The following is a 72,089-nucleotide window of genomic DNA, read 5'->3' as shown; positions in this document are numbered from 1 at the left end:
ATTTTGTCAATTTTGTCATTTTTGTCAATTTTGTCAATTTTGTCAATTTTGTCAATTTTGTCAATTTTGTCAATTTTGTCAATTTTGTCAATTTTGTCAATTTTGTCAATTTTGTCAATTTGTCAATTTTGTCAATTTTGTCAATTTTGTCAATTTTGTCAATTTTGTCAATTTTGTCAATTTTGTCAATTTTGTCAATTTTGTCAATTTTGTCAATTTTGTCAATTTTGTCAATTTTGTCAATTTTGTCAATTTTGTCAATTTTGTCAATTTTGTCAATTTTGTCAATTTTGTCAATTTTGTCAATTTTGTCAATTTTGTCAATTTTGTCAATTTTGTCAATTTTGTCAATTTTGTCAATTTTGTCAATTTTGTCAATTTGTCAATTTTGTCAATTTTGTCAATTTTGTCAATTTTGTCAATTTTGTCAATTTTGTCAATTTTGTCAATTTTGTCAATTTTGTCAATTTTGTCAATTTTGTCAATTTTGTCAATTTTGTCAATTTTGTCAATTTTGTCAATTTTGTCAATTTTGTCAATTTTGTCAATTTGTCAATTTTTGTCAATTTTGTCAATTTTGTCAATTTTGTCAATTTTGTCAATTTTGTCAATTTTGTCAATTTTGTCAATTTTGTCAATTTTGTCAATTTTGTCAATTTTGTCAATTTTGTCAATTTTGTCAATTTTGTCAATTTTGTCAATTTTGTCAATTTTGTCAATTTTGTCAATTTTGTCAATTTTGTCAATTTTGTCAATTTTGTCAATTTTGTCAATTTTGTCAATTTTGTCAATTTTGTCAATTTTGTCAATTTTGTCAATTTTGTCAATTTTGTCAATTTTGTCAATTTTGTCAATTTTGTCAATTTTGTCAATTTTGTCAATTTGTCAATTTTGTCAATTTTGTCAATTTTGTCAATTTTGTCAATTTTGTCAATTTTGTCAATTTTGTCAATTTGTCAATTTTGTCAATTTTGTCAATTTTGTCAATTTTGTCAATTTTGTCAATTTTGTCAATTTTGTCAATTTTGTCAATTTTGTCAATTTTGTCAATTTTGTCAATTTTGTCAATTTTGTCAATTTTGTCAATTTTGTCAATTTTGTCAATTTTGTCAATTTTGTCAATTTTGTCAATTTTGTCAATTTTGTCAATTTTGTCAATTTTGTCAATTTTGTCAATTTTGTCAATTTGTCAATTTTGTCAATTTTGTCAATTTTGTCAATTTTGTCAATTTTGTCAATTTTGTCAATTTTGTCAATTTTGTCAATTTTGTCAATTTTGTCAATTTTGTCAATTTTGTCAATTTTGTCAATTTTGTCAATTTTGTCAATTTTGTCAATTTTGTCAATTTTGTCAATTTTGTCAATTTTGTCAATTTTGTCAATTTTGTCAATTTTGTCAATTTTGTCAATTTTGTCAATTTTGTCAATTTTGTCAATTTTGTCAATTTTGTCAATTTTGTCAATTTTGTCAATTTTGTCAATTTTGTCAATTTTGTCAATTTTGTCAATTTTGTCAATTTTGTCAATTTTGTCAATTTTGTCAATTTTGTCAATTTTGTCAATTTTGTCAATTTTGTCAATTTTGTCAATTTTGTCAATTTTGTCAATTTTGTCAATTTTGTCAATTTTGTCAATTTTGTCAATTTTGTCAATTTTGTCAATTTTGTCAATTTTGTCAATTTTGTCAATTTTGTCAATTTTGTCAATTTTGTCAATTTTGTCAATTTTGTCAATTTTGTCAATTTTGTCAATTTTGTCAATTTTGTCAATTTTGTCAATTTTGTCAATTTTGTCAATTTTGTCAATTTTGTCAATTTTGTCAATTTTGTCAATTTTGTCAATTGTCAATTTTGTCAATTTTGTCAATTTTGTCAATTTTGTCAATTTTGTCAATTTTGTCAATTTTGTCAATTTTTTCAATTTTGTCAATTTTGTCAATTTTGTCAATTTTGTCAATTTTGTCAATTTTGTCAATTTTGTCAATTTTGTCAATTTTGTCAATTTTGTCAATTTTGTCAATTTTGTCAATTTTGTCAATTTTGTCAATTTTGTCAATTTGTCAATTTTGTCAATTTTGTCAATTTTGTCAATTTTGTCAATTTTGTCAATTTTGTCAATTTTGTCAATTTTGTCAATTTTGTCAATTTGTCAATTTTGTCAATTTTGTCAATTTTGTCAATTTTGTCAATTTTGTCAATTTTGTCAATTTTGTCAATTTTGTCAATTTTGTCAATTTTGTCAATTTTGTCAATTTTGTCAATTTTGTCAATTTTGTCAATTTTGTCAATTTTGTCAATTTTGTCAATTTTGTCAATTTTGTCAATTTTGTCAATTTTGTCAATTTTGTCAATTTTGTCAATTTTGTCAATTTTGTCAATTTTGTCAATTTTGTCAATTTTGTCAATTTTGTCAATTTTGTCAATTTGTCAATTTTGTCAATTTTGTCAATTTTTGTCAATTTTGTCAATTTTGTCAATTTTGTCAATTTTGTCAATTTTGTCAATTTTGTCAATTTTGTCAATTTTGTCAATTTTGTCAATTTTGTCAATTTTGTCAATTTTGTCAATTTTGTCAATTTTGTCAATTTTGTCAATTTTGTCAATTTTGTCAATTTTGTCAATTTTGTCAATTTTGTCAATTTTGTCAATTTTGTCAATTTTGTCAATTTTGTCAATTTTGTCAATTTTGTCAATTTTGTCAATTTTGTCAATTTTGTCAATTTGTCAATTTTGTCAATTTTGTCAATTTGTCAATTTTGTCAATTTTGTCAATTTTGTCAATTTTGTCAATTTTGTCAATTTTGTCAATTTTGTCAATTTTGTCAATTTTGTCAATTTTGTCAATTTTGTCAATTTTGTCAATTTTGTCAATTTTGTCAATTTTGTCAATTTTGTCAATTTTGTCAATTTTGTCAATTTTGTCAATTTTGTCAATTTTGTCAATTTTGTCAATTTTGTCAATTTTGTCAATTTTGTCAATTTTGTCAATTTTGTCAATTTTGTCAATTTTGTCAATTTTGTCAATTTTGTCAATTTTGTCAATTTTGTCAATTTTGTCAATTTTGTCAATTTTGTCAATTTTGTCAATTTTGTCAATTTTGTCAATTTTGTCAATTTTGTCAATTTTGTCAATTTTGTCAATTTTGTCAATTTTGTCAATTTTGTCAATTTTGTCAATTTTGTCAATTTTGTCAATTTTGTCAATTTTGTCAATTTTGTCAATTTTGTCAATTTTGTCAATTTTGTCAATTTTGTCAATTTTGTCAATTTTGTCAATTTTGTCAATTTTGTCAATTTTGTCAATTTTGTCAATTTTGTCAATTTTGTCAATTTTGTCAATTTTGTCAATTTTGTCAATTTTGTCAATTTTGTCAATTTTGTCAATTTTGTCAATTTTTGTCAATTTTGTCAATTTTGTCAATTTTGTCAATTTTGTCAATTTTGTCAATTTTGTCAATTTTGTCAATTTTGTCAATTTTGTCAATTTTGTCAATTTTGTCAATTTTGTCAATTTTGTCAATTTTGTCAATTTTGTCAATTTTGTCAATTTTGTCAATTTTTGTCAACTTTTGTCAACTTTGTCAATTTTGTCAATTTTTGTCAATTTTTGTCAATTTTTGTCAACTTTGTCAATTTTGTCAATTTTGTCAATTTTGTCAATTTTGTCAATTTTGTCAATTTTGTCAATTTTGTCAATTTTGTCAATTTTGTCAATTTTGTCAATTTTGTCAATTTTGTCAATTTTGTCAATTTTGTCATTTTTTCAATTTTGTCAATTTTTTCAATTTTGTCAATTTTGTCAATTTTGTCAATTTTGTCAATTTTGTCAATTTTGTCAATTTTGTCAATTTTGTCAATTTTGTCAATTTTGTCAATTTTGTCAATTTTGTCAATTTTGCCAATTTTTTCAATTTTGTCAATTTTGTCAATTTTGTCAATTTTGTCAATTTTGTCAATTTTGTCAATTTTGTCAATTTTGTCAATTTTGTCAATTTTGTCAATTTTGTCAATTTTGTCAATTTTGTCAATTTTGTCAATTTTGTCAATTTTTGTCAATTTTGTCAATTTTGTCAATTTTGTCAATTTTGTCAATTTTGTCAATTTTGTCAATTTTGTCAATTTTGTCAATTTTGTCAATTTTGTCAATTTTGTCAATTTGTCAATTTTGTCAATTTTGTCAATTTTGTCAATTTTGTCAATTTTGTCAATTTTGTCAATTTTGTCAATTTTGTCAATTTTGTCAATTTTGTCAATTTTGTCAATTTTGTCAATTTTGTCAATTTTGTCAATTTTGTCAATTTTGTCAATTTTGTCAATTTTGTCAATTTTGTCAATTTTGTCAATTTTGTCAATTTTGTCAATTTTGTCAATTTTGTCAATTTTGTCAATTTTGTCAATTTTGTCAATTTTGTCAATTTTGTCAATTTTGTCAATTTTGTCAATTTTGTCAATTTTGTCAATTTTGTCAATTTTGTCAATTTTGTCAATTTTGTCAATTTTGTCAATTTTGTCAATTTTGTCAATTTTGTCAATTTTGTCAATTTTGTCAATTTTGTCAATTTTGTCAATTTTGTCAATTTTGTCAATTTTGTCAATTTTGTCAATTTTGTCAATTTTGTCAATTTTGTCAATTTTGTCAATTTTGTCAATTTTGTCAATTTTGTCAATTTTGTCAATTTTGTCAATTTTGTCAATTTTGTCAATTTTGTCAATTTTGTCAATTTTGTCAATTTTGTCAATTTTGTCAATTTTGTCAATTTTGTCAATTTTGTCAATTTTGTCAATTTTGTCAATTTTGTCAATTTTGTCAATTTTGTCAATTTTGTCAATTTTGTCAATTTTGTCAATTTTGTCAATTTTGTCAATTTTGTCAATTTGTCATTTGTCAATTTTGTCAATTTTGTCAATTTTGTCAATTTTGTCAATTTTGTAAATTTTGTCAATTTTGTCAATTTTGTCAATTTTGTCAATTTTGTCAATTTTGTCAATTTTGTCAATTTTGTCAATTTTGTCAATTTTGTCAATTTTGTCAATTTTGTCAATTTTGTCAATTTTGTCAATTTTGTCAATTTTGTCAATTTTGTCAATTTTGTCAATTTTGTCAATTTTGTCAATTTTGTCAATTTTGTCAATTTTGTCAATTTTGTCAATTTTGTCAATTTTGTCAATTTTGTCAATTTTGTCAATTTTGTCAATTTTGTCAATTTTGTCAATTTTGTCAATTTTGTCAATTTGTCAATTTTGTCAATTTTGTCAATTTTGTCAATTTTGTCAATTTTGACAATTTTGTCAATTTTGTCAATTTTGTCAATTTTGACAATTTTGACAATTTTGACAATTTTGTCAATTTTGTCAATTTTGTCAATTTTGTCAATTTTGTCATTTTGTCATTTTGTCATTTTGTCAATTTTGTCAATTTTGTCAATTTTGTCAATTTTGTCAATTTTGTCAATTTTGTCAATTTTGTCAATTTTGTCAATTTTGTCAATTTTGTCAATTTTGTCAATTTTGTCAATTTTGTCAATTTTGTCAATTTTGTCAATTTTGTCAATTTTGTCAATTTTGTCAATTTTGTCAATTTTGTCAATTTTGTCAATTTTGTCAATTTTGTCAATTTTGTCAATTTTGTCAATTTTGTCATTTTTACAATTTTGTCAATTTTGTCAATTTTGTCAATTTTGTCAATTTTGTCAATTTTGTCAATTTTGTCAATTTTGTCAATTTTGTCAATTTTGTCAATTTTGTCAATTTTGTCAATTTTGTCAATTTTGTCAATTTTGTCATTTTGTCAATTTTGTCAATTTTGTCAATTTTGTCAATTTTGTCAATTTTGTCAATTTTGTCAATTTTGTCAATTTTGTCAATTTTGTCAATTTTGTCAATTTTGTCAATTTTGTCAATTTTGTCAATTTTGTCAATTTTGTCAATTTTGTCAATTTTGTCAATTTTGTCAATTTTGTCAATTTTGTCAATTTTGTCAATTTTGTCAATTTTGTCAATTTTGTCAATTTTGTCAATTTTGTCAATTTTGTCAATTTTGTCAATTTTGTCAATTTTGTCAATTTTTGTCAATTTTGTCAATTTTGTCAATTTTGTCAATTTTGTCAATTTTGTCAATTTTGTCAATTTTGTCAATTTTGTCAATTTTGTCAATTTTGTCAATTTTGTCAATTTGTCAATTTTGTCAATTTTGTCAATTTTGTCAATTTTGTCAATTTTGTCAATTTTGTCAATTTTGTCAATTTTGTCAATTTTTGTCAATTTTGTCAATTTTGTCAATTTTGTCAATTTTGTCAATTTTGTCAATTTTGTCAATTTTGTCAATTTTGTCAATTTTGTCAATTTTGTCAATTTTGTCAATTTTGTCAATTTTGTCAATTTTGTCAATTTTGTCAATTTTGTCAATTTTGTCAATTTTGTCAATTTTGTCAATTTTGTCAATTTTTGTCAATTTTTGTCAATTTTGTCAATTTTGTCAATTTTGTCAATTTGTCAATTTTGTCAATTTTGTCAATTTTGTCAATTTTGTCAATTTTGTCAATTTTGTCAATTTTGTCAATTTTGTCAATTTTGTCAATTTTGTCAATTTTGTCAATTTTGTCATTTTTTTGTCAATTTTGTCAATTTTGTCAATTTTGTCAATTTTGTCAATTTTGTCAATTTTGTCAATTTTGTCAATTTTGTCAATTTTGTCAATTTTGTCAATTTTGTCAATTTTGTCAATTTTGTCAATTTTGTCAATTTTGTCAATTTTGTCAATTTTGTCAATTTTGTCAATTTTGTCAATTTTGTCAATTTTGTCAATTTTGTCAATTTTGTCAATTTTGTCAATTTTGTCAATTTTGTCAATTTTGTCAATTTTGTCAATTTTGTCAATTTTGTCAATTTTGTCAATTTTGTCAATTTTGTCAATTTTGTCAATTTTGTCAATTTTGTCAATTTTGTCAATTTTGTCAATTTTGTCAATTTTGTCAATTTTGTCAATTTGTCAATTTTGTCAATTTTGTCAATTTTGTCAATTTTGTCAATTTTGTCAATTTTGTCAATTTTTGTCAATTTTGTCAATTTTGTCAATTTTGTCAATTTTGTCAATTTTGTCAATTTTGTCAATTTTGTCAATTTTGTCAATTTTGTCAATTTTGTCAATTTTGTCAATTTTGTCAATTTTGTCAATTTTGTCAATTTTGTCAATTTTGTCAATTTTGTCAATTTTGTCAATTTTGTCAATTTTGTCAATTTTGTCAATTTTGTCAATTTTGTCAATTTTGTCAATTTTGTCAATTTTGTCAATTTTGTCAATTTTGTCAATTTTGTCAATTTTGTCAATTTTGTCAATTTTGTCAATTTTGTCAATTTTGTCAATTTTGTCAATTTTGTCAATTTTGTCAATTTTGTCAATTTTGTCAATTTTGTCAATTTTGTCAATTTTGTCAATTTTGTCAATTTTGTCAATTTTGTCAATTTTGTCAATTTTGTCAATTTTGTCAATTTTGTCAATTTTGTCAATTTTGTCAATTTTGTCAATTTTTGTCAATTTTGTCAATTTTGTCAATTTTGTCAATTTTGTCAATTTTGTCAATTTTGTCAATTTTGTCAATTTTGTCAATTTTGTCAATTTTGTCAATTTTGTCAATTTTGTAAATTTTGTCAATTTTGTCAATTTTGTCAATTTTGTCAATTTTGTCAATTTTGTCAATTTTGTCAATTTTGTCAATTTTGTCAATTTTGTCAATTTTGTCAATTTTGTCAATTTTGTCAATTTTGTCAATTTGTCAATTTTGTCAATTTTGTCAATTTTGTCAATTTTGTCAATTTTGTCAATTTTGTCAATTTTGTCAATTTTGTCAATTTTGTCAATTTTGTCAATTTTGTCAATTTTGTCAATTTTGTCAATTTTGTCAATTTGTCAATTTTGTCAATTTTGTCAATTTTGTCAATTTTGTCAATTTTGTCAATTTTGTCAATTTTGTCAATTTTGTCAATTTTGTCAATTTTGTCAATTTTGTCAATTTTGTCAATTTTGTCAATTTTGTCAATTTTGTCAATTTTGTCAATTTTGTCAATTTTGTCAATTTTGTCAATTTTGTCAATTTTGTCAATTTTGTCAATTTTGTCAATTTTGTCAATTTTGTCAATTTTGTCAATTTTGTCAATTTTGTCAATTTTGTCAATTTTGTCAATTTTGTCAATTTTGTCAATTTTGACAAATTTGTCAATTTTGTCAATTTTGTCAATTTTGTCAATTTTTGTCAATTTTGTCAATTTTGTCAATTTGTCAATTTTGTCAATTTTGTCAATTTTGTCAATTTTGTCAATTTTGTCAATTTTGTCAATTTTGTCAATTTTGTCAATTTTGTCAATTTTGTCAATTTTGTCAATTTTGTCAATTTTGTCAATTTTGTCAATTTTGTCAATTTTGTCAATTTTGTCAATTTTGTCAATTTTGTCAATTTTGTCAATTTTGTCAATTTTGTCAATTTTGTCAATTTTGTCAATTTTGTCAATTTTGTCAATTTTGTCAATTTTGTCAATTTTGTCAATTTTGTCAATTTTGTCAATTTTGTCAATTTTGTCAATTTTGTCAATTTTGTCAATTTTGTCAATTTTGTCAATTTTGTCAATTTTGTCAATTTTGTCAATTTTGTCAATTTGTCAATTTTGTCAATTTTGTCAATTTTGTCAATTTTGTCAATTTTGTCAATTTTGTCAATTTTGTCAATTTTGTCAATTTTGTCAATTTTGTCAATTTTGTCAATTTTGTCAATTTTGTCAATTTTGTCAATTTTGTCAATTTTGTCAATTTTGTCAATTTTGTCAATTTTGTCAATTTTGTCAATTTTGTCAATTTTGTCAATTTTGTCAATTTTGTCAATTTTGTCAATTTTGTCAATTTTGTCAATTTTGTCAATTTTGTCAATTTTGTCAATTTTGTCAATTTTGTCAATTTTGTCAATTTTGTCAATTTTGTCAATTTTGTCAATTTTGTCAATTTTGTCAATTTTGTCAATTTTGTCAATTTTGTCAATTTTGTCAATTTTGTCAATTTTGTCAATTTTTGTCAATTTTGTCAATTTTGTCAATTTTGTCAATTTTGTCAATTTTGTCAATTTTGTCAATTTTGTCAATTTTGTCAATTTTGTCAATTTTGTCAATTTTGTCAATTTTGTCAATTTTGACAATTTTGTCAATTTTGTCAATTTTGTCAATTTTGTCAATTTTGTCAATTTTGTCAATTTTGTCAATTTTGTCAATTTTGTCAATTTTGTCAATTTTGTCAATTTGTCAATTTGTCAATTTTGTCAATTTTGTCAATTTTGTCAATTTTGTCAATTTTGTCAATTTTGTCAATTTTGTCAATTTTGTCAATTTTGTCAATTTTGTCAATTTTGTCAATTTTGTCAATTTTGTCAATTTTGTCAATTTTGTCAATTTTGTCAATTTTGTCAATTTGTCAATTTTGTCAATTTTGTCAATTTTGTCAATTTTGTCAATTTTGTCAATTTTGTCAATTTTGTCAATTTTGTCAATTTTGTCAATTTTGTCAATTTTGTCAATTTTGTCAATTTTGTCAATTTTGTCAATTTTGTCAATTTTGTCAATTTGTAAAATTTGTCAATTTTGTCAATTTTGTCAATTTTGTCAATTTTGTCAATTTTGTCAATTTTGTCAATTTTGTCAATTTTGTCAATTTTGTCAATTTTGTCAATTTTGTCAATTTTGTCAATTTTGTCAATTTTGTCAATTTTTGTCAATTTTGTCAATTTTGTCAATTTTGTCAATTTTGTCAATTTTGTCAATTTTGTCAATTTTGTCAATTTTGTCAATTTTGTCAATTTTGTCAATTTTGTCATTTTTTTCAATTTTATCATTTTTATCAATTTTGCCAATTTTGTCAATTTAGCAAATTTTGCCAATTTTGTCAATTTTGTCAATTTTGTCAATTTTGTCAATTTTGTCAATTTTGTCATTTTGTCAATTTTGTCAATTTTGTCAATTTTGTCAATTTTGTCAATTTTGTCAATTTTGTCAATTTAGTCAATTTTGTCAATTTGGTCAATTTTGTCAATTTTGTCATTTTTGACAATTTTGTCAATTTTGTCAATTTTGTCAATTTTGTCAATTTTGTCAATTTTGTCAATTTTGTCAATTTTGTCAATTTTGTCAATTTTGTCAATTTTGTCAATTTTGTCAATTTTGTCAATTTTGTCAATTTTGTCAATTTTGTCAATTTTGTCAATTTTGTCAATTTTGTCAATTTTGTCAATTTTGTCAATTTTGTCAATTTTGTCAATTTTGTCAATTTTGTCAATTTTGTCAATTTTGTCAATTTTGTCAATTTGTAAATTTTTTAAATTTTGTCAATTTTGTCAATTTTGTCAATTTTGTCAATTTTGTCAATTTTGTCAATTTTGTCAATTTTGTCAATTTTGTCAATTTTGTCAATTTTGTCAATTTTGTCAATTTTGTCAATTTTGTCAATTTTGTCAATTTTGTCAATTTTGTCAATTTTGTCAATTTTGTCAATTTTGTCAATTTTGTCAATTTTGTCAATTTTGTCAATTTTGTCAATTTTGTCAATTTTGTCAATTTTGTCAATTTTGTCAATTTTGTCAATTTTGTCAATTTTGTCAATTTTGTCAATTTTGTCAATTTTGTCAATTTTGTCAATTTTGTCAATTTTGTCAATTTTGTCAATTTTGTCAATTTTGTCAATTTTGTCAATTTTGTCAATTTTGTCAATTTTGTCAATTTTGTCAATTTTGTCAATTTTGTCAATTTTGTCAATTTTGTCAATTTTGTCAATTTTGTCAATTTTGTCAATTTTGTCAATTTTGTCAATTTTGTCAATTTTGTCAATTTTGTCAATTTGTCAATTTTGTCAATTTTGTCAATTTTGTCAATTTTGTCAATTTTGTCAATTTTGTCAATTTTGTCAATTTTGTCAATTTTGTCAATTTTGTCAATTTTGTCAATTTTGTCAATTTTGTCAATTTTTTCAATTTTGTCAATTTTGTCAATTTTGTCAATTTTGTCAATTTTGTCAATTTTGTCAATTTTGTCAATTTTGTCAATTTTGTCAATTTTGTCAATTTTGTCAATTTTGTCAATTTTGTCAATTTTGTCAATTTTGACAATTTTGTCAATTTTGTCAATTTTGTCAATTTTGTCAATTTTGTCAATTTTGTCAATTTTGTCAATTTTGTCAATTTTGTCAATTTGTCAATTTTGTCAATTTTGTCAATTTTGTCAATTTTGTCAATTTTGTCAATTTTGTCAATTTTGTCAATTTTGTCAATTTTGTCAATTTTGTCAATTTTGTCAATTTTGTCAATTTTGTCAATTTTGTCAATTTTGTCAATTTTGTCAATTTTGTCAATTTTGTCAATTTTGTCAATTTTGTCAATTTTGTCAATTTTGTCAATTTTGTCAATTTTGTCATTTTTGTCAATTTTGTCAATTTTGTCAATTTTGTCAATTTTGTCAATTTTGTCAATTTTGTCAATTTTGTCAATTTTGTCAATTTTGTCAATTTTGTCAATTTTGTCAATTTTGTCAATTTTGTCAATTTTGTCAATTTTGTCAATTTTGTCAATTTTGTCAATTTTGTCAATTTTGTCAATTTTGTCAATTTTGTCAATTTGTCAATTTGTCAATTTTGTTAATTTTGTCAATTTTGTCAATTTTGTCAATTTTGTCAATTTTGTCAATTTTGTCAATTTTGTCAATTTTGTCAATTTTGTCAATTTTGTCAATTTGTCAATTTGTCAATTTTGTTAATTTTGTCAATTTTGTCAATTTTGTCAATTTTGTCAATTTTGTCAATTTTGTCAATTTTGTCAATTTTGTCAATTTTGTCAATTTTGTCAATTTTGTCAATTTTGTCAATTTTGTCAATTTTGTCAATTTTGTCAATTTTGTCAATTTTGTCAATTTTGTCAATTTTGTCAATTTTGTCAATTTTGTCAATTTTGTCAATTTTGTCAATTTTGTCAATTTTGTCAATTTTGTCAATTTTGTAATTTTGTCAATTTTGTCAATTTTGTCAATTTTGTCAATTTTGTCAATTTTGTCAATTTTGTCAATTTTGTCAATTTTGTCAATTTTGTCAATTTTGTCAATTTTGTCAATTTTGTCAATTTTGTCAATTTTGTCAATTTGTCAATTTTGTCAATTTTGTCAATTTTGTCAATTTTGTCAATTTTGTCAATTTTGTCAATTTTGTCAATTTTGTCAATTTTGTCAATTTTGTCAATTTTGTCAATTTGTCAATTTTGTCAATTTTGTCAATTTTGTCAATTTTGTCAATTTTGTCAATTTTGTCAATTTGTCAATTTTGTCAATTTTGTCAATTTTGTCAATTTGTCAATTTTGTCAATTTTGTCAATTTTGTCAATTTTGTCAATTTTGTCAATTTTGTCAATTTTGTCAATTTTGTCAATTTTGTCAATTTTGTCAATTTTGTCAATTTTGTCAATTTTGTCAATTTTGTCAATTTTGTCAATTTTGTCAATTTTGTCAATTTTGTCAATTTTGTCAATTTTGTCAATTTTTGTCAATTTTGTCAATTTTGTCAATTTTGTCAATTTTGTCAATTTTGTCAATTTTGTCAATTTTGTCAATTTTGTCAATTTTGTCAATTTTGTCAATTTTGTCAATTTTGTCAATTTTGTCAATTTTGTCAATTTTGTCAATTTTGTCAATTTTGTCAATTTTGTCAATTTTGTCAATTTTGTCAATTTTGTCAATTTTGTAAATTTTGTCAATTTTGTCAATTTTGTCAATTTTGTCAATTTTGTCAATTTTGTCAATTTTGTCAATTTTGTCAATTTTGTCAATTTTGTCAATTTTGTCAATTTTGTCAATTTTGTCAATTTTGTCAATTTTGTCAATTTTGTCAATTTTGTCAATTTTGTCAATTTTGTCAATTTTGTCAATTTTGTCAATTTTGTCAATTTTGTCAATTTTGTCAATTTTGTCAATTTTGTCAATTTTGTCAATTTGTCAATTTGTCAATTTTGTCAATTTTGTCAATTTTGTCAATTTTGTCAATTTTGTCAATTTTGTCAATTTTGTCAATTTTGTAAATTTTGTAAATTTTGTAAATTTTGTAAATTTTGTAAATTTTGTAAATTTTGTAAATTTGTAAATTTTGTCAATTTTGTCAATTTTGTAAATTTTGTAAATTTTGTAAATTTTGTAAATTTTGTCAATTTTGTAAATTTTGTAAATTTTGTAAATTTTGTAAATTTTGTCAATTTTGTAAATTTTGTAAATTTTGTAAATTTTGTCAATTTTGTCAATTTTGTAAATTTTGTAAATTTTGTAAATTTTGTAAATTTTGTAAATTTTGTAAATTTTGTAAATTTTGTAAATTTTGTAAATTTTGTAATTTTGTAATTTTGTCAATTTTGTCAATTTTGTCAATTTTGTCAATTTTGTCAATTTTGTCAATTTTGTCAATTTTGTCAATTTTGTCAATTTTGTCAATTTTGTCAATTTTGTCAATTTTGTCAATTTGTCAATTTTGTCAATTTTGTCAATTTTGTCAATTTTGTCAATTTTGTCAATTTTGTCAATTTTGTCAATTTTGTCAATTTTGTCAATTTTGTCAATTTTGTCAATTTTGTCAATTTTGTCAATTTTGTCAATTTTGTCAATTTTGTCAATTTTGTCAATTTTGTCAATTTTGTCAATTTTGTCAATTTTGTCAATTTTGTCAATTTTGTCAATTTTGTCAATTTTGTCAATTTTGTCAATTTTGTCAATTTTGTCAATTTTGTCAATTTTGTCAATTTTGTCAATTTTGTCAATTTTGTCAATTTTGTCAATTTTGTCAATTTTGTCAATTTGTCAATTTTGTCAATTTTGTCAATTTTGTCAATTTTGTCAATTTTGTCAATTTTGTCAATTTTGTCAATTTTGTCAATTTTGTCAATTTTGTCAATTTTGTCAATTTTGTCAATTTTGTCAATTTTGTCAATTTTGTCAATTTTGTCAATTTTGTCAATTTTGTCAATTTTGTCAATTTTGTCAATTTTGTCAATTTTGTCAATTTGTCAATTTGTCAATTTTGTCAATTTTGTCAATTTTGTCAATTTTGTCAATTTTGTCAATTTTGTCAATTTTGTCAATTTTGTCAATTTTGTCAATTTTGTCAATTTTGTCAATTTTGTCAATTTTGTCAATTTTGTCAATTTTGTCAATTTTGTCAATTTTGTCAATTTTGTCAATTTTGTCAATTTTGTCAATTTTGTCAATTTTGTCAATTTTGTCAATTTTGTCAATTTTGTCAATTTTGTCAATTTTGTCAATTTTGTCAATTTTGTCAATTTTGTCAATTTTGTAAATTTTGTAAATTTTGTAAATTTTGTAAATTTTGTAAATTTTGTAAATTTTGTAAATTTTGTAAATTTTGTAAATTTTGTAAATTTTGTAAATTTTGTAAATTTTGTAAATTTTGTAAATTATGTAAATTTTGTAAATTTTGTAAATTTTGTAAATTTTGTAAATTTTGTAAATTTTGTAAATTTTGTAAATTTGTAAATTTGTCAATTTGGTCAATTTTGTCAATTTTGTCAATTTTGTCAATTTTGTCAATTTTGTCAATTTTGTCAATTTTGTCAATTTTGTCAATTTTGTCAATTTTGTCAATTTTGTCAATTTTGTCAATTTTGTCAATTTTGTCAATTTTGTCAATTTTGTCAATTTTGTCAATTTTGTCAATTTTGTCAATTTTGTCAATTTTGTCAATTTTGTCAATTTTGTCAATTTTGTCAATTTTGTCAATTTTGTCAATTTTGTCAATTTTGTCAATTTTGTCAATTTTGTCAATTTGGTCAATTTTGTCAATTTTGTCAATTTTGTCAATTTTGTCAATTTTGTCAATTTTGTCAATTTGTCAATTTTGTCAATTTTGTCAATTTTGTCAATTTTGTCAATTTTGTCAATTTTGTCAATTTTGTCAATTTTGTCAATTTTGTCAATTTTGTCAATTTTGTCAATTTTGTCAATTTTGTCAATTTTGTCAATTTTGTCAATTTTGTCAATTTTGTCAATTTTGTCAATTTTGTCAATTTTGTCAATTTTGTCAATTTTGTCAATTTTGTCAATTTTGTCAATTTGACAATTTTGTCAATTTTGTCAATTTTGTAAATTTTGTAAATTTTGTATATTTTGTAAATTTTGTAAATTTTGTAAATTTTGTCAATTTTGTAAATTTTGTAAATTTTGTAAATTTTGTAAATTTTGTAAATTTTGTAAATTTTGTAAATTTGATCAATTTTGTCAATTTTGTCAATTTTGTCAATTTTGTCAATTTTGTCAATTTTGTCAATTTTGTCAATTTTGTCAATTTTGTCAATTTTGTCAATTTTGTCAATTTGTCAATTTTGTCAATTTTGTCAATTTTGTCAATTTTGTCAATTTTGTCAATTTTGTCAATTTTGTCAATTTTGTCAATTTTGTCAATTTTGTCAATTTTGTCAATTTTGTCAATTTTGTCAATTTTGTCAATTTTGTCAATTTGTCAATTTTGTCAATTTTGTCAATTTTGTCAATTTTGTCAATTTTGTCAATTTTGTCAATTTTGTCAATTTTGTCAATTTGTCAATTTTGTCAATTTTGTCAATTGTGTCAATTTTGTCAATTTTGTCAATTTTGTCAATTTTGTCAATTTTGTCAATTTTGTCAATTTTGTCAATTTTGTCAATTTTGTCAATTTTGTCAATTTTGTCAATTTTGTCAATTTTGTCAATTTTGTCAATTTTGTCAATTTTGTCAATTTTGTCAATTTTGTCAATTTTGTCAATTTTGTCAATTTTGTCAATTTTGTCAATTTTGTCAATTTTGTCAATTTTGTCAATTTTGTAAATTTTGTAAATTTTGTAAATTTTGTAAATTTTGTAAATTTTGTAAATTTTGTAAATTTTGTAAATTTTGTAAATTTTGTAAATTTTGTAAATTTTGTAAATTTTGTAAATTTTGTAAATTTTGTAAATTATGTAAATTTTGTAAATTTTGTAAATTTTGTAAATTTTGTAAATTTTGTAAATTTTGTAAATTTTGTAAATTTGTAAATTTGTCAATTTGGTCAATTTTGTCAATTTTGTCAATTTTGTCAATTTTGTCAATTTTGTCAATTTTGTCAATTTTGTCAATTTTGTCAATTTTGTCAATTTTGTCAATTTTGTCAATTTTGTCAATTTTGTCAATTTTGTCAATTTTGTCAATTTTGTCAATTTTGTCAATTTTGTCAATTTTGTCAATTTTGTCAATTTTGTCAATTTTGTCAATTTTGTCAATTTTGTCAATTTTGTCAATTTTGTCAATTTTGTCAATTTGGTCAATTTTGTCAATTTTGTCAATTTTGTCAATTTTGTCAATTTTGTCAATTTTGTCAATTTGTCAATTTTGTCAATTTTGTCAATTTTGTCAATTTTGTCAATTTTGTCAATTTTGTCAATTTTGTCAATTTTGTCAATTTTGTCAATTTTGTCAATTTTGTCAATTTTGTCAATTTGGTCAATTTTGTCAATTTTGTCAATTTTGTCAATTTTGTCAATTTTGTCAATTTGTCAATTTTGTCAATTTTGTCAATTGTGTCAATTTTGTCAATTTTGTCAATTTTGTCAATTTTGTCAATTTTGTCAATTTTGTCAATTTTGTCAATTTTGTCAATTTTGTCAATTTTGTCAATTTTGTCAATTTTGTCAATTTTGTCAATTTTGTCAATTTTGTCAATTTTGTCAATTTTGTCAATTTTGTCAATTTTGTCAATTTTGTCAATTTTGTCAATTTTGTCAATTTTGTCAATTTTGTCAATTTTGTCAATTTTGTAAATTTTGTAAATTTTGTAAATTTTGTAAATTTTGTAAATTTTGTAAATTTTGTAAATTTTGTAAATTTTGTAAATTTTGTAAATTTTGTAAATTTTGTAAATTTTGTAAATTTTGTATATTTTGTAAATTATGTAAATTTTGTAAATTTTGTAAATTTTGTAAATTTTGTAAATTTTGTAAATTTTGTAAATTTTGTAAATTTGTAAATTTGTCAATTTGGTCAATTTTGTCAATTTTGTCAATTTTGTCAATTTTGTCAATTTTGTCAATTTTGTCAATTTTGTCAATTTTGTCAATTTTGTCAATTTTGTCAATTTTGTCAATTTTGTCAATTTTGTCAATTTTGTCAATTTTGTCAATTTTGTCAATTTTGTCAATTTTGTCAATTTTGTCAATTTTGTCAATTTTGTCAATTTTGTCAATTTTGTCAATTTTGTCAATTTTGTCAATTTTGTCAATTTTGTCAATTTTGTCAATTTTGTCAATTTTGTCAATTTTGTCAATTTGGTCAATTTTGTCAATTTTGTCAATTTTGTCAATTTTGTCAATTTTGTCAATTTTGTCAATTTGTCAATTTTGTCAATTTTGTCAATTTTGTCAATTTTGTCAATTTTGTCAATTTTGTCAATTTTGTCAATTTTGTCAATTTTGTCAATTTTGTCAATTTTGTCAATTTGGTCAATTTTGTCAATTTTGTCAATTTTGTCAATTTTGTCAATTTTGTCAATTTTGTCAATTTTGTCAATTTTGTCAATTTTGTCAATTTGACAATTTTGTCAATTTTGTCAATTTTGTAAATTTTGTAAATTTTGTATATTTTGTAAATTTTGTAAATTTTGTAAATTTTGTCAATTTTGTAAATTTTGTAAATTTTGTAAATTTTGTAAATTTTGTAAATTTTGTAAATTTTGTAAATTTGATCAATTTTGTCAATTTTGTCAATTTTGTCAATTTTGTCAATTTTGTCAATTTTGTCAATTTTGTCAATTTTGTCAATTTTGTCAATTTTGTCAATTTTGTCAATTTTGTCAATTTTGTCAATTTTGTCAATTTTGCTTTTTTGCTTTTTTGCTTTTTTGCTTTTTTGCTTTTTTGCTTTTTTGCTTTTTTGCTTTTTTGCTTTTTTGCTTTTTTGCTTTTTTGCTTTTTTGCTTCTTTGCATATTTGTTTTTAGTTTTTAGTTTTTAGCTTTTTCTAAAAAAAAAATGATTTATTTCAACACAATCATAACCAGTTTCGCAGCCCACTTTAACTGTCAGCGATAACGACCCCAAACCAATCCAGCAAAGTGAAACTTTTCCGCAACTGAGCAGCTGAACTTGCAACTTTTTGGGGGTCGCTCACCAATATTGAGTGATAAGCTGTGTGTATCTATCTACAGCAATAACCAGCCAAAAGCTATTGCTCTCCCTTTTCCTTTGAAAGCTTCATAGTTTTACGACTCCTCGCACAACCAAACTTATGTTGTTCTGGCTTTGTATGCTTGTTTTTGTGGCTTTGTATGTGTGTGCACGCGCGATAAGTACTTGTCATACGACCATGATAACAGAAAACTTAAGGACTCTTTGTCTGTCATCTGTGCACTGAGATAAAAATGATCGTGAAATTTCTTAATAATTTTGACATATCTAAATTTAGTTAAAAAATTACATGAATTTCATTGTAAAGTTACACATTTTTTTTACCGTGCACCTTTCTTTTCCACTGTGGTGAACATTGTGGGTCACCCAAAACTAGAGAGAAAAAAATACGAAAACGAAACGAAACACAGAAATCCGATATCGTTCATGCAACATTAGCAGAAAAATTAATTCCATCCACAATTCTGGGCTGGCGCTGTACGGTTGACCAGGCACTTTTCGTCCGGTCCGGAAATTCGTTTTTTTCTCTCTCTCTAACTCTGTCTCTGTCAAGCAGTGACAGCAAAATTGTTCAACTTTCTCTGTCTCTCTTTTTTGACCCATTGTTTCTCCCTCGGAACGCCATCGATTGGGGGTTATTATCTGCAATTTTGTGGGGTTGAAATGGTTCAATACTTTTACGTAATGAAGATTTCGAGTGACCACTGCTATCATTGCTAAAAAAACACAGTCAATTTTTGACAATTTGTGAGCATCAAATTCTGATTTTGGACATAAAACTTCTTTATTTTTTGAAAGAATTCGTGACACTTTTTAACAAATGAGTTTAATGTACTCAGTAAAAAATCATGGTAATATTACATGTGGGAAGGGGTACATCTTTTATGTCAGAAAAAAATGTGTAATTTTACCTCTGAAAATGTGTAATTACCACTTTACTGGTGTAAATCGCTTTTCTAGTCTAAATTGAGTTAAAATTATATCATAAAGAGGATTTATTCAACCTTCCTAAATTACACCTTCCAAATTTACACAAGTCTTTACTGTGTGACTCTTATTCTACTCAATATTCTCGACTCGTTTTTCTGCGTGAGAATTATTCAAACTCATTGGCGCGAATGGGCTTGTTTTGGACGTTCTCGCATTCCTGCAGCAGACTGGAGCAAACTGGAACAATAAGAAAAGAGTCAGTCTGTCGAAAAAGCACAGTATGTGTTCGTATTGTATTGTTTGTTTGAATAGAAACAAAAAAAAATGCAGCGAGGAACATCATTAATGCTGTGAAGATATTTCTTCAGAATTGATTTTTATTTCTGGAAAACTCAATCATTGATTTGATTTTAAACGGGGTTGATAAAAATTTGGCAACCACTTTGTTTGAGTCTTTTGTCATGAAACATGTACGGTTTTGCTTTTGAACATTTACTTCTTCTTGTATTCATAATGCTGATTTTTTTAGGTTGCTTCTTCTTTTCCCAACCAAAATATTTTAGAAATATTTTACTCATTTGAAAAAAAAATGATGTTTTTGCAAAATTATTGAACGAATCAATTATAGAGAAATAATTCGAGACTTTTAGATTTTTTAGCAGTAAATAAAAGAAGCCATAGTTGACAAAAACTTTGAAAATATTTGTACAAGCCTAATATTGACATTTGAAATTTGAGCTAGAGCTGAGAAAAAAAAAAACCTTGTTCATAAAATTGGAACTAGCCTTATAGAACTGTTCATTTTAAAAATAATGGAAAAGTAAAAAAACGAATTATTTTTTTTTTAAAGAATAAAAAAAATATGAGATGGGAAATTCTCCGCCAACTCACACAGCAGTTGCCCCGAGCCCTCTTCGATTTGCGTGAAACTTTGTCTTAAGGGGTAACTTTTGTCCCTGATCACTAATCCGAGGTCCGTTTTTTGATATCTCGTGACGGAGGGGCGGTACGACCCCTTCCATTTTTGAACATGCGAAAAAAGAGGTGTTTTTCAATAATTTGCAGCCTGAAACGGTGATGAGATAGAAATTTGGTGTCCAAGGGAATTCCGAAAAAACGTATTTTTCATCGAAAAATACACTAAAAGAGTTTTAAAAATTCTCTTATTTTCCGTTACTTGACTGTAAAATTTTTTGGAACATGTCATTTTATGGGAAACTTAATGTGCTTTTCGAATCTACATTGACCCAGAAGGGTCATTTTTTCATTTAGAACAAAATTTTTCATTTTAAGATTTCGTGTTTTTTCTAACTTTGCAGGGTTATTTTTTAGAGTGTAACAATTCTACAAAGTTGTAGAAGAGACAATTACAAAAAATTTAATATATAGACATAAGGGGTTTGCTTATAAACATCACGAGTTATCGCGATTTTACGAAAAAAAGTTTTGAAAAAGTTGGTCGTCATCGATCATGGCCGTTCATGGTCACCCGCGACAGACACGGACGACGAAACAAAAAGAAACGCAAAAAGTAACTTTTTCAAAACTTTTTTTCGTAAAATCGCGATAACTCGTGATGTTTATAAGCAAACCCCTTATGTTTATATATCAAAATTTTTGTAATTGTCTGTTCTACAACTTTGTAGAACTTTGTTACACTCTAAAACATAACCCTGATTTGTTAGAAAAAACACGAAATTTTAGAATGAAAAATTTTGTTCTAAATGAAAAAATGACCCTTCTGGGTCAATGTAGATTCGAAAAGTACATTAAGTTTCCCATAAAATGACATGTTCCAAATTTTTTTACAGTCAAGTAACGGAAAATGGGAGAATTTTTAAAACTTTTTTATTGTTTTTTTTTGCGATGAAAAATACGTTTTTTTTCGGAATTCTGTGTACGCTATCAAATCGGGCGTCTAATTTTACATAAAAGTCCCTTTGACACCTCTTTTTTAGCATGTTCAAAAATGGAAGGGGTCGTACCGCCCCTCCGTCACGAGATATCAAAAATCGGACCTCGGATTCGTGATCAGGGACAAAAGTTACCCCTTAGGACAAAGTTCCACGCAAATCGAAGAGGGGTCGGGGCAACTTTTCCCGATTTCATATGAGTTGGTATAGAGAATTACCCATTGAATAAATCTTCTTTACATTCTAACGTTTGAGAATGAAGAGGTTTTGAGGAAAGCCGAGAAAACAACAGCCATTCTTGCAAATAATGAAAGAATAGAGAGATGATTGATAAGTTTTGTAAAAGACAATGACCAGAAAAATAGTATAGAAAAATTTAAACTTTTGTCACCATAAATGAGCCCAAAAATGTGCTGTAGTCCACCCTTTCCATTACGGATAATCGAATCGAGATTTTTTTAAATTCTTTGTCCACCAAAAAATTTAAAAAAGCTCTTTATTGATTTGGAAATTGTGATCCAGCAGTGGAATATTTGAGCATTTGGTAATATAACAGACGACACGAAAGTTTTACTGGAGTCGTAGAACACAAATCTGTTGTTAAATGTGGAAAAATATTGAACACAATAAAAAGCATGATCCATAATTCGATTATCCAAGTTCATAAAAAACCTTCGGATAATCAAACTTTGGATAATTAAGTCTTAACTGTATGTTGTCTATAATTAAAAATAAACTGATCTTTATTTCAAGAAGAAAACAACAATTTTTCAATTTCATTCAAGATGCTGCTAATTTTTCACCTCTGTTACTCAACACCACATTTTCCTTTCAAAATAATGCAAAATAAAATTCTCTATCTCTCTCTTTTCCAAACAAAACAATCCTTTCTTAGGTGCACGCGGAAAACAAAACAGAGAAAGGAATAAAAGCTTTCCCTCCCTTCTTCCTCGCGGCCTTAAGTAACAAAACAGATGTTCTCCCCACACCTGAGCAAGGTTCTCCTCTTTAAAACACACACACATTCTCTCACCTCACCTCACCCCACCTGAGCTAACGAGCGGCGACGTTTGCATAAAAAGGCATAAAAGACTCGCGTGAGAGTGAGTAAGTGTGTGTGTGTTTCTTCATTTTCCCCGCGATACAAAAGAGGCGAACGCAAAGAAAAGCTCCCCGGGAAATACTTGTTGAAAGCTTTTGTGTAATGGAGACCTGCTGCAACGCCGGTTGATGAGTTGTGACGTCGTCTCAACTCACACCGCACAAGGACTTGGTTGATTATGACTTAATAACGAATCTTTTTTTTTTGTAATTACACGTTTATTTTAGACTCCTCAAGAAGTCGTCGTCTGCAGCTGACACCCAACCAGCGGTGACCTTGAACTGCCCTCGCCAAACATCGCCCGGTTCTGAACCTCAAACTCCCGCACCTCTTCGTAGATCAGCTGGCGCCACTGCTCGACGCTGAGTTCCCGCTCGTCAATGGTGTGATCGTATGGTCCCGGGGCCGGGGCGTTGACTTCCCGGTCGTCGTACCACACGTTGATGTAGCTGTGCTGCAGGGCCTGCTCGACGGAGATGCGCTGGTCGGGATCGATGACCAGCATCCGGCTGAGGAGATCTCTGGCTTGGTCCGCTTTGGTGCGGTTCTCCTCGTCGGAACAATCCGGGAAGAGGAGGTTCGGGAAGAGTCGATCGAAGGGGAACCCATTGTACCGGGGTCGGTTCTCGATGTAGTTCCGAACGGTTGGCTGCAGTCGGGCCATGAAGGTGGGGTCGGGCGTTCCCAGCTGTTCGATGATCTTGTTCCACTGGTCGATGTGATCGTTGCCCGGGAAGATCACGCCCCCGCGAATCATCTCACCGAAGATACACCCGATGGACCAGATGTCAACGTTCTCCTTGTAACCCATCCCGAGGATGATCTCCGGAGCGCGGTAGTACCGCGTAACCACGTAAGATGTCATTGTAAAGTGACTTCCAACTGTCCGCGCCAGTCCAAAGTCCAAGATCTTCAGCTTGCACTCCGAATTCACCACAATGTTCGACGGCTTCAAGTCCCTGTGAATGATCCCCGCCGAATGCAAGTGCTTAATCCCGCACAACATCTGGTACAGCAAGTAAGACATCCGATCATGGTCCAACTCCATCTGAATCACCTGACACAAATTCGCCTCCATCAGTTCCATCACCAGATAAACGTCCTGAAACAGTCCAAACATCCTCTGCGGCGTAAAGGCGTCCAAAAGCCCAATAATATTCACATGATCAACCAACTTCATCAGCCGCAACTCCCGGTAAGCCCGTTTCGCATGAACAGCACTCTGGAACGGCCTCGACAACTTCTTGATGGCCACCGGTCGCCCAAACAGGGTGTCGTACGCGGCACAGACCATGCCCTGGGCGCCGAAGCCCTTGGCCTCGAGGTGGATGTACCGTGCCGGGACTTCGAACTCGGTGTCGCCAAACTGGTACCGCTCGTACTGGGTCGTCATTCTTAATTTATCACTTCAATAACTTGCACTTTAGATGGTATTTTCAGACATTTTTTCTCCGCACTGAAATTTGAACTATTTCTATTTATCATCTTCCCCCGTGGCCAAATAACAACTAAACATTGGCAAAATATTATCATCTACCTCTACAAAGGCAATTACAAGTACCTACTGGACAATAAGTGGAGATCTGGGTTTGTTTTGATTCTGGTACCTATTTTAATTGGAATGGTCATAAACGCAAAAGTGTCCCACGTGAACATTTTTTCCATATTGCATTTGTTCACCCAAAATTCAGAGTCGAGATAATCGTTCTCTCAAAATTTATTGAGGGCTCAGTGCTAAAATCGATAGAATAATGGTACCAACTCACACCATCATAACAAATGAGTTCATTCGTTAGTTGAATCAATAAATCTCCAACAAGTGTCATACATCGACTTCTGACTTCTCCTTGGTCACCAAGCTGTGGTGGCCGAGGCAGCTAAGTCATTGGATTGGTTTGTCAAAGGTCTCTGGTTCGATTCCCGTTGTCGACACTTTTGGTTTTTTGTTTGACGGATGAACTTTTTTTGCAAATGAACCTCGAGAGAATAGTTCTATCGCCCATCTCGAGCTGTGTTCTCTGCGTCCGTGAATGGTACCACTATTCTCTCGACTCGAGACTATCATTCTCTCGGACTAGCGCTGCCAGTTTTGGGTGTTTAAAAAAAGAAAGCAAACCATTTTTTTAAACAGGTCTATCTTGTCAAATTAAATAAATTTGTTTTAAGAGCGAGTCCACGAGCAAAGCATACCCATCTCGCATCGACATCAGCAATCTGCCTGAAATTTCCAGGGGTTGTTTGTACATATAAAACTAGCATCTGGCGAAAATATGAGCACTCTAGGTCAACGGGAAGTGGGGCAAATCGGGACACAAAGTTTGAAGGCTCAAAAACGTCAAAAATCTTAAAAAGGCTGTAACTTAGACAAAATTCAATTTAATTTCAAAACTCAAAATGCATCTGAAAGGGCTTAAAAAATACAACAAAATGCAGGGTGGAGCATCCCAATTGGACAATTCTAAAGGGAGTTATTGGCATTTTAGTGAAAAAAATAGCATAATTTTCAAACTCAAATAAAAAAGTGTTCCTTCCAGATATCAACTCGGTTCGACCTGCAGCTTGTAGGGGACATCTGGAACTACCATCTGAGACTGAGAACGCTTTAGGTAAGGCAGTTTAGCATATTAAATAGACACTTTTACTTTTAGTGAATTTTTTGGTTGTAAATTTTTGCTCGGGGGACCCCTTAGATCCTATTTTCTGGAAATAATTTTATCATATTCGTGTTACTGAGACAATTTCACTATAAAAACATGCATAACAATGTTTATTTTCATCCATTTTTACCCTTTAAAAAATGAAAGATGAAAATAATTAAGAAGCTGTTTTTTTGCTGGTGTCATCTAACGATTATTCGAATTCTCGGACGCTTCGAAACCCGGACACTTCAACTTGTTTTATCATTTATTTGGATATAAGTTCGCATTATGAATGTCAAAACTGTGTTATTTGATGAATTCTAACATCAACTTTCATTTAAAGATTGTTTGAGCGCTGTAGTTAATGTCAAAACAATTAAATAAAATAAAATTATAACTTTACCAAAAATGCGAAACATTTCACTTGAAATATTTCATAGGCGTCCGAAACACCGGGAATACAAAGCAGAAATTTATGCTTTTGGTTTCCTTAAATTCTAGCAAATTGTTATATAAACCATCGATTGTTTTGATGTTAACAGCTTATTTGAGACCTAAAGAATGCAATTCACTAACATTTCAGTCCAAATTTGTGCGATACATAAGCAAAATCGAGTGTCCGGAATTCGGAGCAAAAGTGTCCGGATTTCGAATCAGCTTTTAACAGTGTCCGGGATTTGAAGCACAACAAGTCATTTCAATTCTCAAATTCTGATGAAAAAATGTGAGAAAAGACATATTTTGCATGCATTCTCTAAAAACTGACTGTTTATACTAAATCCTGATGATATTTCTACATTTCTAACTTATTACATGTTTTTTTGCCAGCTATAACAAAAATAATATGGTACTTAGTGTCCGAATTTCGAATCATGACGTTAGTATCCGTGGAAACGAACTTGATTTTCAATAAATGTGAATCGAAGATTTTTTTTACCTTCAAACTTTGTGTCCCGATTTGCCCCACTTCCCGTTGACCTAGAGTGCTCATATTTTCGCCAGATGCTAATTTTATATTTACAAACAACCCCTGGAAATTTCAGGCAGATTGGTGAGGTCCAAACGACGTCCCATACAAAGGGGTATGCCCTGGTCGTGGACTCGCTCTTAAAGAATATATTTATTTTTGAACAAAATTTCTGAAGAAGTTTTCCGATTTTTTCCATGTTCAGGGGTTTTTGAGCAAATTTTGTTTTACGGAAAACTTGACTTCTATTGTTCTATTCAATTTGTTGCTTGTTGTAATCATAATTGTAATCATTTAAATTGTAAACGAAAATGCGTACAGGCAAAGTTTGAAACACTTGAAAAAGTGAAATTTAAAGTTCTTTAAAAAGAGATGTCCCTATTCAGACTGTAGTACTGATTTGCATATTCTTCCATATTACATATTTTAAAGCAAAGGGTATCACCAAATGCTTTCTAAATTATAACAGATTTGCTACTATCGAAAATTTGCAAAATATCAATCAATTTATTAATATAATTTTTTTCTGGAATTTTATGTCTTTTTTCGGTCTCAAACTTCAAAATTTTCAAAAAGTCTCAAAGAACCCTACTAGGTGTCCTATTCGAGGAAATTACAAAAATAAACGTTGTACAATGATTTTATAGTTCACAATCGATTGTACAAGTTTTTTCAACTCAAATTTTTTTTTTAGGAATATTAGATACCCCAGATTTTTTATGGAATTTTCGAAGAGGGGAGGGGGACTTAACTTTAAAAATTGTTAAATTTTAGGATAGAAATATAAAATTTTCGATTTTAATTTTCAAATTTTAGTTATTTTTAATTTAGTTTTCTTCAATTCAAATTTTGCAATTTTTATATTTCTATTTAAGTTTTTCAATTTTAGTTTTTCAAGTTAAGGGTGCACAGCAGAAAGTTGTTGTTTTCTTATTCCCAAATTGTCAAACTTACGGACTCAGTCCTGCAGCAATGTGATTGTGGGAATAATCATAGTTTGGTATAAAGTACTTTAGGGAATGATTTCAAAAATATATCGATAGTTCCCGTAGTTTTCCAAATACTAAAATGTTTGTAACTCAAATCTCGGTGCAAATGCTCCGATTGATGTATACCGTTAAGTATCTCAATTTTAGATTTTCAATTTAAGATATACGGGTTTTAATTTAATCATTCAAATATAAGTTTTACAACTTAAGATATTAAATTCTAGTTTGTCAATTTATGTTTTCAATTTATATTCTTCAATTTTAGTTTTTCAATTACAGATTTTCAATTTATGTTTTTTTGCTTAATAATTTTCAATTTACGTTTTTCAATTAAAGTTTAAATTTTTATTGTTCAATTTAAAGGTTGTTAATTATTTTTAAAATTTAAGTTTTTCTTTTCAACATTTAAGTTTATAATGTAAGCTTCTAATTTAAAAACAATTATGTTAACTTTATTTTTTTTTTTCATCGGAGTTTCTGAATTTAAGTTTTTCAATTTATGTTTGTTAATATTAGTTTTTAATTCAAAATTTTTAAATTTAAGTTTTTCATTTTGAGGTTGAAATATAAGTATTTTTATTGAAAATTTTCAATTTGAGTTTTTAAATTATTATTTTAAATTTATGGATTTCAATCTTATGTATATAAATTAAGTATTTCAATTCTCGCTTACTTCTTCTAAATATCGTATCAGAAATCTATGGCGCATTAATTGTTTTGAAAAAGTTATCTAGAATTTATGTATTCAATTTAAGACTTTTAATTTTAGCTTTTTTTTTTATTTAACATTTTTCAATTTTTCGAATACAGATTTTTAATTCAGGTTTTTCAATATAAGTTTTCCAATTAAAGTTTTTTAATTTATGTTTTTCATTCTAAGTTTTCCAATTTTATACTTTTAAGAATAGCATTTAATTATAAATTTTAGTATTTTAGTTTTCAATTCTAGTTTATTAATTTCAGTTTTCTTATCAAGCCTGATTCGAGTTAAGCTAATAATTATTTTTTTTTAAATTGAATGTAATTAAAGTTTATCATTTTATAATTTTCAATTAAAATTTTTCATGTTAAGTTTTTCTATTTCAGATGAAGATTTTGAAACGAAATCGCAAAAAAAAAATAAATTTCGAGAAAAAAAAGTTTTTCGGTGCTGTACAACGGAATTTCAAAAAAATTCGAAACATTTTTACAAGAGTCCAAACATGTTAAATATGATTATCAATGAATAAAAAAATGCATTTTAGATTGTTTTCAGCTCATTAATCTTCTATTTTCATGGAAATTTTGAAGCTTTTTGAAAAAAAAATTTGTTTCGTGATTTTTTGGACCAATTTTGAAGAAGGCGCCATAAATATGAAAAATATTTGCAACGGCCTTATTATTTTTTACTCGTTTAAGTTTTTCTACATAAGATTTAGACTTTCTTAATTTATTCATGTTTTCAAATATTGATTATTTTATTTAAAAAAATATTTGTTTTTAATTTTTAAGTTTTTTAATTTCAGTTTTTCATCTTTTGTTCATGAATTTTGGTTTTTGTTTTTAAATTATTGTTTTTAAATTTATGTTTTTCAATTTTGGTTTTTCAATTTTTGTTTTTAAACTATTTATATCCTTTATTTTTTATAAGGTTAGAAAAGTTACACAGAAAGTTGATGGATTTTACAAGGTATTCAACCTTTCAAAATGCAACTATCCCTTACCAAAATTTGCACAATGTTTCTTTGATAATCGGAATCATCATAAGAAAAATAAACATTTAATTTAAATAAACTCCTCCCACCCTTTCAAACCCAACTCACTCAAATTATGCTACATTGTAATTTATGAACTCCACTCAATCGTCAGACTCCTCGCTGTCATCACCAAACTGTGACAGATCTCACGATGAGCCGGGGCGTAGACTCGGAGGATTCTGAGCTGCCCAGTCTGGCCATTGCCCGCCTCGCCAGGGGGGGGGGGTGCCCCCAGCGGGAGAATTGTGACCGAGGCTAATAATATATTTCATGCTTGGGAAAACATATTTCTTCGCTTCAGAATGGGCGACTGTCACAGATTAACGGACGTAGAAATGTTCGATTTTTTTGGTCTCTTTTGCGATTTTACTGCCATCTATGATTTGAAGTGGGAGTTGGGCGCATTTTGTATGATTTTGAGAATTTGGTTTATTTCTCTATTTTCGATTCCGACAGAAATGAGGTCGCGGATTGAAGCTTCCATGCTCGGGCGCCAAATTAGATCATTCGTTCCGGAAGCTGCGCGGATCGTCATCTTCTCAAGAGAGCTGTCAGGCCACTCATATATCGTGGGAATCCGACCCCACTTCCGGTGGAGCGGCAGCACAGTTTTTACGACCCCCGCGACTTTATTGCTAATTTCATCGGGTGACATCGTTTCGCGCAAGAATCAGCCAGTTGGAAACTACTACACAGCGTACATTTGTACCAGTTTTTCACGACCCGTAGTTTATTAACCCGATAAAAGAAAACTAAATGCAATTTCTGGGAGTGTGTTCTTCCCCATAATCAGACTGTTCACGCATCGCGTGCAAATTGAATTTTATTTCCCCGCTAGATGGCGCGCGAGCGTCGTTAGCATACATTCAGGGGTATTCTGCGTACTGAAACGGTATAGTTTCAGGCGAAATATCTCAGGAAACGGGAAGTGCTGTCTAAATCAACACATCATCCTGAATCATTTAAACTTTTCTAATTGTGTTTGCACTCCGCACAATCTCAAAACTTTGATTTCATGCAAACAAAGGTTAATTTTCGACAACAGAATTCCAAAATGCTCTCATAAACTTTTCATACGTGTGTGCAACAGGAAGTACTTGTCCGTGCTCGTTCTCCGACAACTCTTGTTTGCGGAGTAGCAGTCATGACTTGACAACAAGAAACTGTTTGTGGGAATTCTGCCCCAGTCAAGTTTTGCCCACATTCGCATAGTTTCGCCATAGTCGCTCATGCCGTAAAATTTTAAATATTTAATTCCTCGCTCTTGCTTCTTCCTCCATCATCATCATCATACCCGAAGGATCCAGGGTCCGGCGCTCAGCGGCAAACTCGTCGGTGCTCGACCTGATGCAACTGACTGGTTCGTTATCAGCGAAGAAATTTACCACCCCAAGCTTCACTGCCAGCTCCTCTCGCGATGCACCTCGCCACGTGCAATGCAGTGAGGGTTAAAGGTTTTGGGACATAACAATAAAAAATAAACAAAAATGTCAAAACTCCAAACCTAAATCTGATCTTTTTTGAAAACAACATTTCTATCACAGACAAATAGCAAAAAAATCTTTTCTGAATCCTTAAAAAAACATCATCGAACAATATTACTAGGTATTTATACTCACCACGACATTTTAACATTCACCACTACCCATTTACACGTGTTTGACAGTTGCTTGAAACTGTATTTCGTGTGTTCACAACTAGGGGGCTCTGATGTATTTTGTTGATAAAAATAAGAAATCAGTCAAGGTTATTTTGTGCATTTAAATAAATGGCTACAAATAATAATACTCAATATAAAAATAAGGCCAATGCAAATTTGATTCGAGGTTTTTTTCTCCGTCTCTCTTCAAAATTTTCAAGAAAAAAGAACAATAAAAAATTCCAACATTTTAAATTTTCTAGGAAAAAAAACTGCATTTATGATAAAATAAGGCACTTTAATGCATTTCACTAATATTTATTTTCATACTATAAATCTGAAAAGTAGTGAAATTGTATGAAATATTTACATAAACTTATAAAAATTATACACATTGCTAACATAAATGTTCTAATGTGTTATGCATTTGATGAGGAAATAATTCAAAACCATTTAAACCCTTTACTGCTCAACTTTCAAAGTTTTATTTTCTATGTTTTAAAAAAGATTTTTAAAGAAGAATGAAAAACTGTGTTTTATTAAACAGGTAATGTTTTTTCTGATCAATTTTAACTTTGTTAAACTATAGCATTATCGTCGGTAAATTTTTCGTCCTGCGATAATTTATTTTACAAAATTATACCCGCTAAGAACTATTGTTGATGATTGTGTTCTAACATTTTTTCCATAATACCGTTTAAAAACTCAAATTTCTAAGTTTGGGAAGTTCTACAGATTTCAATATTTCGTGAAAATTTGAATATTTTACGCTATATGTTGTGAAAAAAAAAAACAGTTCAAAGTTCCTCTTTGTTTTAAGAAATACCGCATTCTTCCAAACAAAAATCATTCTCTCAAATCTCAAATATTTAAAGAAATATTTCACTAAAAACTCTACTGTTACGAAAATCGATACACAATGTCCTGTCGTTGAACAGCTGTATTTTGTGAAAATTTTAATATTGTAGTTAAAGACATTTATTGGATGTTTTTTTTTATTTTATTTTTTCTCAAATTTTAATAACTTTTGAAAGTTTTCATTTTTAATGGAAGTATTTTTTAATTAATTTTGTATAGAATTTTTCAACACAAAAAAATCAAGCGAAGATTTTTTTCAAATTTCATATCTAACCTTTCCAAAGAATTTCTTTAAACATCTTGAAATTATAAATGTATTTAGAAAAATGACCTTTGGTGTAAAATATTCAAAATTGCACAAAATTTCAATAAAAAATGGAACTACTTAATTTTTTGCAAAAATTAAACATATTGAAAAAATAGGTTTCAAACAACGCGAAATTTGGTATGGATTTTTCGTGTATTGAGATATTTGGTTTAAAATACAAAAATTTAACAATAGACCAAAAATTTAAAAAAAAACACTAAAATTTTCATAATTTGCTATATGAATGCCAAAACAAAATTTGTATGAATTTTCTCTTCAATAGGGTTTTGGTGTAAAATATTCAACTCTCACAACTAACCGTAAATTCCCAAATTTACAAAGTTTAGTTTATGCAAGTCAAACGACGCAAAATTTTGTATGGATCTCGCAACATTAGAGTTTTTTTTTATAAAAAAATGTATGAAAAATAAAAAAAATACATTTCCTATCAACTAACTTTGAAACGAATTTCACACTCAAAGCTTTTGAGTAGGACATCCAAACAAATGTTTACGTTTTTAAAATTTGTTTTAAAAAATCACAAAAATATTCTTTTACAATAGCGTTTTTTTGTGCCAGTACCTATTTTTTAAATTTTACTTTTTCAGGGTCTTAGTGTAAACTATTAAAATTTTCACAAAATTCTTTATCAAGCGATCAAATTTTGTAAGGATTTTTGCAGTATTACAGTTTTAAGTGAAGTATTTCATGAATATGATAATTTAAATATTTTGAAAGAACACGTACGTGACGTACTTTATGGATGGAGCTTTATAAGATAGCGTATTTGCATAATTTGCAGTGATACCAAACTTTTGATGAATATTTAGTACAGTTTTAGAAAATTTTGTATTTTTATTGACTCTGAAAATAATGAAAATCAGAGTGGTACTCAAAAATATCCGGTTGAATTTTTTTTGGAATAAACAATAATTTGAAATATGGGTATCAAACGAAGCGTAATTTTTTATGCTTTTTCACATTATTAATTTTTTTTTAATTCTATTTTTTTACAAATTACCGTATTTTTTCAAAAATACTCAAATTTAAAAAAAAATGCAACCGAAGCAAAATTGTGTCTGCTTTTTACAATATTAAAGTTTTTTTGGGAAATACTAAAATTTTCACAAAATACCGTATTTTTTGGAAAACGCTCAGATTTTCATAATTTGCCTTGATCACTATATTTAAGCTTTTTTTGTAAAATATAAAAAAACCACAAAATACCGTGTTTTTCAATAATACTGAAGTTTTCAATATGACAAGTTGAGTATTTTCGCAAAAATACGGCATGTTGTGAAAATTTTAGTTTTTTACTAGGGGACTAGGTGGACACTTTAGGGGGGGGGGTGGGGGGGTTGTATGTCGATTGTCCACGCTCCATACAAAAAAAATGTTTTTGTATGGACAATTGTCCACGAGGGAAGGGGGGGGGGGTTGAGATTACCAAAAAAGTGTCCACGTGGTTTGTGGATGGTCCCTAGAATATTTTTTTCATATTTTTACAAGAATACTTTGAAAAAAAAATGAAAAAAAACAAACAAAATTTTGCTTCGTTTGATACCCACATTGCATAAAGTTTATATTTAAAAGAAAAGTTCTAATAAAATGAATTGTAAATTATGAAAATTTTAGTATTTTCGAAAAATACAGTATTTTATGAACAATTTTGAGTACATATTAATACTTTGAAACTTACTACATTTTCAAAAAAAAATATATTCTTAGTGAAAGCATTGAAAATTTAACATGAAATGGTAAAATTACTCGATTTTTGAAAGATTAAAAAAATGAGTTATCGTCCATTAACGGCGATAAAATTATCGCCGATAGAATTATCGAAATAACCAAAACGATAGATTATCGACGATATTTTTTTTTTTTATTAGCAACTTTGGTACACACGACACGCAATATTGTATGTATTTTCGCAACAAGGATGGTACAAATTTAATTAAAATTAAAGTAATTAAATAATTTAATAAATTTAGATTATTATTTTTTTGTCTATCGGCTCTGAATAGTTTACAATAGATTTGACAAGTATTTTTAATGTTATTTTTGGTTTGAGTAATTTTTTTGCGCCCCTCATTGTTGGAAACATTTTGAGCACATTTTGAAAAAAAAACACTACCTAAAGTGGATGTGCGACAAAAGGTCGAAGGACATAATGTCGAATGGGCAAAAGGACGAATGCCAAAAGTTCAAAAGTGGACAAAAGGACGAATGGATAAAACGTCGAAAGGACAATAGGTCAAATGTAAAATCTAATAAAAAAAACTGCTGATTTAGTAAATAAAGTTTCTCAAGATATGCTAACATTTATTTTTTTTTATAAAAATAAATTAGGCTTTTTCATTATTTCAGAATAATCCTTAAATTTTTAATTTCACTAAAAATATTTTGATTGTGTCTTTTACTAATGTAATAACCTGATAGAATATTTGAGTTATACTAGAAATATTTTTATTAAATTTGTCATTTATTGTAATTGTTTTTTTAAATATTTTTTATACTTCAAATATCCCTATTTCAATTCTTTCAACCATCACTGTTGCACCAAAAAAAACCGTTAGACTTTCCAAGCTACCCACCCCGAGAAAAAAAACGATACAAGTGACGGTCTGCAGCCAAACGTTATATATCCGTCGTCCCTCCTAGAAGGGGGGCTCCCCAGCGGGGAAGCCGCGCCACATTTTTCCCTAGACCATCCGGCAAAAGTTTTCCCATTTCCACGGACCGTCAGTCGGTCGGTCGGTCGGCGGCAGTTACCGTTTCGTCCGGCCAGATCCTCATTTCCGGTTTCGCTGGACGATGGTCCTACGGGAAGTGCTGATGATGCACAATTTCAGTTCTTTTTTTTTTGTATTTCTGGGCAAGACAGTTTTATCTCCGCAGGGTGATAATTGTCTGCTTTTAGATGAGAATCGGCGAGGGGGGAGAGCTCCTTGCAGAAATGTAATTGAAAATTTAGAACTTGGTGCATGCTTCCACTTTTTATAATTTTTTAAACGAATTTAAAAAAGAAATCGCCTGAAGCTATGCAACCGCCATCCATCTTGAAGAGCATTACGCCTGTAGTTATGCAATTTGAAGCTTCTTAGAAGTTGCTAAGCCATTCATCATACAAAAAAGCAAGACCTTTACGGATGCCAATTTCTGCAGCCCATAAAACAACCTCAATAACCATGAATCATGGCCAAGACACAAATCCAAATCCTCCTCACACGGAAAACATATTGGCACCGGGTTCGATTGAGTGCCGGATAAATATCTCTCTCCGCAAAACCGCACAGAGTCCCACACACACACAATTTGAATGTCATTTGTGTTTCCGGCCATCCCCACTCCCCCTTCCGGAACTCCGGAACCCAAATTGGGCCCATTTATTGCGGCGACCGACCGGCTGGAGGTCTCCGTACACACCAGGTTTATGGTCCAAGGGCTTCCGTCGTTGGGACACTGTTTGAGGTGGTGACTTTGCCTACTTTAAGGCGATTTCAGGTGACCAGCGCCATCTGTTGCGATTTTTTTCAATCTCCCAGAATGCGACAGTTTCAAACGTTACCATATCACAACAGAGCTTTGCATAACGTCCATCGAACACACAACTCCGATCGGGTTCATAGATGCGGTGCCATTCAAATGGGGATTATCTCCGGGGCTTGCATCGAGTCGAGCCCTTCGGAACCTGCGTTCACGGGTCCCCCACAGACCGTTATTATGAAAAAAAAATGTCCACCCAAACCAATGATTGGACATGGTTCCTGGGACCATTCTGCACCTCTGGGCCGAGTTTCAAAATATTTGCCGGCAGAAATTTCGAATACGGTCAGTTTTAGTGTTTCGAGTAGAAATTAAGGAGAAACCGCATGTAAAATGCGTAGTAAAAGTTCAAAGTTTCAATGTTTTAACTTTTAACCGTTGCTGGTCATGGTTTCAAATTGTACTAACATGTAGCAGAATGATATAAAAACGATTTACAGCACTGACTTAGCCGGATTTAGCCTAAGTCAAGTAACTTAAGTATATTATTTACAAGTTTATACCTTAAAATTAAAAAAAAAAACTCCTACATCAAGGAATTTTCAATCAAAGAAAACTAGATTGCACAAAAATAACTTAAAATGGGGTGACTTTAAACCAAGGGGTGACATTGTACCAAATTTGACGATTTTACATTTTACAAGCTCGATAAGCTTGTATTGCAAAGTATAATCGTTGCAAATATTGTTCTTAAATTATGTTGTCCTTTGCCATGAAAAGTTCAATAAGTACGAAAACTAAAAAAAGAAGAAATAGATAAAGTTTTAGTTTCATAAGCCTTACCGCTTGACCCCAACAAGAGTTTTAGGACACAAGTCACATTGAAAACTTGCATCGCCTTTACATATTTGACTACACCATGTTCGGTGGTGGATTGTTAAACGTGGTTGTCTCTCACCCCAGTTTGGCTGGTATTGTTTGTAGAACGAACAATTTGATTTGATTTGATATTTAACTGTACTATTTCCATGTTTTCATAAGATATGCCAAGCTTGTTATTAGATTGTTTGTGTTTTCACATTGGGCAGAAGTAGGTTTTGTTTTGATGAATACATTATTAGTGAACGTTCTAGATGATCAATAATATGTTCTATTGAATTCTAACTATGAGTTACTTTAATCAATTATAAAATGTTATTTTTTATTTTATGACGATAACTGCAATGTTAGAAACTTTGAACTTTTTCTACGCATTTTACATGCGGTTTCTCCTTAATTTCTACTCGAAACACTAAAACTGACCGTATTCGAAATTTCTGCCGGCAAATATTTTGAAACTCGGCCCAGAGGTGCAGAATGGTCCCAGGAACCATGTCCAATCATTGGTTTGGGTGGAAATTTTTTTTTCATAATAACGGTCTGTGGGGGACCCGTGGCGTTTGCAATTAGAGCATGAAAATTCACCCCTCACCAAAATTGGTCACGCATCGAACCTTGTCCGGACTATCGCCGATGGAAAATCTTGACTTATGGAGTGCAATTTTTGGTGGTGCCTCCTAGAGCAAGAGATCCGCGGGGGGTTGTATATGATTGATGTCCCAGTCCCAGTTGGCCAACCAGCTCAACAGAAACTCCGCCGGGGGAACCGCATATTGTGCTCACACGTGGGACCCCGTGGCACTAATGGACGGTCATATATCTGGTAATCACCGCACTGAAGGATTTTGGGGGAGTCAAAAGGGTGACGGATTTGAAGGAACGTTGCGGAAAATGTTTAGTGGCGTCAGTTTGGAGGTTAGGTTCTGGTTTGCTGTTGACGCCCGGAAGATGTATCGGCCGGAAGTTGACTTGATGTGCTTTGCAAAACAAAAACAAAACAATTATAGCTCGGTTTTATCATGGAAATCATGTGATAATTGATTTTAATATCTCTATGTTTTTGCAAATCGAATTTCTTTGTAATTTTTGTTTGGATATAATTTTGTCCAAGCATTCCCTATATCGTCGCTTGTGTGCTATCTTGTGACACGTCTGCTGTAAAAAAATATAGGACATGTCACAAGATAGGACACAAGCACCGATATGTAAAAAGAACCATTTTGCATTGCAGAGCGGATTCGTTCATTCGAATTTCGCTACTTCGAATGTCCGCTAATTCGCATGCTCGCTAATTCGAACGTATTCGAATTAAAAAGCACTCATCCGTCAAAACCAGTTGTCAAACTGATGTTGACGTTTCAACCCCATTGTTCGACAATTTCCAAACACGTGGTTTCAAGTTTTTGGCAGCTGTCAGTCGTTCCAATTAGTTTTTCAATCCATTTTTTGATCGATGCGGCAAAGTTATAGATTTGTTTAACACTTTTCAAATAAAAAGGTATATGAAAATAAATCCCGATTTTTTTATCACTAAAAATTTAATTCTCAAAACAAGTATCTACTAAAAAAAAGTATATTTTGACCCAGAGTTTGGGATTCGTCTGCCTGTGTGGATCAATCGGACCGCGCTCTGGACTTACAATCCAGAGGTCGCCGGTTGGAATCCCGAGGCGGACGCAAAAAATTCTAAGTGTTAATAAAGGTATTCGGCGCCCTCTCCCCGTGCCATACCTTCACACTTAGGAGACCCGGGAGACGGAGTCTTATCGCAAAAAGAACGATACACGCCTGTGGATCCGTTGACGAAACCGGCAAGGTTAAAGAGGACCACATTATCAGGCGTTACGTCGATTCCGTTGGGATTTGGTTAAAAAATAGATTTTTGTGAAAATCTATAATCATGTTTAAAAAAAACAATTCAAAAATGACTTTAATTTCTTTTTTCTTTTGAAATTTTTGATTTTTATTATTTTATAAAAGAAATGCAAGATCATGGCCTACTTTTAGTGATATTTGTGCATTAAAGACTTATCACAGTAGGCTATGGAAATGTTAACTTTTGCAAGATTAAATATAGAGCAAGGGTGTCTTCGGCAAAGTTGCTGAAAGTAACACCAATTGGATTGAAAAATTTAAAAAAAAATGCATTGCAATGGAATATTGGTAAAATAACACATTTTGGGAGGAAAAATTACACATTGTTTCTGACATAATATATACTCATTACCATGATTCTTTTTTAATGTGCAGTTTTGGGACCTTTTTTATAAAACCGACCCAAAAAAAAATTTTTTTTTGACTGAAACTATGGAGGATTTTGATTTTGAACGATTACAATGATTTTCTTTTCCATGTACAGGCTAGTATGCAGATCGGAAGGAAAGGGGTCAAGAAACAGCTTTACGAACAGCAGAACAAAGGAGAGGGAGCGATTTCTTGGGGCTTTTCTTCACCCTCTCTGACTTGCTTGCGCTGCCGCTGCTGCCCATTTGATTTTTTTCTTGACCGATTCCTTCCGAAGTGCGTATACCGCTTACATGTTCAGAAGCGTTGTCAGCATTATCAAACCAAACAACTTTGTCGAAGACACAAAAGTGATAGGAGCTCTATGTGATGAGTTAAAGCCAGATTTTGTGAAAATTGTGAGCTAGTTTTCGAGCTCGGTTTACAAAGCCTCGGGCAATTTTTGGGCAGAACCCCATAAAGATTGAAGCCTCTTCTTTCTTTCTTTCTTTCGAACAAACGAACAATATTTCGATTTGGAGGTTAGAAAGGAGTGCACTGTTTACATGGACTTAGCACAGTTCGATGCGGTCGTCGATTTTGTTCGGGGAAATTCGTCGATAATCGACGAAGACCATGTAAACAGTGCACACGAGCTGTCAAATGACGTCACGGCGTAAAACCTAATTAGGTTTTACAGCGTGACGTCACGAGCGCACACGCACACACATTTTTACTTAGACACACGTGCAAAAAATGTAAACAGTGCAGCCGAACTGTCAAATTTCTAACCTAAAAATCGAGTTGGCGTAAAACCTAATAGATTAATCTACGTGCGTATGTATTGCGTGTACGTACACGAAAATAAAGTGAGGTTAAATTTTTTCAGCCAGCCAAACCAAATGGTGCGCTAGTGTGCGTACGTGAAACTTCATAAAGCTCTATAGGGAGGGTCTAATTTGATTTGCCCTTGAAAAGTTGACAGTTCGGTTTGAGCGCCTGTAACGGAGCGCGCTTGAAATTCTAGGGAAAAATAAATATTCAAAAATCAAAAATATAAAAAAATAAGCTTCGAAAAAAAAAATCATTTTTTCAATTAAATTTTACTAATAAAAAAACCTTAAAAACCCGGATAACAAAAATTCAGAAATAAAAAAAAATTAACTCTACATGTCCACATTCTGTTATTCATAAATTTTATAATTCTGAAAAAACGTTTTAAAACTTACAAATACTTCAAATCGCACTCATAAATTAACACCTAGACTCCCGAACTCGAGAAAAAAGGGAAATTTCTATACATTTCCCCTTTTTCGAGCTTGGGAGTTTAGGTGTTAATAATTTCTAGATTTCTTTAATCTGTGCTCCCAAAATGCGTTACGTAATAAAAGAACGCTCCCATTACCCACGTGTTTCAAACATTTTTTTAATTTGAATAATTTTGAAATTATAATTGCTTTAATTTTTTTTTATTGAAGCATAAGGCCGATGCAAATACTTATCAAAATTTTTGTCCTTCGACACTGGCCGAGGTCGAGGGGTAGGCAAAAAAAATATAATCATTGAAGTAACAAGCCACAACTTCTACATTTAAATGAAAAATAAACATTAGAAAATGCATGGCAAAAACGTTAAATTAATTTGTATGAGGCTAATTAAATACTTAAAAAAAACATCAATATGCCAAACTTTTGAATTTTTAAAATTTAGAAATTTTGAATCTATGAGATTTGTAAACTTTTTGGAATTTTAAAGTCTTTGAATTTTAAATTTATGAATTTTTAAATTATATAACACCAAAGTTTTAAAAATTGTGATTTATAGATTTGTTTTAGATTTTTGTATACATATTTATATTTTTAAATGTATAAGTCACAACAATTTTAATAATAAAAAAACATTGAATTGGGTACTAAAGCCCTATGTAAATTTTTATGTACAACGGTAAAAAACACGATTAAAAACCATTTCTGATCACTTTCTTTCATTTTAATGCAAAACAATTTTTTTACAAGGCAACATTTTTTCGATGGATCAACTATGGTCCCTTTGGAACGAGCTGTCAAGTAGGAGCTTTTCTGTCAAGAAGGACCGCGAGGTTAATTTTTCAAAATTGATTTAAAAATCCATTTTAAACTCTTTGTTGTCGTTAAAAAGGTCATTGTACTCAGAAAAATAAGCTTTATCGCTGTAAACAATAATATCAGAAATCTAAGCTTCATTTTAGGACCCAATTTTACTGTTTTCATCATCTTAATCTCTTAAATCAAAATTGTATTGATAAAGAAAGAAAATGTAATCAAAATTCACCTTTTCTGTTGTTGTACTACAATTGGGTCCTAAAATGAAGCTTAGATTGCTGATATTATTGTTTACAGCGATAAAGCTTATTTTTCTGAGTACAATGACCTAGACAATGACCCTTTGTACGATAACAAAAAAAAAATGAATTTTTAAATCAATTTTGAAAAATTAACCTCGCGGTCCTTCTTGACAGAAAAGTTCCTACTTGACAGCTCGTTCCAAGGGGACCATAGTTGATCCATCGAAAAAATGTTGTCTTGTCATTATTTTTTTGCATTAAAATGAAAAAAAAAAAAGTGATCAGAAATGGTTTTTGATCGTGTTTTTTACCGTTGTACATAAAAATTGACATAGGGCTTTAGTACCCAATTGGGTCCTTAAGCCCAATGTAAATTTTTATGTACAACGGTAAAAAAAAACGATCAAAAACCAATTGACTAGACAAATTTTTTTTCGATGGATCAACTATGGTCTCCTTGGAATGAGCTGTCAAGTAGTACATTTTCTGTCAAGATGGACCGCGCGGTTAATTTTTTAAAATTGATTTAAAAATCCATTTAAAACTTTTTGTGGTTGTACAAAGGGACATTGTACTCAGAAAAATAAGCTTTAGCGTTGTTGCATTTCAGTTAAGCAGAAACCTATTCTTTAATTTTATTTTGCTCAATTCAATATTAAAACTGCCTTAAAGGTCAAAAATAGTCACGAGGCTGATTTGTCGTCATCGTGTAATCTTATTTTTTTCTTTTTTGTCTATTTTCTTCAAAATAAAAATATTGTGCGCATCCTTAACCTTCTCTCTCAGAATTCTGGCAACCCTACCCAGCCGAACTGTCATTTGACGGGTAAACAAACCCACATGTTTTCATTATCGTTTCGGTTCGGCACGTTGCGGGTCGTTCCTTTTGTTGTTGAACTTTTAAAATAGTTTAATTTGTTTGAAAATAGTGCAGCAAACAGCGCAAAATGTCCTCCTTCTTCCTCAAGGGCAAGCCCCGAACGGCCACCAAACGACAGGTGAGTTAATTTAAGTGGTGTTTAGGTGGAAATTGACTAAATTTCAACTCACTCTTTTTCGCTCAGTTCCAAAAGCCGGACAAAAAAGACAAGAAGCCCAAGGCGGCAGCGCAAAAAGCGGACCCCGAATCCGAGGAGGAACTGGACAGCGATGAGGAGGAGGAGCGCACGCTGGCGAACGCGTCCCGCAAGTTCACCTTTGACGACGAGGAGGACGGCCTGGCGGAAACGGCCCAGGACAAGCGGCTGCGGTTGGCCAAGAAGTACCTGAAGGGCGTGGAGGAGGCGGAACGGGAACGGGCGGAAGATCGTGACGCGGAGGAGGAACTAGAGGGGAACGTTTCGGCTGCGTTGAGGGAGGACTATCTGGAGAGCATCGGGAAGTTGTACCGGGAGGTTGCGGATTCGTACCGGGGGTTTGATTTGGAGCGGGCGGTCACTTTGCGCCACAAGCAGCAGAATCTGTCGCCGACGTGCCTCTGCCTGACGGAGGACGATCGCTTTCTGTACGTGGCGAACAAGAACGGGATTGTGGTGCGGTGGAATGTGGCCACGGGGGAACGGATGGCGGCGACGAAGCCCCAGCGGACGGCCGTTCAGGCGTTGGCCATTTCGCACGATTTGCGGTTTTTGGTGGTGGCCGATGGAAGCGATGAGATAAAGGTGCTGAACGGGGAAACGCTGAAGCGGGTGAACAGCTTGAGTGGGCACTCGGACGTAGTGACCGGGGTTGTGTTCCGGCGGAACACGCACACGCTGTACTCGTGCAGCAAGGACCGGACGGTGAAGGTGTGGTCGCTGGACGAGATGCTTTATGTGGAGACGCTGTGAGTAATTATTTTTATTTATTTTGGGTGCGGAATGTCTCAGTTTAGAGTATGTTCAAGAAAAATCCATTCTAAAATTTACACAAAAATCTCAAATCTACACCTCGAAGTTTATATTAAATTTTATTAGTTTCATGTTGCCAAAATCGTTCAAACCAAACATTCAAAAAAAAGCTATCAATCATTATCAAATTTAATTTGTTTCTTGAATTTTTTTGTTCCTAAATTCTTAAGTTTTGATTTTTTAAACTTTCAACTCTCAGTATTTCAAAAATTCAAAGAATAATTTAAAAAAATGCAACGCTAAAAATTTGCATAACCAAAAAAAAAATACATCATCAAAAATATCTACTCCATTAATTTTTTTAATTGAAACATATTTAAAAATATCCCAAATGTTATTATTTTTCCCAGCTCATGTCAAAACTAAAAATGATAATATATTTTTATAAATTGAAAAAAAAAATTAAACGACGAAAAAATAGTGAAAAATTGAAAAAAAAAAAACTTAATCCTCCTTTAGATGGTTGGTGCCTTCCTCTCATTTATAGAGTGATTACAATCCCCTAAAGTGTCCACATGATTTATGGATCTCCCCTAACGTGATCGCAGCACCTAAGAGGTCCTAATAAAAATAAGTGACGAGTAAAAAAAAAACAGACTTCCTACAGACTTTTTGTCAAGATTATACAGACACGGCCTTTGAGGAAAATGGCATCCCTCTACACGGCTTTTTCGTGGCGATCAGACCCGACCATTTGAGGTTATGTGAATTCAGACCATTTTTAAAACTGCTTGTGATTTAAGATAGATAAGTCAAATCTTGAAAATTCTTACTCCACTTAAAAGGTCTTCTCATATGCTTTCTAAAAATATATAACATGTTAGGGTTTCATGAAAAAACCACCCTTTTTACCATAATTTTAATTTAATATGAAACAGTTTTTTTAACATAGCTTTTTAAATACATGAGAAAACTGCATGAATTTAAATAGCAACTTAGAGGACGTTAAGACGGATCGATTAAAACCATTCCGGCCAAAATCGGTTGAGCCTGTGACAAGATATTCCAGTGACATTGATTTGGTACACATGTCTACATACAGCCAAACACACAGACATTTGCTCAGCTGGCGATTCTGAGTCGATATGTACAAATGAAGGTAGGTCTAGGAGGTCTAACTAAAAAGTTCGTTTTTCGAGTGATTTTATAGCCTTTCCTCATTAAAGTGAGGAAGGCAAAAACTATTAATTTTATAATTTTGATAATTGAAAATATGGCTAAATTTTCCAGGAGATTTTAATTGAAAAATTTATAATATAAAAAAACGATGAGAATCTAGATTATAATCTAAAAACGCTTATAGTTTTTAGACACTCAATCTGAGAAGCAAAAATTAAAATAACCAAAAAAACTGTGAATCTTACTGGCGACCAGACAACAGATCGACATTTGCTAAAACTTGCCTGACATCGAGTCAACAGAAGGTTAAAAAATAAACTGGGTGTATTTTGAAAGTGACAGCTGTTTGTTTTCCACACTGCACGGTGCCTTAAACATACTCGTTTTTCAGGTAAATTCATTTGTCTGGAAATCCTTATAAAGCTTTCTAGTCAAATCTTTACCCATCAGATTTGCTATCTCTTTCTAGCAAAAGTGTTTTGTCAGGCGACTTCTAGCTAGGTTTTTTTTTTTTTTGACTGAACGCCCGATATGTCAGCCAACATATTTCGCAGGGCTGTGACAGCTCGAGCTCAATCATTGTTTTAACCAGGACACTGTGACGAAAAGTTCGTCATTTTTGGATAAAATTATTATTTTCTTTTCACTGGGCTTGAAAGTCTTAACAGTTTAAGCTTGTCAAAAAATTAAAATATTCTCCAAAGTAATAATAAAAATAACAAATCAAAAATTGTCTATGTTTAATAAAATTTAAAATTCGCAAACTTCAAAAACGATTTATAAATATAATTTAACCCAAAAATGACGAACTTCACGTCACAGTGCCCTGATGCAAACAATGATCGAGCTCGAGCTGTCACAGCCCTGCGAAATATGTTGGCTGACATATTGGGCGGTCAGTCGAACAAAAACTAGCTAGATGTAGCCCGACAAAACAGTTTTGCAACAAAAAGATAGCAAATCTGATGCAAACAAATCCGCAGCTGCCTTGTAAAAAAAATTTCGAATGTGTTGGTAAATTTCTGACTAGAAAGCCTTATATTGAATCGCTTACAAAACAGAGCTTTTCTTTCCTTTTCAAAATGACGAAAAAGATTTTTTTGGGGTTAAAATATCTGAGCAAAATTTAAAAATAACTAAAAATATCTGAGAAAAATTAAAAATAAACTCAAAAAAAACAGAACTGAAAAATTCTAAAATTTAATTACCGATTTAAAAAGTTGCACAGACTTCTAAATGCAATCCTTTTTAAGCTGAATACCTTTTTAAGCGAGGAAAACCTAAACGTTGTTTAACATTAAAAATTGATAAGTTAAAAGGAAATACAAAAAAAATGTGTTCAAAAATATCCTTATTTTGTTGAAGTTGTTACGTTTTCCTAATTGTGATAATTTGTTCATTTATTCGCTTAAAAAAACATAAAATTTATTTTTTTAAGTACTGATTGAAGCAGGGTGTCCACCAGAATTAGATTTTCGAATTCTCGGTTTTCTGCAGATGGTAGAAGAAATTTACCCATAGTTCTCGTATAAAATTCAATTTTTTTTTAAATTCTGACCTGAGAATCGTAATATTTTTAAAATGTAAACTAAATATTTTAAAAAAATCAAAAAAATGCAAAAATCATAAATTTTTTAATGAAAAAAAATAATAAAATCTAAACATTAAAAAATCATGATGAAATATGATCATATGAAAAATCAAGAGATTAAAGAACTAAAATTTTAAAACGTGTTCCAAAAGTCCCAGTGATAAAAAATACAATTAAAAAAAGAACTTAAAATTGAAAAAAAAAACAGAACGAAACTGTTCTTAAAAAAGAACAATCAAAACTGATATTTCCAAAAAAAAACGAGGATTAAAAAAAACACGCCAAAATGGTGGTGATAACATAATGAAAAAAATTGCATTTTTTGATTTAAAATGTACTCAATTTATTCAAAATTGGGTCACAGAACTCGAAAAAAACGAGATTTTTTTTTTGTCATGATTTGATGATTGATAATAATAATAATAAATAAGCGAAACTTGGAACAACCGAGGCTTCGGATAATCTAATTAAAATAATGGTTTAATACCAAATTAAAAAAAAAATCGAATAAAGTTAAAAACAATCGAGAAATTTTATTAAAAATAATAAAAATAGGAAAGATTTTTAAATTTGAAATTTTTTATGAATAGAAAAATGATTCAAAAACAAATAAAATTAACAAAAACATCTTTTATTAAAAGAATACTTATGAAACTGAAGAATCCTAATTAGATGAAAAGCTGATTTTTTAATTATCAAATTTTGAAACGTTTGGAAATTTGAAAATTTCAAATTGTTTCGAATGACAGACTAAAAGCATAATTTAACCAAAAACATAAAATTCTAAACATTCTCAAAATTTAAATAATGTGAAAGCGGTTTTAAAACTGAACGAAAAATAATAATAAACTCATGTGAGAAACTCGGCGTCATTGCGCTATCGTGCACGCACATTCAAAATCACTTAGTGTTCGTCAAAACCGAACCTACTAAGAAATGCGTAAATGAGGCAACGGTCAGATTGGAGTGCATTTTACACTCAGAATTCGACGAAAATTGGGTCCTAAAATCAGCGCTAAAAACCCGTTTTAATTGGGTACTAAAGCCCTATGTCAATTTTAATGTACTACGGTAAAAACACGATATAAAACCATTTCTGATCACTTTTTTTTTCATTTTAATGCAATTTTTTTTTTTGAAAAGACAACATTTTTTTGATGGATCAACTATGGTCCCCTTGGAACGAGCTGTCAAGTATGAGCTTTTCTGTCAAGAAGGACCGCGAGGTTAATTTTCCAAAATTGATTGAAAAATCAATTTTTAACTCTTTGTGGTCGTACAAAGGGTCATTGTGCTCAGAAAAATAAGCTTTATCGCTGTAAACAATAATATCAGCAATCTAAGCTTCATTTTAGGACCCAATTCATTGAACAGATACTTTCTCCCTACCCGATCGTAAATATTTTAATGTTGTTTTATAAAACATTTTTGATTAATAAAATTTCAACTTTAGCTCCTTATTGACAAAAATGCAACCAAAACGCGACGGTTCCGTTTTACCACAGGGCACCTGCTCTGTCAGCTGGCAGTCAGGTGGTAGTTTGTCTAGTATACAAAGTTGTCGTGGTTGTTCAACCATAGGTTTTCTAGGCTTCATATAATGTTCACCTTTTAGCGCAGTTCCTTACGAAATAAAAAAAAACATAAAAATACATTTTCAAGTGATAATAGTAAAAAAAGGAGTTTAAAAATAATTGAATTGTTGTTTTACACTTCTTTGATTTATTTAGATGTATCTATAAAATATATCTTTTTATTAAAATTATCATCTCCCTCTCATTCCAGCTACGGCCACCAGTCCCCGGTGACGGCCATCGACGCGCTCTCCCGCGAGCGCTGCATCACCGCCGGCGGCAGCGACGCCTCGATCCGCATCTGGAAGATCGTCGAAGAGTCCCAGCTGGTGTACCAGTGCCCGCCGGTCGAGAGCATCGAGTGCGTCCGGCTGATCGGGGACGAGCACTTTGTGTCGTGCGGAACGGACGGCTCGCTGTCGGTGTGGAGTTCCGGCCGGAAGAAGCCGATGGACACGGTCCGGTTGGCTCACGGGAGCAGTGTGGCCAATGGGGAGGCGAACTGGATTAGTGCGGTCGCGTCGCTGCTCAACACGGACGTGATCGCGTCGGGGTCGTGCGACGGGTTTGTCCGGTTGTGGCGGTTGGTGGGGAGCGGAAAGGTGATCAAGCCGTTGATGGAGATTCCAGTGGAGGGGTTCGTCAATGGGTTGGCGTTTAGCAGCGATGGGAAGCGGTTGTTTGTTTGCGTTGGGCAGGAACATCGGCTTGGGCGGTGGTGGACGCTGAAGCAGGCCAAGAACCGGACGATTGTGGTTCCGTTGGAGGTCGTGGAGGTTGAGGAGAAGAAGAGCAAGAAGGGGAAGAGGAAAAGTGTGAATAAAGTTGAATAAATATCGTTGATTTGGGCTTGAATAAATATTTGATTATTTTTTTTATATCACAATCATGTTCAAACTAAATAAATATTAACGAATCATCTTTGCGTTGAACTTTATGTTGTGAGGCTGGCCACCGAATTTCGTTGACAAGCCAAAATAGCACGAATAACATCAAGCTAAATTTTGGGTAAAAGTTACTCACTGTCGGCACAGCTCTATTCAAGGTTGGCGACCACGACCAACGATGCCAGATTATTTTATGGGAAATCTGTATTTTCTTAAAAATAAATCTGTATTTTATCTGTATCATGTCAAATTCGAAGCCATAGAAGATTTTTTTAGACTTTTAACAACAGATTTAAGCTTTTTAATCATATTAAAGCATAATTCAATTACTAAATTGTTGAAATTTTTAAATAATATATTTTTTAAAAAATCTGTATGTACAGATGTGATTGTGATTGTGATTTTTGGGATCGAAAAATCTGTATAATACAGATTTATCTGTATATCTGGCATGGCTCCACGACCACCCTAACAATTCGTGACAGCTGCTGTCATTTGACGCCCCCCTCCGCTTTTTGACAACCCACAAAGAAGGCAGCAAAAACAACCTTCGCGTAGTGAAAAATCGAAACTTGCCAGCGCACACAGAAATTTGTACTACGCGAAAATCTTTCCAGGAAAAACGCAAATATGGTTCCGCCAGCTGGCTTGTGCGGCCGCTGGGTGAGTCTGCTGCTGGTTCTGTGCGTGGGAACCGCCGTCGGACGGCGACATCATCTGGAAGTTCGGGTGAGAGATTTTGTGTTGGTGACTCTTCTTGGGAAGCGAAACTTATGTTTTTTTTTCGTAACTGTTTTGCAGGATGATTTACGACGATACATTCCGCTCAGTACGTTCGGGTTCTACTCGGGTGGCATTCTGGACGTGAAGGTGACGGATTTCCGGGTGGAGCCGGGCTCGGAGAATTATATTGTGAGTTTGAGGGGGAAAAAACCCTTGAAATTTTGATGAGTTATTAAATTTGTTTCTCTTCTAAATTAGTTTGGCCTCTCGCTGGATAAGACACTGTCGGACGCTATGAATCCGTACCTGGACACCCACCAGGATATCTGCATTCTGAGGGATCCGATTGGGAACCTGCGCAGCGGACCGATCGTCTTTTTCGTGATGGATCTGAAGCATGAAGTGTAAGTTGTTTTTGCTATTTGCATTATTAGCAGCCATGCCAGATATACAGATAAATCTGTATTATACAGATTTTTTGATCCCAAAAATCACCAAAATCTGTATATACAGATTTTTTAAAAATGATTTAATTTGAAAATTTCAATAATGTAGTAATTGAATTATACTTAAATATGATTAGAAAGCTTAAATCTGTTGTTAAAAGTCTAAAAAAATCTTCTATGGCTTCGAATTTGACATGATACAGATAAAATACAGATTTATTTTTAAGAAAATACAGATTTCCCAAAAAATAATCTGGCAACGTTGATTATTAGTGCATTCAAGAATTTAATGGAAAACGATGAAGATCTGATCATAGTAGACTACGTATAGGGGAGTCGGAGGTGTAATGGTACGACCGTCCGAAATATTTAATTCATTTTATTGCTAACACTCAACTGAAGTAGTTCGTTCACAGAGTAAGACAGAGTCACCACTGCCTCTTGATTTTTGGTTCAAATTTGTGGTACATCGCAGGTAAATCACACGCCTGCTACCAGCAAACCTTATGGAGCCAAACAATTAAATGACTTGTCTTCGGACTGATCACTCTGGGTTACTCTGTGGTTCGTTGTTGTCAAAATCGTTAAGATAATGCTGCCAAAATTTGCGGTTGTAAAAAGTTTTCGGGGGATTTATTACTAAATTTCTGATCGCCTAAATTTATAATTTTTTATTTTTTTCAATTTTAAAAATGTAGAAATTTTAAATTTTTGAGTGTTTAAATTAAAAAAAATATATATTTTTTAATCTTTAATTTTTTGCCGTTCATTTAAATGTATGCTTCAATCTTAGAATTTTTTACTGTTTTTAAATTTCTTTACATTTAAAATTTTAATGTGTTAACTTTTGAATTTATCAGTTTATTTTGATGCACAAATTATCACAAAACACTTTATACATTGTAACAGTTATGCTACTACCAAAAATTTGCAAAATATCATTGAATATACACACTAAGATTTTTTTAACCGAATTCGGTAGTTGAAAAACCGGTAATGTTTAGATCGGTAAACCATCTGTCAAAATGAACAAAATTTTACCGAATTTCGGTTGTACGATGAACAATAATGAACTTCATAACCGAATTTCGGTATGTTAATGTATAATGTATAATTAATATTTTTTTAAATGTTCGATATTAGCATAATTGTTATGATGTTTAAAGCATTGAGTGATACAGTATGTTTAAAAATTTCGCAAATAAGGCTTTTAAAATTTGAAAGTTATTTGTTTTTTTTTTCGTCAGATATATTAAATTTTCTCAAAACGTTACGTGATCATTGAATATCTCCAAGTTGTTTTTTTAATTTAAATCCATTTCAATATGAAAAACAAATGACAAAATAGGGGAAACATGTTGCCAGAATTGCAGGTAGTCAAATTGGAATGTATGACAAAAGGTCGAAAGACATAAGGTCGAATGGACAAAAGGTCGAAAGTGGACAAAAGGTTGAATGCCAAAACGTCGAAATGACAAAAGGTCGAATTAAAAAAAACTTTACAAAACAAAACTTTTGATTTGAGCCTAAAAACACAAGTATTGATTTTAACGCTTTTATTTACTTTACCTTGTATAAAAGTACCGCTTATTTTTGAAAGAATGGAAAAATTCACAAAATCATTACGACAGTCAAGAATATGTTGTTTAATTTAAGAAAAAATTAAAAAATATTATAGAAGTCGACCTTTTTTTTGGAAGAACAGCTCATGTTTGAAAGAATGGAAAAACTCACAAAAATATTTTGACAATCAAGAATAGGTTGTTTTTAAAAATAAAATAAAAACTTAAAAAATATTTAAGAAGTCGAACTTTTTTTTGTAAGAACAGCTCATGTTTGAAAGAATGGAAAAACTTACAAAATTATTACGACAAACAAGGAAATCAGACTTGTTTGTAAGAAAATAGTTTTCTCAAGATTTTTTTTTGAAGTTTATAATTATAATTATTTATTCTATTTTTTACATTCGAACTTTTGTCCTTTCGACGTTTTGTCCATTCGACCTTTTGTCCACTTTCGACCTTTTGTCCATTCGACCTTATGTCTTTCGACCTTTTGTCGCACATCCGTCAAATTGGTAGTTGATTTTTTTACTTTTAATTCCAATATTTTTGTTTATTTTTTTATGTTTTTTTATTTAGCCCTTTCAGGCTAGATAGATGACCCAAAAATGAAAATTTTCAAAAGTAGCCTATAATTTTCGTATGGTCATAAGAACCATTTTCCCATAATAAACTCAAAAAATATTTTTTTCAAAATTCAGGCTTGAAAGGGTTAGACTCGAAAATATTTTTTGAAGTCTATGTTTTATACAGTACAGTTAAAAAAAATATGAAAAAATAGAAAATTGAAATTACAAGCCATGATTTTCACATTTGAATAAAAAAAAAGTGTGTTAAAATGCATTTGTTCAGTTGTTTTGCAATCATTAGTTTTTTTAAAAATCAAAGTACAACGGAATTTCACAAAAACACAAAAAATTTTTGATTGATGATATTCAACCCATAGAAAAATATAGACGTAGAATAAAAAAATAATTATGAAAGCCAAAATTAAAATTCCAAATTTCAGAAATTCAAATCATTTTTGAATCTTAAAGTTAAAAAAAATCAAAAAATGTAAAAATCGGAGATTAAAAAAATCTAAAGTATAGAATACTTAAAAATTAAAAAATTAGGATTTTTTCAAAAAGTATAAATTAAAAAATGAATCAAACTTTTAAGTTCTTAAATTTCTAAATTTCAAAATTCTTAAATTTTGGACCTCAAAAAAAAAACAGCAGAATTCTTTAATTTTGGACCTTTTAAAATTGAAATACTTCTTAATTCTTAAATGCTACTATCTATTTTTGTTTGGCTTCTATTTTTGTCACCATCTTAGATTACAGAAAATCTGATAACTTTGTAGCATTTTTGGAGTTATATTTTAGGTTAAAGAAATTTTGTGAAGAAAATAATACAAATATTTTGTTTCGATACGAACTGCATTGAAATTACCAAATCCCTAGAATCATAAATAAAAAAATTTCATTCGCTTTAATTTTTTTCTGTTAAAATTTTATTTAGTCTCAATACCTTAATTTCTAAATGCAAAATTTCTATTTTTGTTTTCTTTTTTTTGCCAAAATTATTGTTATGGTTTTTACCTCTGATTAATTTCATCCCAGCAAAAATATTTTTTTCCATACAATTTTCGGCGTACTATATTATTTAAACGTTTGTGATATTTGTTTTTTTTTTTTTTTTTTCAACGGAGCCCTTAAACATAAAACGAGTTCCTTTATTCGAGGTGATATTGGGTCATACAAATTTCAGAATTTAATTTAACTTTTGTTCTCAAACACTTTCTTTTTTTCGTAAAAAAATATTATGAAACTCTCTCGTGTGTTTGCCGCAAAACTATTTTTCTTATTATGGCGCGGATTTTTTTTTCAACTTCTTCGTAACAACCCTGAAATTTTTTTCAGTAGATTAGATTTATTTCTATTAAAAATTTCAAAATAAAATTTTGCTGTTTGCAAACTTTTACAGTAATGCATAATTTTAGTTTTGGCCACCAGATTGTGCTAGTTGCCATTAACTCTAAATTTTTTTGAGTGATTGATGGATTTTGATCAAATTTGTTCAATGATTTACGTCTGTTTGTCTGTGCTATGCCATTGCAAGGTCGCATACAAGGTGATCTTCACATTTGTAAAGATCAAATGGCATGGTTGCCAGTATTAGAAATATCGTTTTTGGTTCCAAACATCCTATTAACACTTGTTTCAAATCCAATCCGTCCTGCCCGACAGCAACTGTCTTTTGGAGCATTGGCTCATCAATTTTGCGGAACAACTCCGAAATACCGGTTGGAAAACCGCAGCTTCCTGCGTCAGCTTGTAGTCGCACGAAGGAAACAAGGAGATTTTCGCAGAAGAGGTGGTCATGGACGACGGAGAACCTCCGAGAATAGAAGTGGTCTTTAGGAAACATAAGTGTGCTCAAATCTCAAAGTGTTAACCGATCGACAGTGATAAATTCCTGAACAAGCCTTATTGACAGTTACATATGAGAATATGTATGGTTAGAAATTTTTGGATCCAGGTCGATTAAGTTACTAACTCGTACGTCCGTGTTGGAGAGGTCGATTTGGTTACTTATTAGGGAATGTTATCCTAAAGCTGATTTAAGTTACCAAGTTCTCCTGGAATAACTCATCCAACTTAAATGAATTTTGGAAACATGGATAGGCTCACTCGTAACACTAGCTTCCTAAAGAAACATTCTAGACCGTTTTAAAAGTGTAGATTTATTGCGTACAAGAATCAGGAAAAAGTTTGCGTTCGTTGCTTTGTAGAAAAAACACGAATGATGGAAACCTTTCAATTTCAATACGAATTGCTGCAGCAGGAACATGCTAGTCTAAAGCAATATCAAAAAAATCGCACCAATCTATTGATCAAGTCGCCTTTGCTTTTTCACCGCTGACGTTTGCCAGCGGTGATAAATGTGATTTCATCGCAGCAACCAGTGAACTGGAAACAAAAGAGAATTTTCGCTGCATTGAAGTGCATTCTGCTGGGAAAACAAAGCGACAACTACGAATCAATTGTCTAGAAAGGTTACTTTCTGTTGAAGTGAAACCACTGAAACCACAAACAGAAGACATTCTTCAGGGTTAACGTCCGTGTTAGGGAAATTCAATCGCCTTGAACTCTTCTATATTAATTATTGTTCTTTTCCCACCAGCGTCCATCTGAACTGCTCGAGCGAGTGGCAGAACGTGCACATCTACCGCGACCAGAAGCAGATTCCGGCGCTGCGCTCCAAGCGCCAGTCCTTCGCCAAGGTCAGCGACTCCAAGTCGATGTACATGCAGCGCCGGAAACGTCGGGATATCGCGTCGCCGGTGGCCGGCGAGTCCGCCGGAGCGTCGGTTTGCCGCAACTTTAACCTCTCGCTGAGCTGCGAGAAGCGCGACCCCTTCAAGTACTGCAGCTTTAATGTGAGATTCTTTTAATTTAAGTTGCTTTTGGGATGTTGAATTAAAACTTCATTTTTTTTTTCGCAGTTCGCAGTCTGGGTCGCGAGCAAGGCCGAGGAGGGTCTCTACAACCTGTACTTCCACAGCTGCCCCAACTACGACCTGAGCAATCTATACCCTCTTCAATTCGACGTCACCATCGAGGAGAACAACAGCGGAAACTATCTCTCCGCGGGAGAGATGCCCCTCCCTGCGCTCTACTTCATGATGTCGCTGCTCTTCTTCCTGTCCGGCCTGTTCTGGGTGTTTATCCTGCGCAAGAGCAAACATCCCGTGTTCAAGATCCACTACCTGATGGCGGTGCTGGTCTTTTTGAAGTCACTCTCGCTCATGTTCCACGCCATCAACTATCACTTTATCGAGACGCAGGGCGAGCACGTCGAGGCGTGGGCCATCCTGTACTACGTGACACATCTGTGAGTATTTTAGCAGAACATCGTTAACAAAAAAAATCGTCTAAACCTCAAAACGCTTCCAGCTTGAAGGGAGCGGTCCTGTTCATCACGATCGTGCTGATCGGCACCGGGTGGACCTTCATCAAGCACATCCTCGCGGACAAGGACAAAAAGCTCTTCATGATCGTAATTCCGCTGCAAGTGCTCGCCAACGTGGCGGAGATCATCATCGCCGAGAGTGAGGAAGGCGACAAGGAGCACAGCACCTGGCGGGACATTTTCATACTGGTGGATTTGCTGTGCTGTGGAGCGATTCTGTTCCCGGTGGTTTGGTCGATTCGGCACCTGCAAGAGGCGGCCGGGACGGACGGGAAGGCGGCGATTAATCTGAGGAAGTTGAAGCTTTTCCGGCAGTTTTACATCATGATCGTGTGCTACATCTACTTTACCCGGATCATTGTGTATTTGCTGAAGGTGAGTTTCCAGGTTGCCGGTTTTGGCAAAGAACTTTTTCCTGAGGGCTCTATTTCTGGTGGGGTGTCAATCCAGAAAAACCGAAAAATTGAAGGTCCTGTTAGGGCAAGGGTCTTCAACGCAAAAAAACGCGATTGGAAAAAATAAGTGCCTTCCATCATTCGAAAACCGCTCGTTTAAAAATTACACATCAACCAGAACTTTTGCACCTAGATTCTTGTTTCAGACATTTTAGTATCTTTAAAATTAAATGAAATATCGATATAATTTTTTATTCACCTCTTCAAGTTCTTTCTACTAAATAATTTACAACAAAGTTTAAATAATTTTACAATCAGATTGTTGCAAGATTGGCTCCGTAAGTTTTTTCAGTTTTGGAATAAGAAAACAACGACTTCCTTGGTTGCTGTGAACTCTTAATCAAAAATTGAATTTTAAGCCTAACCTATGGTAAAAAGTGTATGTAATATTCTTCAGGAGTTTTTTTTTAAGTTTTCAAAAAAAAAAATCTAGATTCTAACATTCAAAATAGCGTCCATCTTTGTTCACCTCTAAAAATAGTGTTGAATGAGTGAGATTTTTTATAATTATCTTTGTTGGACTTTGAAAGTCTGACAATTTGTTTTCCTTTTTTATATTCATCTACTCCCGTACAGTTAATGTGCAATTAGGCTGACTTTAAAATTTTAAAGGAAAAGAAGTCTAAATTCACTATAATTTAAATGATTTTTGAATAAACTGAATAAATGCATGCCTAAAATTATTCGAAAGGCAGAATAATTCATTTTAAATTAATTTTACCTGATGGTAAAACAAATTTTCCCCTTATTTTTCGCGCCAATTTTAAGGAGGGAGTGATTTTTTTTTAAATTTGCAACAGTTTTATCTTAGATTTATTGTTTTTAAATGTTTTTTATAATTTTCTAAATTTTCTAAAGATACAATTTTTTTTAAATTTTCTGAACTTTCTCTTTTGATATTTCTTTAATGTCTTAAATTTTCTGATTTACTCCTTGAAACTATAAAATTTCTAGCATTTATTTAATTGATTATCTAAAGTTTCATTATTTTAACCATTTTTTCATTTATTTTTAATTTTGAAATTATTAATTTTTTTTTTATTTGTAAAAATTTATTAATTTCTTAACATTGTATTTTTTTTAAATTTCCATTTTTTTTTCTAAATTTCTTAAACTTCTTAACTCTATTGGATTTCCGGAATTTCAAAAATTAAAAAAAAATACTAAATTTCCTAAACTTCTTGATTTTTCTCAATTTCTTAAATTTCGTACAATTTTCCAATTTGAACTTCTTTAATTGCTTTTTTTAAATTTACTAAATTTCTGTAATTCTTTTATTTTTAAAGCTTGCTCAATTTTTTTTAACTTCCTGGTTTTTTTAATTTCTTTGAATTCTTGTATTTCTTAAATTGGTTAAACTGAATATTCAAAAAAAAAAATTGCTCAATGTTTTTCAAATTTCTCCATTTTGTTTGCATTTCTAATATTTCTTTTTTTTTATTTCTAGAACTTCTTAAATTTGCTAATTGTTTTTAATTTCTTAAATATTTTAAATTTCCTAAATTTCTGGAATTTCTATAATTTAAAAAAAATTAAACTCAAAAATTTCGTTATTTTTTTCATTTCTTTATTTTTCAAAAAAAAAATTGTAGTTTGTTTTTTTAAAATATTTTTTGTTTGTTTTGAATTTCTCGATTTACGAAAATTACTTGATCCTATTAAATTTTGTAATGTTCTGATATTTCTACCTTTTTTGAACTGAATCACTTAAGTTTCTTTATTTTTGATTTTCTCCTTTTTCTTTTATTATTTCTGAAATTATTCAGTATTTTTTTAATTTCTTGAATTTCCGGATTTTTTTAAAATTTCTTTAGCATCTTAAATCACTCGGATTTCTTAAATTCAAGCAAAACAATGTAAAGGGGCCAAAGCCGCAATGTAAACAAACAGTCTGTCCTGTTTACGTCAGTGGATGTTTACATTAGGAACGAGCGGGACAGACTCATTGTTTTTTACTTCGGCTTTGGCCCCTTTACATTGTTTTGCTTGAATTTAAGAAATCCAAGTGATTTAAGAAGCTTAAGAAATTTTAAAAAAGCCCATTATTATTGTTTTGCTTGAATTTCAAAAATAAAAAAAACATCATTAAATTTCCTGTTTTTTTTTATTCTTCACTTCTCAAAAAGTTTTAAAAATTTCCTAAACTTCTTAAATTCTTTTACATTTAAAATTATATTTAATTTTTAAAATTTGTTGGAGTTTTTGAGATTTGTAATGAATGTAATGAACATGAGATTTTTTGAATTTCTTAAATTTCTTGTATTTCCAAAATGAGTTAAATTGCTCATTGTTTAAAATTACAAATAAAATTATTTTTTTATTTCTTATTTTTCTTGATTTTTATTTTATTTTTTGAACTTCTCAAAATTGCTAATTGTTTTGAGATTCTTAAAATTTTAAAAATTTCTTTAACTTCATAAATTTCTGGATTTTCTATAATTTCTAAAAAAAATAAACCTCCAAAATTTCTTTTTTTTTATTTTAAACTTTTTTAATTTCCTGTTTTTTTTCTTAAAAGTTTTTTCTATTTTTTTATTTATTACAATATTTTTTAATTTTTCAAATTTCTTAAGCTTTTTATATTTCTTATTTTTTACTTTTTATTTTAATTTTTTACATTCAATTCTAACTCGTTTTACACTTTTTTTTTTTAAATATTTAGAATTTTTTTTTAAATCTTGATTTTTAAATTTCTAAAATTTATTGAGTTTCTTGGATCCTAAACTACTTAAATTTCTTGAATTTCTTTAGCTTTTTTAATTCCTTAACCTTGTTAATTCCTTGAATTATATTTTTTATAAATGTACTATTTTCTAACCCTTCATTTTTTAATATTTTTTTTAAATTTCATAAATTTTTCAACTTCTGAAATTTATTGAAATTCATGTTTGATTTGTTTGCATGAAATCGTTTTTGCTGTGTTGTACACAGCCGTCCCCTAACATGACAGTTTTCGTGAGTTGCGCGTATCCACCGACAGATGGCGAGTGGGCCTCGTCGGAGTCCGCCCAATAAATACGCAACTCAAACTTTGCATGAGAAACTTTTTTTCGTGACGGCTTTCGTGACCCGCTCACTTCAACTGTTCTAGACTAATATTTAAACGTGGCGTATCTCTAAACAAGTTTTTTAAGAAAATGATTTTAGACTGCATATTTTGTCGTTATAAACTGAAACAAGGCAAACACTTTATTTATTTAAACTATTCGCCATTTTCAAAAGTTTGGCTAGATAATATCGAAGGCCGCCATCTTAGGCCCACTGGGCCCACAAAGAGGGGTACGCTCAGTTTGTATGGGAGCTGTCAACATGCTCCCGGGCTGGTTGTACATCGTAAATTTATTAAAACATACGTTAAAAGAGTCCAAACATGCTGAATATGATTATCAATACAGAAAATTGCAATGCAATGCAAATGGGGGCGACATAAACTTAAAAAAATATTTGCGACGGCCCTACTTAAATTTCTTTAACTTCTGAATTTTTATAATTTTGGGAATGTCTTTAACTTATTGAATTTCTTTAAGTTTTTTTTACTTGACGGTGTTGTCGTGCTATTTAGGACTCTACTTTTTGGGTTCTCGTTAAAATTCACTCAAATCTGCCAGATGTTTCATTCCGGACCGACGGTAATAACAAAATGCATGCCATTTCAATAACAAATACTGTTAAAATAAAAGAAAGTGTTATGGAATCTTCTTGAAATATCTATTTTTGCATAAGAGTTTAATAACATTTTATGTTATCATAACAATATTTGTTACTATTTGATATTGGTTAAAATCCAAAACAACTTGGGAATAACATTTTTTGTTATTGAAGAATACCTCCAACTGTTATGTGGATGATCGGATTAGTTGTTAAAATAACCAAAATTTGTTCGAAGTATAATCTAAAAGTGTTATTAGTCTGTTATTACAATTACAATCAAATAACAAAAATTTCATTACGACGAATAACAAATCTTGTTATAAATAACATAAAATGTTATTGGCCTAGTATTTTCAAATATCAAAAAATGTTATTTCCAAGTTATTTCCGTCTGCTCGGGTATACTCATTTCTGGGTAGACAAAAACAAAGTGATTTTTACGTATGAAAACGAACTCAGCAAATCGTGATTTGCTTCTGTCAGAAAAGGTATTGTTACGAATGAATTATATCGCACACATAAAAAGCGGCCAGGCCTACCGCGTAAAGTTAACCGCAGAGATAATTCGTTGAAATGAATTGAGCTTGAGCAAAAAATAATGTTCAAGCATTAATGCAGCTCTAAATTAAACAAAAGAAAACTAAAAATTACTTAACATTCTACATTCGCAGATAACGGTCGCCTTCCAGTACGCCTGGCTGGACGAGATGTTCAAGGAGATGGCCACGTACGTGTTCTTCGTGCTGACGGGCTACAAGTTCCGCCCCGTCTCGCAAAACCCATACTTTTCGATGCACGGCGGCGGCGACGACGACGACGACGACGAGGAGGTGGAAGTGTAAGCAACTAATTTAATTTGAGTATTTTTAAAGGAATTAATTTGTATTTTTTCGACAGTCTCACCCAAACGGGCCTGACCGAGGGCATCAGCAAGGTGACGAACCGCTCGCAGCTGCCGGGCTCCACGATGGTGCACGAGTCGAACGAGGACGAGCGGGAGAATTTAATCAGCAAGCGGGAATCGTCGCACGAGTACGATTAATTTCCATTCGATACTAACTAACACTTCACAGGTTCATGTATTCATTAAACTCCAAAACAAAAAGGGGAAAAAATAACCCGCTCAGTGCAGATTTGAAAACAAAAGTTAGTAATGAAAGGCTAATATTATTATAACAAAGCAAAACCATCTAAAACATAAACTATGTAACGAGAACTTATACAATTATGATAATTTTATTGTACCTTCTTTTATTTTTTACTAAGATCGAACTGAATTCGTCGTTCCACTTTGAAACCGCAGGCAAACTAAGCTAATTTAATAAAACAAATAAAAACAGTGAAATTGCTTCTTCTGTGATTTAACTCTCAAATGTTGCGCTCTTTCTGTGTGAAAGAAGAAGATATTCGCCGGTAGAAGATATATTGTGACCAAAAACTTAAAGAAATAAAATTCACGAAAAAGAGTTTGATAAAAAGAAGTTCACTTTAGACAAACAAATAAGAAGTAAAAAAACTCTCCGTGTCAAAGATGGGGGAAAATTTTTGAAGCACGCGAGGTGAGTTAAAAATAAGTGAGAAAGTGCAAAATTAAGCAAGATTTTTGAGAATTTGCCTATGTGAATAAAACTTACCGATAGTTTCACTAATAAGTGTTTTTGGGTTTTGGCTTTTGCTGGCAATCGCTTTGAAGAATTCCCTATTTTCAGTGAATGCGTACTTTACACAAGATTTCCCAGAAGACTCGACATGGTGTCGATTTATGAAAACGGATGAAAAAGTCTGGAGGAAATTTATGGACAGGTCAGGAAATTCAACGTCTTCCAAATTAATAAACTCTAAAATTCTGACATTTTAACATTTAAACATAAAATAGCTAAATTTTTGAACTTATGGACGTATTTTATAAATTAAAAATATCAAGATTGTTTCATTTTGAAATTCTTAAATTTATAAATCATAAAATTTTAACAGTCAAAAAATAAAAAAGCTTGGAATTAAAAAACAAGCCATAGTACTAAAATATGAATAAAAAAAAAGTGTTTTTAAATGCATTTTACACTACAACTTCCCCTGTTTTGCAATCATTAGCTAAAAAAAAAAGAAAAAAAAGCTTCTTGCGGTTCTTTACATCAAAAATTTTCAGAAATTAAAAAGATTTTTAAATAAACCTTAACATGCTAAAATTGATTCTAAACCCAGGGGAATGCATTTCAAATTGATTTGAGCTTATTGCATACAGATTGCATACCTACAAATTTCCATTGATATTTTAAAGTTTTTTTTTTGTTCAAAAAAATATTCCCTCTGTTTTTTTTGGGCCGATTTAAAGTTTTTAATATTTGTACCAGCCTAACGTCTAAAATAAAAAAATCTTAATTTATTAATATTCAAAAATTCTACAATTAAAAAGTTTCCATAATTTTTTAATAATAATATAATATATTATGGTATAAGAAATCTAAAATTAATGAACAATTTTGATAATCCTAAATTTTTATATTCCAAAATATCGAAATTAAAATTTCAAAATTCTAAAATTCTATGATTTAAATTTTCAAATTCTAGAATTAAAAAATGACATTTTAATATTTATAAAAGCAAAAAAAATATAAGCTTTTCAAAATTTTAAAATTCTATATATTTTCAATTCAAAGGAAAATAGGATGTTATCAATTCTTTATTTTTAAATCATACATTTGAAAAATGTCAAAAATATAAAAAGTTAACTATACATTTTTTAAACGCAGAATTTCTAACATCTTAAAATTTAAAAAATCTCAAAATTTCATTTTCCCCTGCTCTAAAATTTAATTAGCTTAATTGTAATTATAAATTGTATTGAAAATTTTAAAATTAAAAAATCTGAAATTCTAAATTTCAAAATTCGAACGTTCTTTGCTTCATAAACTCTCGAATACAGAAATTCTTGAATTTTTAAATTCTTTTATTCTAAAATTTTGGAATTTCTTTTTTTATAAATAAATAAAAAATACTTAAAATTTTGAAAAAAAAAAAAACATAAAAAAATATAAATCTAAATACAATTCTAAAACTATTCCATTAAAAATTTATTAATTTTTAAAAGATCCTAAAATTTTAAGGTATAAACATTTTTTAATAAAAAAAATTGAAAACAAAAAAAATCTGTAATTGCAAAATTCTAAAACTCTGAAGTTCCAAAATTCCAAAATTTTTGTGATTTTCTAAAATTTCCTAATTTCCAAAAATTTTAATAAACTTTTTTTTATAAAATTAGAGTTTGCTAAAACTACATTTGTAAAATATTTGAAAATCCCAGAATTTCAAAATCCTGAAATTAAGAAATTTTTATTTCTAAAACACTACAAATTCTCTAGTACAAAAATTTTGCATTTCTTAACAACTACAGCTTTTAAATTTTAAAACATGCAATTATAATATCCTGAAATTATTAAAATCTTAAAATTCTATAACTTGAAAATTTTGAAATTAAAAAAAATATCATTAGGCCGATGCAAATATTTAAAAAAGTTTTTGTCACTCGGCCCTGGCCGAGGTCAAGTGGGGGGCAAAAAAATAAAAAAATATAAAAATTTAAATAACAAGCCATAGTCTTCACATTTAAATGAAAAAAGTGTTTTAAAATGCATTTTACACTAGTTCAGTTGTTTTGCAATCATTAGTTTTCAAAAAATCTAAGATCTGACAAAAACAAAAATTGTATCGAAAAAAAAAAGATTTTGCATCGAAAATTTTCAAAAAATCTTAAGATTTTTTAATAAACCCAAACATGCTAAAAATGATTTTAAACGCAGGAGAATGTGTTTCAATTTGATTTCAGCTGGTTGCACTTGAATTTTCATTGAAATTTTGAAGTTTATTGTAAAAATATTTTTTTTGCCGCCTGATTTTTCGGGCCAATTTTGAAGGGGGGGGGGGTGACAAAAACTTTTAAAAATATTTGTACCAGCCTTATAATATGTTAAAATTTTAAAATTTAAATTTTATAATTATAACATAAACTTTGAAAAATATTTGCAACGGCCTTATTGAAATATTCTAAAGTTCAATTCGATTTTTTTTTTAAATTCGAAAAGTCTAATATTCCAAAAAGTTATTATATTGAAATTCTTAAATGATTAAATTCTAAAATCTTAAAAAAGGTTAATTCTAGAGTTCAAACAATTTCAAATTCCTAAATTCGAAACATTCAAAGTAATAAGATTTTAAACTTTTAATATTTCAGAATTCTTACATTCGAAATTCTACAATATCTCACTACTAAAATTTTTAAGTTACAAATTTCTGAAATTCTTCCAAACTCTAAAATTCCAAAAATTCTACAATTTTGGAAATCTAATATTTTAAAATATATAATTAGAATATTCTTAAAAATATAATTTTAAATATCAAACATCGTGTAATTATAAAATTCTGAGATCTTGAAACTTTAAATTTATTAAATTCTAATATACTAAAATTCTGAAAATTCAAAATTCTAAAACTTTGAACAACTGAAGCTCTAAAATTCTAAATCATGCATTTATAATAATCTTAAAAAATCTACAATTTCAAAATTATTAAATTAAATTCTGAAATTATAAATTTTCTAATTCTATAATTCTAAAATTCTAAATTTCTTATCATCAAAACATCTCAAAATTTAAAATTTCTAAAAGTTTCAAAATTCTACAATTCAAGAAAACTTAGCATCTAAAATTATATTTTTCTAAAATTACATGATATCTAAATGTAATAATTCTTAAACTAATCTAAAGTTCTAAAATTTACAGCTATAATATTTTTAAATTATGGAGTTGTACATTATTAAAATTCTAAACCATAAAATTATAATATTCCAAAATCATATAATTTCAAACTTCTATAATTCTGAATATCTGAAATTCTTTATTTCTCAAATTCTAAAAATTTTTAATTCCTTCATTCTACAATTCTTAATAAATGAAGCAATAAAGTTCTAAAATATTAAGTCATAACATTCTAAAATTGTTTGATAGCTAAATTTAAAAAAAATCCAGAATTCTTTAAATTTTAAAAGTTCTCAAAATTTTTATAATTTTTAAATTCTTCTTTCTGAATTCTAAATTTCTTTATTTTGTTAATTATTTAATTGTAAAATTCCAAAATTCTACAATTCTTTACAACTGAAATTCTAAAATATAAAATTATATTATTCGAAGATTATATGATATCAAAATTAAAAAAATCCAAAATACTTGATTTCTTAAATTTTTAGATTCTAAATTTCTAATTTTTTTTAATTTGAAATTCCTATATTCTGAAATGCTGAATTTCTTAATTCCTTACATCCTTAAAATAGTCAATTTGGTAAATTCTATAATTCTGAACAAGTTCTAAAATTCGGAAACATTAAATCGTATTATTCTAAAATTATACTGCAGCAAAATTCTAAAATTCTTTAATTGCTTATTTCTATAGTTTTTAAATTTCAATCCCAAAATTCTAAATTTTAAGATTCTGTTAATTAAAATTATGAAGTTCCTAATATCTAACATTCAAAAAATCTAAAATTTTAAAATGCGGGTGTGAAAAAAAGACAAAACTCTATTTTTTAAAATTCCATCGTGCGTGAATTCAAATATTTTTTTGCATCTCCCACCGACGTATCAGTCCCGTCCGACAATCTTCCTCAGGGGGTCAAAAAGTGCAAAATGATCAATCGAAACAGATTATAATTTCTTCGTTTCATGAAACACGAAATAAATGTTTGATTTCCCGCCCAAAAAAAAAAACAAGTGCAAGAAACAAGAAACGCTGCACCGAACTCTCACGCGCTGTAAGCTTCAGAAGCTTTCAACATTGCTGGTAAATGTTTGGCACCACAATTTAGTCGGTTCCGTTAGCAAGGCAGGTAGAGCAGAGGAAATTTGCCTATTTTTAGTGTTTTTTAAAGTAAAATTATTTACAAAGTTTATTCTTACTTTTATGAACTTGATTTCTTAAACTTTTTTTTAGCACACAACGATAAAACAGAAAATTCTCCCCTACCATACTAGAAAGCACTGTAAATGATGACGATGTTCCCCTTAAGAGTCCGGGTAGTGAATTACGGAACTGCACTTTATATCATTCCTCGGTCCTACCACGCGCGCTGGACGAGAAGTGTCGAAAAGAAGACAAGTAATGAGAAGTGGTGCGTTTGCCGATTTTTTTTTTTGAAGATTTAGAGTTATTACACGGCAAGTGGAGTGGAACATAATTCTGGGTGTGTTTTTTTTACTTGCTTTGTAGATTTTTTTTGGAAGCGTTACAGAAGTGGAAAAAGGAACTGGAAAAATTTCAAATTATCGTGGAGCTCTTTGGTGGTACACTGGATCGAAAAAATTCAATAGGAATTTCAGACGTGAATTTCTAGTGAAATCCATCAATCAGCAATTTAACGGTCAATTTAAATGATTGGAAACTCACCACAGCAATTTGAAAATTCACCACGACGCATTTACACACTTTTGACAGTTGCACTGTGTGCACCAATACTGTCAAATATTTCGAGTGATACGCTCTATTACAACTAGGTTAAGCGTTCTGTTTGTCTGTGGTGTGGATTGTGTCACGTTCCCCAGAAAACCATTCCCCCGAATACCATTCCCCAGAAATCAATTCCCCAGAATGAACCGTTCCCCAGAAAACCATTCCCCAGAATGTACCGTTCCCCAGAAATATTTATCGTGGTGATTATAATTATTTCCAAAATTTAAAAAAAAATCCAAAATTTTCAAAATTTACAAAATTTACAAAATTTACAAAATTTACAAAATTCACAAAATTTACAAAATTTACAAAATTTACAAAATTTACAAAATTTACAAAATTTACAAAATTTACAAAATTTACAAAATTTACAAAATTTACAAAATTTAGAAAATTTAGAAAATTTACAAAATTTACAAAATTTACAAAATTTACAAAATTTACATAATTTACAAAATTTACAAAATTTACAAAATTTACAAAATTTACAAAATTTACAAAATTTACAAAATTTACAAAATTTACAAAATTACAAAATTTACAAAATTTACAAAATTTACAAAATTTACAAAATTTACAAAATTTACAAAATTTACAAAATTTACAAAATTTACAAAATTTACAAAATTTACAAAATTTACAAAATTTACAAAATTTACAAAATTTACAAAATTTACAAAATTTACAAAATTTACAAAATTTACAAAATTTACAAAATTTACAAAATTTACAAAATTTACAAAATTTACAAAATTTACAAAATTTACAAAATTTACAAAATTTACAAAATTTACAAAATTTACAAAATTTACAAAATTTACAAAATTTACAAAATTTACAAAATTTACAAAATTTACAAAATTTACAAAATTTACAAAATTTACAAAATTTACAAAATTTACAAAATTTACAAAATTTACAAAATTTACAAAATTTACAAAATTTACAAAATTTACAAAATTTACAAAATTTACAAAATTTACAAAATTTACAAAATTTACAAAATTTACAAAATTTACAAAATTTACAAAATTTACAAAATTTACAAAATTTACAAAATTTACAAAATTTACAAAATTTACAAAATTTACAAAATTTACAAAATTTACAAAATTTACAAAATTTACAAAATTTACAAAATTTACAAAATTTACAAAATTTACAAAATTTACAAAATTTACATAATTTACAAAATTTACAAAATTTACAAAATTTACAAAATTTACAAAATTTACAAAATTTACAAAATTTACAAAATTTACAAAATTTACAAAATTTACAAAATTTACAAAATTTACAAAATTTACAAAATTTACAAAATTACAAAATTTACAAAATTTACAAAATTTACAAAATTTACAAAATTTACAAAATTTACAAAATTTACAAAATTTACAAAATTTACAAAATTTACAAAATTTACAAAATTTACAAAATTTACAAAATTTACAAAATTTACAAAATTTACAAAATTTACAAAATTTACAAAATTTACAAAATTTACAAAATTTACAAAATTTACAAAATTTACAAAATTTACAAAATTTACAAAATTTACAAAATTTACAAAATTTACAAAATTTACAAAATTTACAAAATTTACAAAATTTACAAAATTTACAAAATTTACAAAATTTACAAAATTTCCAAAATTTACAAAATTTACAAAATTTACAAAATTTACAAAATTTACAAAATTTACAAAATTTTCAAAATTTACAAAATTTACAAAATTTACAAAATTTACAAAATTTACAAAATTTACAAAATTTACAAAATTTACAAAATTTCCAAACTTTACAAAATTTACAAAATTTACAAAATTTACAAAATTTACAAAATTTACAAAATTTACAAAATTTACAAAATTTACAAAATTTACAAAATTTACAAAATTTACAAAATTTACAAAATTTACAAAATTTACAAAATTTACAAAATTTACAAAATTTACAAAATTTACAAAATTTACAAAATTTACAAAATTTACAAAATTTACAAAATTTACAAAATTTACAAAATTTACAAAATTTACAAAATTTACAAAATTTACAAAATTTACAAAATTTACAAAATTTACAAAATTTACAAAATTTACAAAATTTACAAAATTTACAAAATTTAAAAAATTTACAAAATTTACAAAATTTAAAAAATTTACAAAATTTAAAAAATTTACAAAATTTACAAAATTTACAAAATTTACAAAATTTACAAAATTTACAAAATTTACAAAATTTACAAAATTTACAAAATTTACAAAATTTACAAAATTTACAAAATTTACAAAATTTACAAAATTTACAAAATTTACAAAATTTACAAAATTTACAAAATTTACAAAATTTCCAAAAATTCAAAAAAAAAATCAAAATTTCCATAGTTTTAAATTTTCAAAAAACTAAAAAAAAAATCATAATCTTTGATTTTTTTAAAATTTTTAAATTTTTTTTCTCTTTAATTTCAAACTTCAAACTTTTTGATTTTTTTTAAGAATTTTGAAAATGTTTTTAATTTATGACATTTTTGAAGCTTTGGTTTTTTTGACTTACCATTAACAAATTATGATCGTAATATTTAGATCGAAAAATCTCGGTCGTGATGCGAGAAATAAAGATTGAAATATTACGCTCGAGTGCAATAATCACCACGTTAACTTGTGTCAGCAGTTATTACAAGGCTAGAAAGTTTTCCCTTCTTTAAAGAAAGGAAAACTTAACTGACTGATACAAGTTGAATTTTACCTTTAAAAGGGAGGAGGAGAGTTTTCCCTTCTGTAAGAAAGGGAAAAAATGTGTAGCCTTGTTATTATAACTGCGACACGGGTTTAATTTTCCCTTTTTTAAGTAAGGGAAAAAAATACTTGACCACTTACAAAACTTTTTAAATTTGTTATCACTAGTCAAGAGAGTTTTTCCTTATGGAAACAAGAAAGAATACAAGAAAAAAAGGAGACCTTAAAAGAAGGAAAAATTAATCAGTTATTGTAAGTCAAGAGAGTTTTCTTCTTCCAAAAATGATAAATTAAATTTTGTCACCTTAAATCAAATTTAGAAAATTTAAATAATCATGCAAAATGAGCAATATGCCAAAGGTCCAATATGTCAAATGGAATTATACCAATGACACCCACAATCATATTTTAATTTTAACAAACATTTTTCTTCTTTGCAAAATAAAAATAGCATTCACGGAAAACAAGAAATAAAAAGAAACTGCAATTTATTCGGCATTTGTATAACAAATTTAACATGACTGAAAAAGAAGGGAAAATTTCTTAGAATAATAGAACAAGTCATAAGCCGAATTAACATTTTCCGTTATTTTCTCAAGAATTGTTGTCAAAAAAAAAAAGAAAAATTTCTTGGCATGGATAAAATAACCTTGTCCAATTTTTATATTTACTAAGAAATTTCAATCAAACTAATATTTGAAACTAGGGGAAATATACCCATTTTAATCACTCTAAGCCGTTCGACCAATTCTCATCATTTTTGCTGTTTTCCGCTATTAAATCAACATTTTCAGATGTATCAACAATGGAGAGTTGCTTGCTCACTTTTATTTGAGCTATTTATTACTTTGGAACAGTCTAAAACACTTTATGAAAGCTGTAATTCATGATCAAAGTGCTGATAGGCCGATAATAGAAATAGGCTGAAAAAGGGTATAGTTCCCCTACTTTGATTTTTCGAGAAAGAAACTTTTCTGGGGAACGTGACACAATCGTGGTGTGATTTATTTATGGTTCCAGAAATCCACAAAAAATGTTTTAAAGTAGAAATATTAAATTTTCCAGCAACTTATTAAAAAAAAAGTCATTCCCACAAACTAAGCAATTGTTGCAAATCTGAACACTCACAACAATGCAAAAATGGGTAATGAACCGCATAATGAATGCACTGTCACATTTAATTACCCTTCATGATAAGGTCAATTGAACCGTATCAGCCAACACGCTGCTGAGCCCTAATTGATCTCAATTGTGTGAGTTATTTCGCAGAATCCAGTCAGAGTCCGGGTTATTGCCATTGTGTCAGTTGCGATTATCGGTTAGTGTTCGGTTCAGTTAGTTTGACCTCCTATCCTATAAGGTTAGGTTGCCCCGTCAACGTCAAACGCAGAAGACAATGCTTAAGCAAGTTTTCAACATTGTTTCAATGGGGGTAAAAAAGAAGTATCAGTGACAAAAGGGTCAGTCCCGTGTCACACTTGATTGAACACCCAAAAGGACAAAGAGTGAGGGAAATTAGAGGGGGAGGGGGGGCATCCAGCAAACTGACATGCTGTCAATGACAGAAGATGCCTTTTCTAGGTTAGGATCAGCGAATGGTTAAAATTTGTAAAAAAAACCATGTGGTTCATAACTCACCACAGCAGTTTCATATTCACCACACAATATTTCATGCATTTGACAGCTGCTTGAAACTGTATGCGTGCGAGTGTTCACAACTAGGTGGCTCTAGTGACGAGTGGAGCTTAACGAAATACATCTGTTTGTCTGTGAGAATACAATTTTCATTTTCGATCCCCACCTGGAGCCATAACGCCAATTCATGGCACTCAAATGACTTCTGTGAATGAAAATGAATTTGCCAAATTGTCGTAAAGTTTGAGCTCTTTTGTGAGTCATAATATCGAGCAGAAATGTCAAGCATTCCGGACTGCAATTTGAGAACTTTCCAAAAATTCAAAATGCTCTTTTCATTTATCATCAACTTTCTATCTAAGGAAATTCAAAACCTCACATTAATAAAAGTATCAAAGACAACAAGACACTGTTCTTTCTCCTTCCATCATAATAAAATTACGACCTCCGGTGATCAAATGTCGCTTCCTTCCACCTTTTGAGCACAAGGAAAACAACATAAAAAAAAACCCAATCGTTTCCTCAAAAGCGCCAACCTGACAGCGTAAACTTTCATCACCTGGCAAATACAAGCATTTCCTTTTCTTCTCAGTTCATAACGGTGCACACCGGAAATAAATAAAAAAAAAGTGTGTCCTGTTCTCGATTTCTTCGGAATTGAGCAGAGGGAATCTTACTTTCTTCTGATTTTTGTTTCTTTTGAAGTAAAGACAAGTTATGACAAGATGCGAAAGATGCGAAGATTGCATAAGTGCAGGCGCTTTCCCAGTGTACACTTTCAGGAGCATTCGGGAAACACTCAACAGATGGCGCGCACGGTCCCGGTTGTTTGAAAAGTCACAAAAGCAACGCGTTATTACCGGGAATTGACTTATAACGTAACAGAGAGGAGCTTCTGAAGTTGAAGTTTATTGAGAAGAATAGGCCAGCACACGTGGGGAAGCTTTCTGGGTGCCCTTTTTTTGGAAAGATGGGCTGACTCAACAACATGCGAACAATTAAAAGTTGGCAATCCTCTTAGCTAGACGAGAGAGTCGTTATTACACCTTTTAGGTTCTTGTTAAATGGTTGTGTGAGTGTGTAAGTGATGTAAGTGGTGGGTGTCGTTTCGTCGTTAATTTTGAGGATTTTTTTTTTGATTTTCATCCGTTTTCTCTGCCCGAGCATGGGTAAATAACAAGGGAAATGCGTAATAATACCTTTCTCTGGTATCAATACCAAATTTTGGTATTCCTGGACCCTTAAAAATTTGTCTTAAGGATTATGCAAGAGCAAAATGTGGTATCATACCATTTTAAGGTATTGTTTTGATATTGCAAAATTGCAGAATTTGTCAATGGTCGAACACCACATTTTGGTATTATTTTGGTATTAAAGTGTTTTACCAAATTCCTCTGAAACTATGGGAAAATTTTGACCAATTTTGACAAAATAATTAATTTTGCGCTAAAATGATGTCTCAAAGCGAATGCTTTCATTGAAAACCGGAAATTTCAAACTTGATTTTAAACATTTTTGATATACCCCCTACAGAAATGACTTAAAATTGTGGAAAATTTTCTAAGTCAGGATGGCACATTTTGGTATTATTTTGGTATTAAGGTGTTTTATCAATTTCCTCTGAAACTATGGGAAAATTTTGACCAATTTTGACAAAATAATTAATTTTGCGCTAAAATGATGTCTCAAAGCGAATGCTTTCATTGAAAACCGAAAATTTCAAACTTGATTTTAAACATTTTTGATATACCCCCTACAGAAATGACTTGAAATTGTGGAAAATTTTCTAAGTCAGGATGGCACATTTTGGTATTATTTTGGTATTAAGGTGTTTTATCAATTTCCTCTGAAACTATGGGAAAATTTTGACCAATTTTGACAAAATAATTAATTTTGCGCTAAAACGAGGTCTCAAAGCGAATGCTTTCATTGAAAACCGGAAATTTCAAACTTGATTTTAAACATTTTTGATATACCCCCTACAGAAATGACTTGACATTGTAGAAAAAATTCTAAGTCAGGATGCCACATTTTGGTATTATTTTGGTACTGAAAGGTTTCATAAATTTTCTCTGAAACTATGGATTTTTTTTTAATTTTTGACGAGATAATTAATTTTGCGCTAAAATGACTTGAAACCCAAAAATGTTAAGCTGATTTAAATTTTTTTTTGTGATATACCCACTAATATTTTTTTCAAAAACGTTGAAATTTTTCTAAGTTGGGATAACCAAATACTTTGAAAAACGAGTCAATCAACAGATTATTGAATTTTGGTGAATTTCAATCCAGTTTCATTTTAATAATACTTATTTTTCAATCTTGTTATTTTTCAGAAGCTTCAAGAACTTCAAGTACAGCCGTTCATCAATAACAAATGCATTCGGTGTGGTGAAGAATATCACTAAAAACAACATGGAATCATCAGGTGAGTAGATTTGGTTGTTGCATAAGGATCATTTACGTTTTTTTCACTAACTGCAACTGCTGCACTAAAAATGGTATGAAAATAGCAAATTTTGGTATTACTTGTGCAAATACCAGCGACCAAAATGTGCTCTTGGTTGCCCAGTAATAGATGGTAAAATACCATGAAATCAAACCAATATCATGTTTGTGGAAGACCACAGGAATACCAAAATATGATTTTCCAAGGGCGCGGGAATACCTAAAATTAAAACCATGACAATACCAAGTTTTGGTATTCAAGCAATGTTCAAAAATCCAGAAGACCTCAACTTGGTATTGAAATGATTTTATTTTGTGGTATTATTTTACCTTTGGAATAACATGGTATGGTATTGTTGTGCCCTTCCACATACAAGCTTTTGGTATGATTTCATGGTATTTTACCATCTATTACTGGGCAACCAAGGGCACATTTTGGTCGCTGTTATTTGCCCAAGTAATACCAAAATTTGGTATTCCCGTGTTATTTACCCCTGCTCGGGTGGCAAGTTAATAAATAAATTTGTTTTGTTAAACTTCAAATAAAAAAACTAACTTTATCCACCTATGTGGTTGGTGCCTTCCTCACTCTTTTCCAACAATGGGTGATATGTGATATGATGGGTTTGAACACAAATTTCGTTAAGTTCCGGAATACAAAAAACACACATATCACTCAAGGGCTCATAAGTGGCATCTTAAGTGGTCATAGCTTGAAACAGGGTTGCTAGATC

The 72,089-nt window shown here is 29.6% G+C and overlaps 3 protein-coding genes across 3 annotated transcripts; 2 read left to right on the top strand and 1 right to left on the bottom strand.

The window, feature by feature from the left end:
* Positions 1-22,360: 22,360 nt before the first annotated feature.
* On the bottom strand, positions 22,361-23,634 carry LOC120421428 (stress-activated protein kinase JNK-like). Its single transcript, XM_039584639.2, has one exon. The coding sequence runs from the start codon at positions 23,534-23,536 to the stop codon at positions 22,376-22,378; it is 1,161 nt and encodes a 386-aa protein (XP_039440573.1). The 5' UTR covers positions 23,537-23,634; the 3' UTR covers positions 22,361-22,375.
* Positions 23,635-41,039: 17,405 nt separating this feature from the next.
* LOC120421418 (U3 small nucleolar RNA-interacting protein 2-like) lies at positions 41,040-47,221 on the top strand. Its single transcript, XM_039584625.2, has 3 exons — positions 41,040-41,187; positions 41,254-42,014; positions 46,574-47,221. Exons 1-3 carry the CDS (start codon positions 41,137-41,139, stop codon positions 47,193-47,195), a joined length of 1,434 nt encoding a protein of 477 aa, XP_039440559.1. The 5' UTR covers positions 41,040-41,136; the 3' UTR covers positions 47,196-47,221.
* A 575-nt stretch (positions 47,222-47,796) lies between these two features.
* LOC120421430 (protein GPR107) lies at positions 47,797-59,695 on the top strand. The gene is made up of 8 exons (XM_039584640.2): positions 47,797-47,978; positions 48,051-48,161; positions 48,231-48,376; positions 53,149-53,404; positions 53,471-53,859; positions 53,922-54,312; positions 58,715-58,881; positions 58,941-59,695. The coding sequence occupies exons 1-8, from the start codon at positions 47,880-47,882 to the stop codon at positions 59,083-59,085; spliced, it is 1,704 nt and encodes a 567-aa protein (XP_039440574.1). The 5' UTR covers positions 47,797-47,879; the 3' UTR covers positions 59,086-59,695.
* The last annotated feature ends 12,394 nt before the right edge of the window (positions 59,696-72,089 follow it).

Source organism: Culex pipiens, chromosome 1 (genome assembly GCF_016801865.2).
Source record: "Culex pipiens pallens isolate TS chromosome 1, TS_CPP_V2, whole genome shotgun sequence".
Lineage (NCBI taxonomy): Eukaryota > Metazoa > Arthropoda > Insecta > Diptera > Culicidae > Culex > Culex pipiens.
This window is presented reverse-complemented; position numbering and strand designations above follow the sequence as displayed.

Coding starts and splice junctions, on each gene's coding strand:
- LOC120421428 (XM_039584639.2), bottom strand. CDS start 23,536: ATGACGACCCAGTACGAGCGGTACCAGTTTGGCGACACCGAGTTCGAA.
- LOC120421418 (XM_039584625.2), top strand. CDS start 41,137: ATGTCCTCCTTCTTCCTCAAGGGCAAGCCCCGAACGGCCACCAAACGA. Junction 41,188..41,253: donor GAACGGCCACCAAACGACAG/GTGAGTTAATTT, acceptor TTTTTCGCTCAG/TTCCAAAAGCCGGACAAAAA. Junction 42,015..46,573: donor ATGCTTTATGTGGAGACGCT/GTGAGTAATTAT, acceptor CTCTCATTCCAG/CTACGGCCACCAGTCCCCGG.
- LOC120421430 (XM_039584640.2), top strand. CDS start 47,880: ATGGTTCCGCCAGCTGGCTTGTGCGGCCGCTGGGTGAGTCTGCTGCTG. Junction 48,377..53,148: donor ATGGATCTGAAGCATGAAGT/GTAAGTTGTTTT, acceptor TTTTCCCACCAG/CGTCCATCTGAACTGCTCGA. Junction 54,313..58,714: donor TCATTGTGTATTTGCTGAAG/GTGAGTTTCCAG, acceptor CTACATTCGCAG/ATAACGGTCGCCTTCCAGTA.